Source organism: Cervus canadensis, chromosome X (assembly GCF_019320065.1).
Source record: "Cervus canadensis isolate Bull #8, Minnesota chromosome X, ASM1932006v1, whole genome shotgun sequence".
Classification (NCBI taxonomy): Eukaryota; Metazoa; Chordata; class Mammalia; order Artiodactyla; family Cervidae; genus Cervus; species Cervus canadensis.
Genome location: NC_057419.1, coordinates 93,361,237 through 93,429,086, shown reverse-complemented (window position 1 = coordinate 93,429,086; position 67,850 = coordinate 93,361,237). Strand labels below are relative to the sequence as shown.

The 67,850-nt window shown below is 44.3% G+C and overlaps 2 protein-coding genes and 1 pseudogene across 3 annotated transcripts; 2 read left to right on the top strand and 1 right to left on the bottom strand.

Annotated features, from left to right (window-relative positions):
* Window positions 1-8,291: 8,291 nt before the first annotated feature.
* Window positions 8,292-40,852, bottom strand: NSDHL (NAD(P) dependent steroid dehydrogenase-like). The gene is made up of 8 exons (XM_043459158.1): window positions 40,687-40,852; window positions 32,557-32,656; window positions 28,793-28,951; window positions 17,704-17,850; window positions 13,324-13,452; window positions 11,656-11,798; window positions 10,373-10,475; window positions 8,292-9,606 (listed from the first exon to the last, which is right to left on the bottom strand). The coding sequence occupies exons 2-8, from the start codon at window positions 32,617-32,619 to the stop codon at window positions 9,274-9,276; spliced, it is 1,077 nt and encodes a 358-aa protein (XP_043315093.1). The 5' UTR covers window positions 32,620-32,656; window positions 40,687-40,852; the 3' UTR covers window positions 8,292-9,273.
* On the top strand, window positions 14,556-15,782 carry LOC122434669 (annotated as a pseudogene).
* Window positions 40,853-40,968: 116 nt separating the features above from the next.
* On the top strand, window positions 40,969-45,182 carry CETN2 (centrin 2). Of its 2 annotated transcripts, none has more exons than XM_043459597.1 (5): window positions 40,969-41,088; window positions 42,007-42,165; window positions 42,423-42,551; window positions 44,009-44,146; window positions 44,565-45,182. In XM_043459597.1, the coding sequence occupies exons 1-5, from the start codon at window positions 41,086-41,088 to the stop codon at window positions 44,652-44,654; spliced, it is 519 nt and encodes a 172-aa protein (XP_043315532.1). In that variant the 5' UTR covers window positions 40,969-41,085; the 3' UTR covers window positions 44,655-45,182. The 2 variants fall into 2 exon arrangements, with proteins under 2 accessions (XP_043315532.1, XP_043315533.1); XM_043459598.1 differs by having other exon boundaries at window positions 41,088-41,207.
* Window positions 45,183-67,850: the final 22,668 nt, after the last annotated feature.

Here is a 67,850-nt window from a genome sequence, read left to right as displayed (position 1 = left end):
ACACACACACACACACACACACACACACACACACACACACACACACACACACACACACACACACACACACACACACACACACACACACACACACACACACGCTTAATCACAGAAACCATTAGGGTCACATGTGCTTGATTGGCCAAGCGTGCTCATGGCTGGCCGTTTTCTGAAGCCTGTGGAGCTGAGCGGGGAATGGGGCCTCCCAGACTGCTGCTCTGGGGATGGTTGCGAAAGGCACAACATGTTACCACAAGATGAAGCTCACAGCTCAGCAGTCACTAGACTTCGCTTGTGGCTAGATCTGGGCACACAACGCAGATGATGTCACTAGAGCTTCACGTTATTTCATCCAATTAACTAAGAGTTAATTAGTATGTCCAGAGTGCTTTGAAGCTGAACAGCACTGTTTATTCACAACTGGGGTGGAAGCAGTGAGCTGAGAGGCAGCACCAGGAGCACAGACACTGGAATGGGAAGATGGGCCAGGTTTCTGCCCTTGACTGGTTGTGAGGCTACTAGGAGACAGGTGTCAAAGTGTTTGTAGGAGTTTTCTGAAGCTGCCACAATAAAGTGCCACCCATGGTGGGAGTAAGGGGGGAGCTTAAAACAACAGACATTTATCTTCCCAAAGTTCTGGAGGCCAGAAATCAGAAATCAAGGTATGTGCTGGGCCATGCTCCTTCAGAAACCTCTTGGAGAGAATCCTTCTCATGTCTTCCAGCTTCTGGTGGCCCCAGGCTTTCCTTGACTTGTGGCTGCACCCCTCCCACCCTCTGCCTCCATATCCACATGGCCGTCTGTGTCTCTCCTCTCCTCATTAGGGCATCATCTTATTGCATTAGGGTCCCCCTGAATGCCCTCATCTCAACCTGCTCTACCGAGACCCCATTGCCATGTCAGGTCATGTTCAGAGGTACTGGAGGTTAGGGAGGAATACAGTGGCCCTTGAGTGCTTTCTTGTGACTTTCCCTCCCTTGCTACTTCCCTCAGCACAGGCTTCTAGAAGGAGCTGGACAGAAGACTCTAGGAGGGGATTATCATTTTAATAGGTATTCTTTCATGAATAGACTTTTCTTCTTAGGCCAATTTCAGCCATCCCTGAGTGTTGGCCCCTTATCTGAGCAATGAAGGGGCTGACCTAGGTGCCCTCACTCAGTTACAGACCCTGGAGGAGAAATCTCAGCCAACTGGGTGCTGGAGTCTGGCCCCAGAAGAGTGCTACCAGAGCCTGACTCTTCCCAGGCAGTCCTAGGCCAACTAGGATTCACGGAACATGGTCCTGGAGAATTTCCTCAGCCCTGGGTCATGCCTGTTTTCTCATTACTGTGTTGCTCGGTTTTCATGCCAGTAGCCTCCTATAGCAGAGGCCTCCTCTGGCTGATACCCCAGGAAGTTTCTGCCTCCCCTTCAGTTCCATTTAGCTCAGCTCTATGGATCACTCACGCTGAGGTGGGGAGAGGTAGGCACCATGGTGCTCACATGACAGGGGTCACAGGGAGCTTCTGAGCAGGCCCTGTCTTGGAGGTTAGTCTAGGGGGACACAGGGAGAAGAGCCAGGAATCTTGGGCTAGAGCCACTGGTGGAGGAAGCAGGCACAGGGGGAGCTTCAATTGGCCAGGCTGCTGGCCCAGCAGAGACTTGTAGGAGTCTGCCAGCAAAGGGGACAGGAGGCATTCCAGGGAGGGGCCCTTACATGCTGCCATGGGTCTCCCAGTCCAGGGAGAGTCCCTCTAATGATCCCTGGCCGTAGATGTCAGAAGTTCTCTTGGGACCCTCCACACTGAAAACAGCCACGCAACATCCAGAGCCAGAACTGGATAAAAGGGAGTAATCTGACAGTCATGTTAACAGGACAGGGAATTCTGGAGCCCTTGAGCTGCAGTAGTACAGGGCACCATCTCCTGAATAGCCCTCAGAGCCATGGGACCTTGGGGCTTGTCCCGGTCTCGGTACCACCGGGAGCCCCTTCAGTTCACTGTGGCTAGATGGCCTTTGGCTGCATGGCCTTAGCTCAGCCTCTGAGCTTCTCTCTCCTGAATACTAATCCCAGCCCCAAATGGGGCACAGAGAACATGTCCAAATCCCAGTCCCTCCTCTACTGGGACACGAGGCCCAGCCCCAGGATCAGAGGCCTAGTCCTGGGCCTGGAGGCAGTGCTAGAACAAACACTTGTTCACCTGGGCAGTTGGATTCTCAGGCCTTTCTGAACCCACCCTACAGATCCACCCACATTTCTCAGCACCTTCTAAGCCAGTGTCATCATACTAGTGACCTCTGTACACATTTGACAACCATCACTTGGTGCCAAACCAGCCCAGTGAATGATCTGAATAGTATTTGGCAGACAGGGCTCCAGGGATCTAGCAGTTTGCTCAAAGCCCTTGGCCTATCAGAGGCAGGTTAGAGCATTAGGTAGGCAGCTCTTTGGTGCTTTACCCAGGGCCTTGCCTCGCCAAGCTCTGCAGGAACTGCCCTACCCTGGATTCATGGCTGCTGAGCCTGCCAGGACTTGTCTGCCCTTTGGCCCCCTCTTCCAGATGGAGGCCTGCCACATACTAGGGCCCAGTACCTTCTCTGCCTCAATGGCCTACTCGGCACCCTCTGTGTGCATCTACCCATAGGGCTGCAACTCTCCCTGACCACTGCTTAAGAGAGTTGTCTCACTGTCTTGTCCTTGCATTCAGATAGAACCTCATGCTTGACTGGTTTTGGCAAACCTTAGAGGACCAGGACACTCCTGCCCCAGTGACTACCAGGCCACAGTAATCCTTTTCAGGATCTAATGTACCTCATTAGCTACTGTGATAAGTTGATTGATGGCTCCCAAAGATGTCTACAAATTTGGAAAACTCAGCAGTGGCCACAGGACTGGAAAAAGTCAGTTTTCATTCCAATCTCAAAGAAAGGCAATGCCAAAGAATGCTCAAACTACTGCACAATTGCACTGATCTCACATGCTAGTAAAGTAATGCTCAAAATTCTCCAAGCGAGGCTTCAGCAATACGTGAACCATGAACGTCCAGATGTTCAAGCTGGTTTTAGAAAAGGCAGAGGAACCAGAGATCAAATTGCCACCATCCGCTGGATCATCGAAAAAGCAAGAGAGTTCCAGGAAAACATCCATTTCTGCTTTATTGACTATGCCAAAACCTTTGACTGTGTGGATCACAGGAAACTGTGGAAAATTCTTCAAGAGATGGGAATACCAGACCACCTGACCTGCCTCTTGAGAAACCTATATGCAGGTCAGGAAGCAACAGTTAGAACTGGACATGGAACAACAGACCGGTTCCAAATAGGAAAAACGTGTATGTCAAGGCTGTATATTGTCACCCTGCTTATGTACATCATGAGAAATGCTGGGCTGGAAGAAGCACAAGCTGGAATCAAGATTGCCAGGAGAAATATCAGTAACCTCAAAAGATATGCAGATGACACCACCCTTACGGCAGAAAGTGAAGAACTAAAGAGCCTCTTGATGAAAGTGAAAGAGGATAGTGAAAAAGTTGGCTTAAAGCTCAACATTCAGAAAACTAAGATCATGGCATCTGTCCCATCACTTCATGGCAAATAGATGGGGAAACAGTGGGAACAGTGTCAGACTTTATTTTTCTGAGCTCCAAAATCACTGCAGATGGTGATTGCAGCCATGAAATTAAAAGACGCTTACTCCTTGGAAGGAAAGTTATGACCAACCTAGATAGCATATTAAAAAGCAGAGACATTACTTTGCCAACAAAGGTCCATCTAGTCAAGGTTTGGTTTTTCCAATGGTCATGTATGGATGTGAGATTTGGACTGTGAAGAAAGCTGAGCACCGAAGAATTGATGCTTTTGAACTGTGGTGTTGGAGAAGACTCTTGAGAGTCCCTTGGACTGCAAGGAGATCCAACCAGACCATCCTGAAGGAGATAAGTCCTGGGTGTTCATTGGAAGGACTGATGCTGAAGCTGAAACTCCAAAACTTTGGCCACCTCATGCGAAGCGTTGACTCATTGGAAAAGACCCTGATGCTGGGAAGGATTGGGGGCAGGAGGAGAAGGGGACGACAGAGGATGAGATGGTTGAATGGCATCACCAACTCGATGGACATGAGTTTGAGTAAATTCCAGGAGTTGGTGATGGACAGGGAGGCCTGGAGTGCTGCGATTCATGGGGTCGCAAAGAGTCAGACACAACTGAGTGACTGAACTGAACTGAAAGAGGTCTACATGTTGGGGAGAAAGAGATGCAGCAATGGAAGCAGAGACCTCCACTCTGAAGATGGAGGAACCGGCTACAAGTCAAGGCTTACAGGCAGCCACTGGAAGCTGAAATAGGCAAGAGAATAGATTTTCCCCCAGAGCCTCCAAAAGCAACCACCCTGTTGGCACTTTGACTTTGTTTCAGTGTAACTGATGTTGAGCTTCTGACTTCTAGAACCCCAAGAGAATAAGTTTACATTGTTTCAAGCCAAAATATGTAAATGAATGAACATAGCTGTGTACCAAGAAAACTATATTGACAAAAGCAGACAACAAGCAAGACTTGACCCTGACTTCACAGTTTGCAGACCTCTGCTCTTGAGGAAAGGGGCATTTGAGTTGTTCCTTTGTCTGTGGGACTCTCTGAGTAAGGGCTCTATCTTGGTCAATTGTGTATCCCTTTGGACTTAGCATGGAGCCTGTTAATAGTTTCTGAACTGATGGTCCCTAACCCCTGTCCCACCCCAGCCCCCCATGGAGAAGAAAGCCAACAGCTTGTGCATCTCCTAGGGTACCTGCTAGACAAGGCATCTTTGCAAGAGTTGGGAGATAGGCTGCAGTATAAGACAAAAGGAGGGACACTCTTCTCTTCTTTTCTCCCCTACCTAGGTCCCTCTAGAAAGTTCTCTGGGCTGAAGGAGCTAATGTGAACAAAACTCCTGGGGCTGAGTGAGAGTCAGTCCCAACAAAGGGAAGTCTAATTTGGAGTCTTCTGAGACCATCAACTAGGCAATGCTTGCGAAAAAAGGTGGATGCTGGTGATGGAAGGTTGTAGTGTCTCCATTCCTAAACATCTATTTGTGTTCATTGGGCCCTTCACTTTGGAAAGCCTGAGATGAGAACCTGTGTCCCTTGAATCTACAGCATAATGTTAGGTGCACTGGCCTGGGGAAATGGGAGCAGTGCTCAGTGTCCTTGCCTGAGGCTCCCCCAGGTGGTCAATGTGGGTATTACCGCCTTTCTCCTCTCAATGTTCATGAGTCTAGTGACAATTACTGATCACCTTCTCAGCTATGCTTCCCTCATAGCTTAGTGGTAAAGAATCTGCCTGCAGTGAAGGAGACCCTGGTTCAATTCCTGGGTCGGGAAGATTCCCTGGAGAAGGGATAGGCTACCCACTCCAGTATTCTGGTCTGGAATATTCCATGGACTATACAAAGAGTCGGACTCAACTGAGCGACTTTCACTTTTCTCAGGAGTAAGCACCACCCAGGACTTGAGGGACAGAGAAATGCATCAAAAGCCCCTGGCACCTGGCTCAGAAGAGAATGGGCAGCTAAGGCCATGAGTACTGTATGACTGAGGGAAGGGCTTAGATGGCATATAGGGCAGGCTCTGTGGGAAGCCAGAAAAGAGACACCTTCATGGGGGAGAAAATGATGTTGGAGGTGAGGATTGAAAGCAGAGGCTGCAGGCCCGGTTGTGCAGGGGAGAGTGCTGCTCAGGAGCACAAGGAGCTGCAAGCCTAACTTGCTGGGGTTGGTGGAGGGACAGAAGGTGAGGGAGGTCACAGAGAGAGGCATTTCAGTTCAGTAGAAGGGAGAGCTTCTAACACCAGGCCTTCTCACCCAGCAAGCAGAGAGGAGGCCGAGAGTTCCTGTCAGCGGGTAGAAACGCACACGGGTTTGGAGGGTTGTGGCCAAAGGCCTGAACCATTCCTGTGCTGTCTGCCGAGCCAGCCTCTGCCTTGGTTCCAGTCCTTTCCCAGTTTGGAGTCAGGGACCCCACAGATGGAGGAGCTGGCCATAGGCAGCCCCCATCCCAGGCACACACTCTGGCCTCTGCCCCCTTGGCTTGTCCCCTTTGGACCCTCAGTCCAACTCAGGCTTCTCTGCAGCTGCTGGCCCCCATCCCACTGGCTCGAATTCTGTGTTGGGCCACAGTCATGTTTGAAAAGCTGATGACGGCTATGTGCCTCACTTGCCAAAAGACATACACTCACAGATGCCCCAAAGGCTGCGTCCAATTTATGGGGTTCACAAGACCTCCCGAATCCACACAAGAGTGCCAGGCCTGGAACCTCTGCTCCAACTAGGCCCACTGGCTGCCCTGTTCCCCATTCCTTGGGCTGCTTCCTTTGCTTGCAGCTGTTATTCTAGGATGCCAGGCCAGGCAGGTGGTGACCTGTTTCCTGAGCTCTGCTATCTGCTGTGGGGATACTGGTTGGCTCTGCCTGCAGGGAGCTCCCAGCCCGGGTGGAGAGACCAGAGGAAAGACAATTTCCAGTTAGGACAATCAGGGTAGCATGCATGACAGGGGCAGAGAAGGTTGGCTGGAGCATGGCAGGTGTCAAGCCAGGGGAAGAAGCTGGCAAGGTGGGCTGGGCACAGGCTGTTATGGACAGGCTGCAGAATGGATTCAGGAGAAAACTGGGCCCCACTAAAGTGTTTTTGGCAGAAGAGAGGCAGGGTGTAGATCTGTTTTAGGGGAGGACACCTGGATGGGTGTAGAGTCTGGACCAGAGTGGGCAGATAGATCAGCTCAGCCGTCTCAGTATATCAGACCCAGGTGTGGACAGGCCAGGGGCGGAAATAGGTCAGCCTGGCTGGGGAGGGGAGAGGGCCTGAAATGAGAGAGTTCCCCAATGGACGTGCAGCATTGGGTCTGTAGCTGTTCCCAAGCTTGGAAACAAGGGCCTTCCCTCAGGCCTGATTCTGCAGACAGAGGTGCCATGGGGGAGAGGCACAGACTGGGTCAGTTACCCAGGGGTCATTTTAGGGATGTGTGCTCCAAGGCTATGGCGGCAGTAAAGAAAACAGGATGGTGAGGTCGGCATGTTCAGCCTTACAGGGGCTGAGGTGAGGTTTAAGCTGGACTCACTGACCTGCTGGGAGACCACTTCAGTGGTTCAGAACCAAAGGCGGGGCTTGTGAAACAGAATCAGTTCTTTGGTGGGCCCCCAGTTTCTGACAAATCCCCAGGATGTGCGGAGCCCGTGGTTCCCTGGTGGTCACACTTTCCCCAAACAGGTGGGGGTCCAGAGCATTTTGGTCCTCGGTGCTCCTCAGTGAGGTCCACCACCTTCAGTCTTCCCGGACTGAGACCTTCCTTCCAGTGGCTCCAAAAGTGGAGTCTTCCATTTTGTGCCCTGGCCTTCTCCTCCCTCTCACCCAGCAGAGGAATCCTACAGCAAGCTGACTCCTTTTCAGGGCCTTCCACCAAGACTCCATTTCTAGTTCCATGGATGGCTGCATCACTGCTTGAAGTATTACTTCCTATCTGGGCTCCCAGGCTCTTTTTAGGGTGGCTAGAATGTTGGTGGCTTTTTGCCCCTTTGCTTGAACTGTCAATGATTTCCCAGGCCAGTAAGATAAAGTTCACCCAACCTCTTTAGCTTGACCAAACTCCTACTAGGGCTTCCCTGACAGCTCAGTTGGTAAAGAATCCGCCTACAATGCAGGGGACCCCAGTTTGATTCCTGGGTCAGGAAGATCCGCTGGAGAAGGGCTAGGCTACCCACTCCAGTATTCTTGGGCTTCCCTGGTGGCTCAGCTGGTAAAGAATCTGCCTGCAATGCAGGAGACCTGGGTTCGACACCTGGGTTGGGAAGATCCCCTGGAGAAGGGAAAGGCTACCCACTCCAGTATTCTGACCTGCAGAAATCCATGGACTGTATAGGCCATGGGGTTGCAAAGAGTCAGACACGACTGAGTGACTTTCACTTTCAAACTCCTACTGCTCCATGTTCCTCCTAGTCACACGACGCTTCCATACTTCAGAGACACAACACACCGCTAACGAAACTATGACAAACCAATGCCTGTGACCCTGACCTTTTACCTTTAAACACCATCTAGTGGCCTGTACCCAGTGACTCTTCAACCTACACAGTCTTGGCTGGAAGCCATGTATCCCTCCTCGGAACTTACACCACCTGGTCTTAATTCCTGCCTTGAATTACAGGGCCTTCTGAACATATCTTAACTCCTTTATTCTAATTGCCTTAGGCCAAAGATCCTGTCTTATTTCTGTCTGTGTTCCCTCACCCTAGCAGTTCAGTTTCCCCCTAGGTTGGGATGAAGTTTGTATCACACACACTGCATGGCATGTACAATACCTTCAGTTTATTCCAATCTCCCCAGGTGCCTCCCCACTCTTGGACAGAGGTAGAGGAAAAAAAAAAAAAAACAGACGTTTTTAAGATTACATTTCAATGAGTCTGAGAAGAAACCAGGTTCTATAAGAACAGGAAATAAAGAATGCCAATTCACTACATGTGCTGATTTTTAGGAACTGCCCTAAAGGGTTCTGTGAGCATGAGCTGTGAGGAAATAGCCCTATCTGTATCATCTCCAAGCAGATAAAGGAGGGGCTCTTCTCTCTGACCTTTCCCATGGCTTCCTGTCCACCTGCCCAGTGTCCCACCTTGCCATTAAAAGGACAAGAGGGCTCTGTGGATGGTAAGAAAGGTGTACATGAAAGAATGCTTTATGAAAAATAATGCAGGCAGGCACAGCAGCTGTACCTGAGAGAGAACTCGGGGCATGCAAGGAGGTGAACAACCAGCAGTCTTTCCCCCCGTGGGGATTGGGGGTTTACAGTTGTTCAAGCTTTCTAAGCTTTTTCTCTCAACTCTGTATCTATTTGAAATATACATTTGATGCCTCACATAACTTCTGCTTTTCTCTAGGGTATTTGTCATCTGTGGCTCCTTGAACAGTCTACATGGAAATAAATCTAGGACCCCCTCCTCAATCAGCAAATGGCTGTTTCTTCCCTACAGCTTCTTTGGTTGTGCACAGGGGACTGGAATGATTAAGGAACCCAGGGGTGGAGAGAACACAAAACACTTAGAATAGGAAGCTGCTGCCTTGTTTTAAGAAATCGACATCCAGTCCCACGAAGAAGACGTGTCTGCTAATTTAACTGTCCTCTTGGTCACAGAAGGGTAGATGTGCTGTCATCAAACTGGCTGGGGGAGGCCTAAGCTAAGAAGACAATCACTGGGAGGAGGTTAGTTTATTGGTCTCCAGGGGAGAGAGTTATCAGCTAGGGAATGCATCGAAAGGCCAGGGCTGGGGGCGCCTCATATGACCTTGCGCAGGTGGTGAAAGCTCCGCACAGTCTTGTCCACAGCATCATCCATGGTGACCAGCGGCCGGTAGCCCATGAGTTTTTTGGCTTTCTCGCAGCTGTAGTAGTGGAACGTGCCGGCCAGTGCGACCCTCATTGGCGTGAAAGTGGGCTGAAGCTGGATGACAGGACTGATCACCATCACCAGGAGGGACACCAGGAGGGCTAGATAGTAGGCCAGCCAGTAGGGGATGTGGTACTTGGGGGCCTCGTAATTGAGGCCTGTCAGAATTCGGGACAGGAAAGTCCAGAAGGGGATGGGCTCGTCATTGGTGATGTGAAAAGCCTGCAGAGAGAACCAGAAACTAGGAACTGCTTCCCAGCAGTGTGGGGAGCGGGCCATGCTTGGAGCTCAGCTGTAGCCTGTTGGCTCAGCCAAGACCAATATTTTGAGAAGCCAGGGGCCGCTCCCTGCCTACCCACCCCAGTTCCTTCACAGGGCAGCTCAAAAGTAAGGTGGAGATTAAGCCCACACAGAGTGCAGCATTTCTCGTGGTCATCAAGTCTGCAAATGTCAGCCAGTGAGTGACAGGCCTTTTGGGTTTGCAGCTACAGGCAACTTTCCGGGGTAGTGGGGAAGGTGATGAAAGTTTAGCTGTGGGCCAGGATTTCAAGTGAAGCTTAGACTGTACTTGGGAAGGTACGTTGGTTATTTTACTAACTGTGTTAATCATGGTAAAGGATCTTATCTTCAGATGCTATGAATAGGTAGTATGACCTATCTCAAATGTGCTCCCTCCCCCCACCACATTGAGAATTCTGAGTTGGAAAAGGTCTGAAATCCAGGAGAGAAAAATGAGACCCCAATGGGGAGGGGATTCCAAAAGTGGGAGTGAGAAACAAGGAAGGGGGACCTAGGAGTGTGCTCTCCCATCTCTGTGTAAGAGCTGACCTTCCCTTGTCAGAGGGCTTGACCATGGCCCAGTGGGATCCTAAGGCAGGTCTGCCAGGAAGCAGGGTCAGAGAAGCAGTGTGCCAGCAGATGGCATCACAGGGACACACAGGGGCAGGAGGGCCAGCCACTGTTGAGCGGGTGGAAGCAGGTGCATTACCTTCCCACCCAAGGCGGTGTCCCGGGAGAGGTGCTCCGCAGCCAGGATGTGTCCGTGGACCACGTTCTCCACAAAGGTAAAGTCTACCAAGTTCTTCCCGTTCCTGCAGGGGCACAAGGAATGAGTATCCTGTGACTGGAGCACTCAGCTGCACACGTGGCGGAGCCCCACGACCCACCTTGGCAATGCCAGCCCAGGGACACCTGGGCATCCATGAGGATGTGCTGGAGGCCATGGCTCCTGGGCCTTCAGGGCCAGAGGGATATTTAGGGGCCAAGCCATGAAGCTGAAAGCCCCTAGCCCTGCCTGCCCCATCCTGGCATGGCCTATGCTGGTGGTGTCTTCTCTGAGCCCCAGTTTGGACAGCAGCTCTCAACTCCCTCCAGGGCACTGTGGCCTAATGCGTTGCTCTGGCCTCAAGGGTTCTCTACTATCTCTTTCTAGTCCTGCGGCAAGAGGCTGAGCGAGAGGCAGGGAGGCAAGGTGGCAAAGCACATGGATAAGGGGGGAAAGAAAGGAAGAAAAGAAAATGAAGGACGGACGGATGGATGGATGAATAGAAGGAAGCAGGAAAGGAAAGATGTATTGGGGACACAGAACCACTCTCATCACCTGCAGAGGCCCAGAGGAGGAATGTTAACACCTCCCCTTGCCTTCCTAGATGCAAGGAAAGTCAAGCCCTTGACCCTGGGACAATTGTTTCTCCTCTGAGTCAGTTTCCTGACTTTCCAAACATGGATACAAATATTTTTCTGGCCTGCCTGAGAGGGTTCATGGGGCAGAAATCCATGTCTCCCTGGAACCTGTGACTTTGACCTTATCTGGAGATGAGGTCTTTGAATATATAATTAGTTAAGATGAGGTTGCACTAGAGTAGGATGGGCCTTAAACCTAATGACTGGTGTTCTTATAAGAGGAGGGATCTTTTGGAAAAGACACACAGAGAAAAGCATGTCATGTAAAGATGGAGGCTGAGTTTGAAGTGACATGTCTACGAGCCAAGGTTTGCTGGCAGCCATGTGAGGCTAGGAGCAAGGCCTGGAACAGACCCCCTCAGAGCCTCCACAGGGAGCCAACCCCACCAACACCTGGATTTTGGGAGTCCTGGACTCCAGCACAGGGAGTGAACCCATTTTTGTTATTCTCGGCCTCATTTCTTGTGGCAGCCACAGGAAATGGACAACCGGCAGAAGACAAGCTCACAGAAGCAAAGGGCCGATGGTGACTGACCCTTGCTTCAGGGGCCGGGGGGCATGGAAGGGGGCAGTCAGGGGCCAACTTACCCAATCACGAACTTCATCTTGCCTTTCTTGGCTGCCTCGATGAGAATGGGGACCAACTGGGGGTCCCTTGGGCCAAAAATGCCATGAGGGCGGATGGCTGTGGTCAGGAAATTCTTCTCGGGATCATGGGCACCCAGGACTGCCTGCAGAAGAGTGAAGGGAGGGTGTGGGTTGCAGATACTGAAGAATTCTAGACTACTTCCCTGTCCCTTTCTCCACCCCAACACCCACATCTGAAGACACAGGACAGAGAGCTGGGTCAAAGCCAGTAAGATACAACAGAAAGGACTGGCCTTAAAGTACAGAGAAAGAGGGTTTGTCTCAAAAGGAACAAAACTTCCCAAAGATCTGTTAGGTTGTTGCTAAAAATGGAGATCGTGATGAAGCGAGATGGCCCATGTCAACTCATTCTACTGCCTCATTGAGAGTTTCTACTCTATGGTGGCAAAATCCTTGCTCATGTTTTGGTCTGAGTGAGTTCAAGTTACTTGCCGACTGTTCAAAATGATCGGAGTTACCCAAAGGGGTCTCATTTGTGTTGACTTGTTGGGTACTCTGCTGGAAATAAGGTAAGCCTATAAATGCCTCTGGGAGGCTCTCTGTGCTCCAAGGAGCAAGGGGACAGACCCAGGACTGGAGCTTGCAAATGGCAAGGCTTCCATCTCTGCACTGAGAGGCCTGTGGGTTTCCCAGCAGAGGAGCTCTTCTGGGACGTTCCGAGTCAGAGTAACAGCAAACAGACGAGGGGGGGGGGTGCAGCTGGTGCTCAGACCACGCAGGGAGACTCAGGCCAATTCAGTGTTAAGCTTTGCTTCCAAATGTACTGGCTATGAAAGGAAACCTCAGTGGGTGCGGTCCACTACCAACACCTGGGAGAGTCACTCACAGCTGCCCAGCTAAGGTAAGCTGCCCGTGACTGATGAACACCCATGGTTCACAGTGTAGGGTGTCCTTCCGGTAATATTCTCCTGGACATTAGTCCTGGAGCTGGCGACTGTCAGAGTCCCCGTTATGTGGCCCAGACCACTGCTAAAACCAGGAGCTCCCTAGCGAAGCTGACTTGCCAAGTGGAAAACCACTTTCCCTTAAAGTAAAGCAAGATCCTTCCATTGTTTGCTTTTTTTTTTTTAAAGAGGAGGGGGTGCAAGAGTACTAGGAAGGTGTATTCAAATGAAAACACACTTGAGTGTTTAGCTGAGTTTTGCTTGCTGCTTTGGATTATCATAAATTGTCTGATTTCTGGAGCAGAGGTTGAGTGCAGGCTCTAGAGCTGCACGGCCTAAGGAAGCTTCTGAATCTCTTGTGTATCAGCTGTCCTCAACTGTCTTCTGTAACCTGGTGAAGATCATAGTACCTGCCTTAAGGGGTCATTATGAAGCTTAAATGAAGCAATTCCCCATAAAACACAGAGTAGCATCTGGCTACATTAGGCTATTCTGTTACTATTTTTTCTGTTATCATCTTTTTTTTTTTCATTTGTTTTTATTAGTTGGAGGCTAATTACTTTACAATGTTGTCATCTTTAGAACTGAATTTCATCCACAAATTTTATTTAGTCTTCAGAATACTAACATTCTATGTTCATAAACATTCTACTTAAGAATCTAAATCCTGCAAATGTTCATGGAACTCATTTGTCACCGACTCAACCAGTTGTCAGGTACATACTCTCTCTTGTAAGATCTTTGTCTCTGTGTAGTAGTCAATTGGTTTCATGGCATAAGGGAGGTCTTCAGTTCCATTCTTGATGTCAACACCCTCAAAGATGACACTGGCACTGCTGGTTAAAATGAGTTTCTGGCAGAGGAGAAAATTAGATGTAAAAAAAATGAGTCAGGAATGATCACTATATAAACACAATGAAGGTCACGTAGGAAAGGAAATCAAATGGCACATGTTCACTTTCTTTACTATGATGCCTTCCCTTTTCAGGCCTTCTTTAAACAATGCAAAGATCACTATCTTTTGTAGGTATGAGGATTTGAGACACATTATGGTATGACATTCTAAAACAGTGGATTTTACATTTTCCCTCGTCTTATCACAACTGAAGGATAGAAGACACTTCTGCTCCCAACCTTGGCACATCAGTATACACACACAGGCATGGTGAAATGCTATTTGACAGGAAGGTGCTCTCTTATGAGGGTCCCCAGCTTTCAGCTATCTGGTTATGGGAAGCCCATCCTAAACAGAACACCATTAGCTCAAATCACATCTCTATCACTTTTATTCAACATGGTCCTGCAAGTCCTAGCCAGCATGGTAGGATAAGGTAAACAACAAACTATTAAATATAATGATTTGAAAAGAAGAAACAAAACTATCACCATTTGCAAGTGTTGGAAATGTCTATATACAAAACACTACAAACATACAGAAAATGTTAGACTTCAGCAAGTTGCAGAGTACAAAATTGATACACAAAAATTAGCTGTGTTTCTATGCAGTAGCAGTGGAAAATGAAAGATATTTTAATCACCAGAAGTGAAGTATATGGAATAAATTTAACCAAAGATATACAGAACCTTTATGAAGTAAAGTAAAAGGTCTAATGAAAGGCATTAAAGAGAGAGAGAAATACATAGCAAGACTCCATATTGGAAAAGATGTCCATTCTCTCCCAAATTAGTTTTAGGTCTGATGCAATTACACTGACATTTCCAATAGGCTTTATCAAGAACTTGACAAACTGGTTCTAAAATGTGTATGAATGAGCAAAGGGCTAGGAATAGTCAAGCAGAACAGAGTTGGGGAGTGACTTGTCCTACACTAGATACTGAGGTTCATCCTAGGGCAGGGCACAGGGGCCTGGGCACAGACAGGGCCATGGAGCACAAGAGCCGGAACAGGCCTGCAGAGACATGCTGCATAGGGCACTAAACATCAGGGAAGGGACGATGGTACAGTACATGCTGCTGAGCACCCAAACATCCTCAGAACATATACAGACAGAAATTCCTGGTGGATTAGAGATGTAAATGTGGGAAGTAACACTTTAAGCCTTTGAGAAGAAAAGCAGTCAATGATCATTTCATCTCTGTTGAGAGAGATTCCCTAAATACCACATAAAACCCCCACTTCCTGCACTGCTACCCACTGAGCTATCCTGCCACTTCAGTGACTATACCAGACTGTATTGTATTTCAAGACAAAGAAATCTCAAAAACATAATGCTGCAGCAAGAACAAGTGCCTTATGAAAGGAGGCAAAAAAGGAACCAAGAAGAAAGTGGTTGACCCATTATCTAAAAAAGACTGGTATGATGTGAAAGCACCAGCTATGTTCAATATAAGGAATATTGTGAAAACACTGGTCATGAGGACTCAAGGAACCAAAATCGCATCTGATGGCCTCAAAGGTCATGAAGTGAGTCTTGCTTATCTGCAGAATGACAAAGTAGCATTTAATAAATTCAAGCTAATTACTGAGGATGTTAAGGGCAAAAACTGCCTGACTAATTTCCATGCTATGGATCTTACTCGTGACAAAATGTGCTCCATGGTCAAAAAATGGCACACCATGACTGAAGCTCATGTTAATGTCAAGACTACCGATGGTTACTTGCTTCATCTGTTCTGTGTGGGTTCTACTAAAAAACGCAACAATCAGATTCAGCAAGACCTCTTAAGCCCAGCACCAGCAGGGTGCTTACCTCAGTTGGGCAGCTGTGAGTGACTCTCCCAGGTTTTTGTAGTGGACCGCACCCACTTAGGTTTCCTCTCATAGCCAGTACATATGCAAGCAAAGCTTAACAGTGAATTGGCCTGAGTCTCCCTGCATGACCTGAGCACCAGCTGCCCCCCATCTGCTATTACTCTATCTGCAAGAAGATGATAGAAATCATAACCTCAGAGGTGCAAACAAATGACTTGAAAGAGGTGGTCAATAAATTGATTTCAGATAGCATTGGAAAAGACATAGAAAAGGCTTGCCAATCTATTTATCCACTCCATGATGTCTTTGTTAGAAAAGTAAAAATGCTGAAGAAGCCCAAATTTGAATTGGGAAAACTCATGGAGCTACATGGTAAAGGTGGTAGCTCTGGAAAAGCTACTGGGGACAAGACAGGTGCTAAAGTTGAACGAGCTGATGGATATGAGCCACCAGTCCAAGAATTTGTTTAAAATGCAGACTTTTAATGGTGACAAATAAAAGATCTAATTTGTGGTTAAAAAAAAAAAAACAATGTTGAGGGGGAAAAAAGCAAGTTGCAGGAAGGTATATTCAGTATATTATTTTTACAAAGTTTTAGAATTTCTGTTTTGGCTGTGCCACATAGCATGCAGGAGGACAGCAGTGACACTGAGGATGGGTAAAGGCACGACTACAGCATCACTAGTAATACTGTCACCTCAACGTTCTGATGAGTGTATGGGTGCTATATTATTCTCAGATCTTTTCTGTATGCCTGGGATGGTCGAATGAAAAAACAGCAGAGTGCAATTCACAGAGCTCAAGTTAACACAGGCACAGTAGAAAGTAGTAAGGAGTGTGAAATTTACAACTGTCACTTGATGTGCTCCTCCACAAGTAACCAGGGGCTACTAATGTTGCTTAATAGGTGAGGAACCAGATTTGGAGAACTAAGTGATGCCTCTCTGCTAGTAACTCAGAACTGAAAAGGTACAATATCCTTGTAATGTAGCTTGCTGCATTGTTATAAACCCTGGTTCTCTGGATCACCATAATGGGGTACCAGCCACTAGCAAAAACAGTGCCCCTATCAGCCAAGCCCCTGATGCTTGGGGCAGTGACAGTGACATATGCCACAGATGCTTTGCGAACAAGAGAAGAGAGCTGTTGCCCAGCCTCTGGCGTCACCAGTTGGCACAACAAGAACAGGCAACGTTTGGAAAAATAATATGACAGTTCCTTAAGACAGTAAGGATGATCCTATATGCAAGACAGCAAAAGAGACACAGATGTAAAGAACAGACTTTTGGACTCTGTGGGAAAAGGTGAGGGGGATGATTTGAGAGAATAGCATTGAAACATGTATATTACCATAAGTAACATAAATGACCAGTGTAAGTTCGATGCATGAAGCAGGGCACTCAAAGCCACTGCTCTGGGACAACTCAGAGGGATGAGGTGGGGAGGGAGGTGGGAGGGGGGGTTCAGGATCGGGGACACATGTGCACCTGTGGCTGATTCATGTCGATGTATGGCAAAAACCATCACAGTACTGTAAAATAACTATCCTCCAATTAAAATAAATAAATTAATTAAAAAAAAAAGCTTAAACACAGAATTACTATATGATCCAGGAATTTCACTCCTGGATATTTACCCCAAAGAAGTGAAAGCAGAAAGTGGAGCAGATTACTTGCATACCCATGTTCACAGCAGCATGATTCACAATAGTCAAAACAGCCCAGGAATCTACCAAGGGATGAATAAACAAACAAAATGCAGCATAGACCTCCAATAGGCTGTTATTCAGCCTTAAAAAAGAAGGAAATTTTGACTCCACTACAGCCTGGATGAACCTGGAAGGTGTTATGACAAGTAAAGTTAAGTCAGACACAAAAGGGCACATGTTCTATGATTGCACTTGTGTGGGGTCCTTAGAGGAGTCAGAGAGCAGGATGATGGGTGCCAGGGGCAGGGAGAGGGGGAGTTAGGGTTTAATTGGTACAGATTTCAGCCTCCTTAGGAAGATGAAAAAGTTCTGGAGATGGATGATGGTGGTGGTTGACAGCAATGTGAATGTGCTTAATGCCACTGAACTGTACACTTAAAATGGTTAAAATGGTAAATTTTATGTTTTATATATATTATTGATATTAAAAACATGTTTTTTAAAGCACAACAAAAAACACAAGCAATTTCTAAATTTTGTCACTCTTTAACCAAAGACTAATAAGGCTTAGGGTCTTCATATGGTTTGCTCAGCAGCTCCCAGGGCCGAAACTTTAGGCTCTTTGCAACACTTCAGGAAGCAGGCCTAGCTAGCCCAGGAAGTGAACAAAAGCCCTGGCCCCCACGCACTTGGGAAAAGCCATCACACATTCTTGACAGCACTCATCCCAGATTTCCCCTTACCTGAACCCCAGCCTCTTTGCAAGTTTCAATGACATTCTTGGTGCCAATGTAATTCACTCTATAAAAGAGTTCCTTGTTGTTACTGAATGGTGGGGGCGATGCGCAGTGGAAAACTGTGCTTACACCTTTCAGAGCTGGGTACAGGTCCTGGAAAGCAAACAAAGACAAAAAAAAAAAAATCACTCCTGCTTTATACAAGTAAACAGCCTCCTCACATTCCCAGGCTCCAATCTGGGGCATGAAGGTGTCTTGCCCTTTTATAAATCTTCAGTCAACACAGAAATACATTCTTACTGTAAAAGATTCAAAGACACAGAAGTATATGAGGTAGAAACCATACTGTCCCTTTAACCACCTCCCTCCCCACTACCTCGGCCCCAATAAAAACTGGTTTGGGGCATAAGAAGCCTGTAGGGTCCAGAAAAAGTCAACATCTGTGCCTTTGTGCCTCATGGGTGGTGGATGGTGGGTGCCAGGTGGGTGGGAAAATCCAGGGCACCTGGAGTTAAAACTCTTGGGGAAGATGAGCCCATAGATACAGATTATGCATCATATGAAAGTCCCATACTGCAAAAGACAGTGTAAATATCCTATACACAGGAGTAATCCTTTCTGTGAAACTAGACATACAACAAAGAGTAATCAGAGATGGATTGCTACAGGGAAGCAGAGCTCCTGAGAGAAATGGACATGATCAATGGACATGCTGCTGCTGCTGCTAAGTTGCTTCAGTCGTGTCCAACTCCTTGCGACCCCATGAACCACAGCACGCCAGGCCTCCCTGTCCATCACCAATTCCCGGAGTTTACTCAAACTCATGTCCATTGAGTCGGTGATGCCATCCAGCCATCTCATCCTCTGTTGTCCCCTACTCCTCTTGCCCTCAATCTTGCCCAGCATCAGGCTCTTTTCAAACGAGTCAGCTCTTCACATCAGGTAGACAAAGTATTGTAGTTTCAGCTTCAGCATCAGTCCTTCCAATGAATATTCAGGACTGATCTCCTTTAGGATGGACTGGTTGGATCTCCTTGCAGTCCTAGGGAATCTCAAGAGTCTTCTCCAACACCACAGTTCAAAAGCATCAATTCATCGGTGCTCAGCTTTCTTTATAGTCCAACTCTCACATCCATACATGACTACTGGAAAAACCATAGCCTTGACTAGACAGACCTTTGTTGACAAAGTGTAACTTTCCTTCCAAGGAGTAAGCATCTTTTAATTTCATGGCTGCAATCACCATCTGCAGTGACTTTGGAGCCCCAAAAAATAAAGTGCCATGAAGTGATGGGACCAGATGCCGTGATCCTAGTTTTCTGAATGTTGAGCTTTAAGCCAACATTTTCACTCTCCTCTTTCAGTTTCATCAAGAGTCTTTTTAGATCTTCTTCACTTTCTGCCATAAGGGTGGTGTCATCTGCATATCTGAGGTTATTGCTATTTCTCCCGGCAATCTTGATTCCAGCTTGTGCTTCTTCCAAGCCAGCGTTTCTCATGATGTACTCTGCATATAAGTTCAATAAGCAGGGTGACAATATACAGCCTTGACATACTCCTTTTCCTATTTGGAACCAGTCTGTTGTTCCATGTCCAGTTCTAATTGTTGCTTCCTGACCTGCATACAGGTTTCTCAAGAGGCAGGTCAGGTGGTCTGGTATTCCCATCCCCTTCAGAATTTTCTACAGTTTATTGTGATCCACACAGTTAAAGGCTTTGGCATAGTCAATAAAGCAGAAATAGATGTTTTTCTGGAACTCACTTGCTTTTTCAATGATCCAGCAGATATTGGCGATTTGATCTCTGGTTCCTCTGCCATTTTGAAAACCAGCTTGAACATCTGGAAGTTCATGGTTCATGTATTGCTGAAGCCTGGCTTGGAGAATTTTGAGCATTACTTTACTAGCGTGTGAGATGGGTGCAATTGTGCAGTAGTTTGAGCATTCTTTGGCATTGCCTTTCTTTGGGATTGGAATGAAAACTGACCTTTTCCAGTCCTGTGGCCACTGCTGAGTTTTCCACATTTGCTGACATATTGAGTGCAGCATTTTCACAGAATCATCTTTCAGGATTTTAAATAGCTCAACTGGAATTCCATCACATGCACTAGCTTTGTTCATCATGATGCTTCCTAAGGCCCACTTGACTTCACATTCTAGGATGTCTGGCTCTAGGTGAGTGATCACACCATCATGATTATCTGGGTCATGAAGATCTTTTTTGTACAATTCTTCTGTGTATTCTTGCCACCTCTTCTTAATATCCTCTGTTTCTGTGAGGTCCATACCATTTCTGTTCTTCATTGAGTCCATCTTTGCATGAAATGTTCCCTTGGTATCTCTAATTTTCCTGAAGAGATCTCTAGTCTTTCCCATTCTATTGTTTTCCGCTATTTCTTTGCATTGATCACTGAAGAAGGCTTTCTTATCTCTCCTTGTTATTCATGGAACATTGCATTCAAATGGGCATATCTTTCCTTTTCTCCTTTGCTTTTCACTTTTCTTCTTTTCTGAGCTATTTGTAAGGCCTCCTCAGATAGCCATTTTGCTTTTTTGCATTTCTTTTTCTTGGGGATGGTCTTGATCCCTGTCTCCTGTACAATGTCATGAACCTCCACCCATAGTTCATCAGGCACTCTATCAGATCTAGTCCCTTAAATCTATTTTTCACTTCCACTGTATAATCATAAGGGATTTGATTTAGGTCATACCTGAATGGTCTAGTGGTTTTCCCTACTGTCTTCAATTTAAATCTGAATTTGACAATAAGGAATTCATGATCTGAGCCACAGTCAGCTCCCTGGCTTGTTTTTGCTAACTGTATAGAGCTTCTCCATCTTTGGCTGCAAAGAATATAATCAGTCTGATTTTGGTGTTGACCATCTGGTGATATCCATGTGTAGAGTCTTCTCTTGTGTTGTTGGAAGAGGGTGTTTGCTATGACCAGTGCGTTCTCTTGGGAAAACTCTATTAGCCTTTGCCCTGCTTCATTCTGTATTCCAAGTCTGTACACCATAATTTGGCCCCAGGTAAATCAAATCCCTTATGACTATACAGTGGAAGTGAGAAATAGACTTAAGAGACTAGATTTGACAGGCAGAGAGCCTGATGAACTATGGACAGAGGTTCATGACATTGTACAGGAGACAGGGATCAAGACCATCCCCATGGAAAAGAAATGCAAAAAAGTAAAATGGTTGTCTGAGGAGGCCTTACAAATAGCTGTGAAATGAAGCGAAGTGAAAAGCAAAGGAGAAAAGGAAAGATATTTCCATTTGAATGCAGAGTTCCAAACAATAGCCAGGAGAGATAAGAAAGCCTTCCTCAGCAATCAATGCAAAAAAATAGAGGAAAACAATAGAATGGGAAAGACTGGAGATCTCTTCAAGAAAATTAGAGATACCAAGGGAAGATTTCATGCAAAAATGGGCTCAATAAAGGACAGAAATGGTAGGGACTAATAGAAGCAGAAGATATTAAGAAGAGGTGGCAAGAATACACAGAAGAACTGTACAAAACATCTTCACAACCCAGATAATCACAATGGTGTGATCACTCACCTAGAGCCAGACATCCTGGAATGTGAAGTCAAGTAGGCCTTAGGAAGCATCACTATGAACAAAGCTAGTGCATGTGATGGAATTCCAGTTGAGCTATTTAAAATCTTGAAAGATGAGTCTGTGAAAGTGCTGCACTCAATATGCCAGCAAATTTGGAAAACTCAGCAGTGGCCACAGGACTGGAAAAGGTCAGTTTTCATTCCAATCCCTAAGAAAGGCAATGCCAAAGAATGCTCAAACTACTGCACAATTGCACTCATCTCACATGCGAGTAAGGTAATGCTTCAAAATTCTCCAAGCCAGGCTTCGGCAATACGTGAACCGTGAACTTCCAGATGTTCAAGCTGGTTTTAGAAAAGGCAGAGGAACCAGAGATCAAATCGCCAATATCTGCTGGATCATTGAAAAAGCAAGTGAGTTCCAGAAAAACATCTATTTCTGCTTTATTGACTATGCCAAAGCCTTTAACTGTGTGGATCACAATAAACTGTAGAAAATTCTGAAGGGGATGGGAATACCAGACCACCTGACCTGCCTCTTGAGAAACCTGTATGCAGGTCAGGAAGCAACAATTAGAACTGGACATGGAACAACAGACTGGTTCCAAATAGGAAAAGGAGTATGTCAAGGCTGTATATTGTCACCCTGCTTATTGAACTTATATGCAGAGTACATCATGAGAAACGCTGGCTTGGAAGAAGCACAAGCTGGAATCAAGATTGCCGGGAGAAATAGCAATAACCTCAGATATGCAGATGACACCACCCTTATGGCAGAAAGTGAAGAAGATCTAAAAAGACTCTTGATGAAACTGAAAGAGGAGAGTGAAAATGTTGGCTCAAAGCTCAACATTCAGAAAACTAGGATCACGGCATCTGGTCCCATCACTTCATGGCACTTTATTTTTTGGGGCTCCAAAGTCACTGCAGATGGTGATTGCAGCCATGAAATTAAAAGATGCTTACTCCTTGGAAGGAAAGTTATGATCAACCTAGATAGCATATTAAAAAGCAGAGACATTTTGCCAACAAAGTTCCGTCTGGTTAAGTCTATGGTTTTTCCAATGGTCATGTATGGATGTGAGATTTGGACTGTGAAGAAAGCTGAGTGCCAAAGAATTGATGCTTTTGAACTGTGGTGTTGGAGAAGACTCTTGAGAGTCCCTTGGACTGCAGGAAGATCCAACCAGTCCATCCTAAAGGAGACTGGTCCTGGGTGTTCATTGGAAGGACTGATGCTGAAGCTGAAATTCCAATACTTTGGCCACCTCATGCGAGGATTTGACTCAGAAAAGACCCTGATGCTGGGAGGGATTGGGGGCAGGAGGAGAAGGGGACGACAGAGGATGAGATGGCTGGATGGCATCACCGACTCGATGGGCATGGGTTTGAGCAGACTCCAGGAGTTTGTGATGGACAGGGAGGCCTGGCGTGCTGAGATTCATGGGGTCGCAGGGAGTCGGAGACGACTGAGCGAGTGAAATGAACTGAACTGAAGTGAACTGAAATAACAGGGAGGGAACACAGTCCCCACCTTCAACAGAAAATTGGATTAAAGGTTTACTGACCCTGCCCATCAGAACAAGACCCAGTTTCCCCCTCAGTCTGTCTCTCCTATCAGGAAGTTTCCATAGCCTTGTATCCTTCACTATCAGAGGGCAGAAAGACAGAAAACCACAATCACAGGAAACTAACCAATCCGATCACATGGACCACAGCCTTGTCAACGTCAGAGAAACTATGAGCCATGCCATGTGGGGCCACCCGAGACAGATGGTCATGGTGGAGAGTTCTGACAAAACATGGGAATGGCAAACCACTTCAGTATTCTTGCCTTGAGAACCCCATAGACAGTATGAAAAGGCAAAAAGATAGGACACTGAAAGATAAACTCTTGGTCAGAATGTACTGGAGATCAGTGGAGAAATAACTTCAGAGAGAATGAAGAGACGGAGCCAAAGCAAAAACAACACCCAGTTGTGGATGTGTCTGATGATGGAAGCAAGGTCCGATGCTATAAAGAGCAATATTGCATAGGCACCTGGAATGTTAGGCCCATGAATCAAGGCAAGTTGGAAGTGGTCAAACAGGAGATGGCAAATGTGAACATCGACATTTTAGGAATCAGTGAACTAAAATGGATTGGAATGGGTGAATTTAACTCAGATGACCATTATATCTTCTACTGTGGGCAAGAATCCCTTAGAAGAAATGCAGTAGCCATCATGGTCAATAAAGGAATCTGAAATGCAGTACTTGGATGCAATCTCAAAAAGGACCGAATGATCTCTGTTTGTTTCCAAGGCAAACCATTCAATATCACCACAATCCAAGTCTATGCCCCGACCAGTAACGCTGAAGAAGCTGAAGTTGAACAGTTCTATGAAGACCTCCAAGACATTCTATAACTAACACCCAAAAAAGATGTCCTTTTCATTATAGGGGATTGGAATGCAAAAGTAGGAAGTCAAGAGATACCTGGAGTAACAAGCAAATTTGACCTTGGAGTACAAAATGAAGCAGGGTAAAGGCTAATTGAGTTTTGCCAAGAGAATGCACTGGTCATAGCAAACACCTTCTTCCAACAACACAAGAGAAGACTCTACATATGGACATCACCAGATGGTCAACACCAAAATCAGACTGATTATATTCTTTGCAGATAAAGGTAGAGACACTCTATACAGTCAGAAAAAACAAGCCGGGGACCTGACTGTGGCTCAGATCATGAATTCCTTATTGCCAAATTCAGACTTAAATTGAAGAAAGTAGTGAAAACCACTAGACCATTCAGGTATGACCTAAATCAAATCCCTTATGATTATATAGTGGAAGTGACAAATAGATCCAAGGGATTAGATCTCATAGAGTGCCTGAAGAACAATGGATGGAGGTTTGTGACATTGTAAAGGAGGCAGTGATCAAGACCATCAAGAAAAAGAAATGCAAAAAGGCAAAATGGTTATCTGAGGAGGCCTTAGAAATAGCTGAGAAAAGAAGAGAAGCAAAAGGCAAAGGAGAAACAGAAAGATGTATCCATTTGAATGCAGAGTTCGAAAGAATAGCCAGGAGAGATAAGAAAGCCTTCCTCAGTGACCAATGCAAAGAAATAGAGGAAAACAATAGAATGGGAAAGGCTAGAGATCTCTTCAAGAAAATTAGAGATACCAACGGAACATTTCATGTAAAGATGGGCACAATAAAGGACAGAAATGGTATGGACCTAACAGAAGCAGAAGATATTAACAAGAGGTGGCAAGAATACACAGAAGAATTGTACAAAAAAGATCTTCACGATCCAGATAACCACGATGGTATGATCACTCACCTAGAGCCAGGTATCCTGGAATCTGAAGTCAAGCAGGCCTTAGGAAGCATCACTAGGAACAAAGCTAATGGAGGTGATGGAATTCCAGTTGAGCTATTTCAAATCCTGAAAGAGGATGCTGTGAAAGTGCTGCACATAGTATGTCAGCAAATGTGGAAAACTCAGCAGTGGCCACAGGACTGGAAGAGGTCAGTTTTCATTCCAATCCCAAAGAAAGGCAATGTCAAAGAATTTTCAAAGTACTACACAATTGTATTCATCTCACATGCTAGTAAAGTAATGCTCAAAATTCTCCAAGTCAGGCTTCAACAGTACGTGAACCCTGAACTTCTAGAGGTTCAAGCTGGATTTAGAAAAGGCAGAGGAACCAGAGATCAAATTGCCAACATCTGCTGGATCATCAAAAAAGCAAGAGAATTCCAGAACAACATCTACTTCTGCTTTATTGACTATGCTAAAGCCTTTGACTGTGTGGATCAGAGGAAACTCTGGAAAATTCTTCAAGAGATGGGCATACCAGACCACCTGACCTGCCTCTTGAGAAATCTGTATGTAGATCAAGAAGCAACAGTTAGACTGGACATGGAACGACAGACTGGTTCCAAATCAGGAAAGGAGTATGTCAAGGCTGTATACTGTCACCCTGTTTATTTAACTTTTATGCAGAGTACATCATGAGAAATGCTGGGCTGGATGAAGCACAAGCTGGAATCAAGACTGCCAGGAGAAATATCAATAACCTCAGATGTGTATATGACAGCACCTTTATGGCAGAAAGCGAAGAACTAAAGAGCCTTTTGATGAAAGTGAAAGAGGAGAGTGGAAAAGTTGGCTTGAAACTCTACATTCAGAAAAGTGATATCATGTCATCCGGTCCCATCACTTCATGACAAATAGATGGGCAAACAGTGGAAACAGTCCCAGACTTAATTTTTTTGGTCTCCAAAATCACTGCAGATGGTGACTGCAGCTATAAAATTTCCAGACGCTTGTTCCTTTGAAGAAAAGTTATGACCAACCTAGACAGCTTATTAAAAAGCAGAGACATTACCTTGGCAACAAAGGTCCATCTAGTCAAAGCTATGGTTTTTCCAGTAATCATGTATGGGTGTGAGTGCTGGACTATAAAGACAGCTGAGGACCGAAGAATTGATGATTTTGAACTGTGGTGCTGGAGAAGACTCTTCAGAGTCCCTAGGACTGCAAGGAGATGCAACTAGTCCATCCTAAAGGGAATCAGTCCTGAATATTCATTGGAAGGACTGATGCTGAAGCTGGAACTCCAATACTTTGACCACCTGATGTGAAGAACTGACTCACTGGAAAAGACATTGATGCTGGGCAAGATTGAAGGCGGGAGGAGAACGGAACGACAGAGGATGAGATGGTTGGATGGCATCACCAACTCAATGGACACGAGTTTGAGTAAACTCCGGGAATTGGTCATGGACAGGGAGGCCTGGTGTGCTGCAGTCCATGGGGTCATAAAGAGTCAGACATGACTGAGCGACTGAACTGAACTGAAAAAAGGTACAGAGACTTAGGCTAAGGCATAAAGAGAAAATAATAGCATGTTACCATTTTGTAATGTTTTGTGAAGCTTTCCTGTAGCTCAGATATTAAAGAATTTGTCTGCAATGCAGGAGACCTGGGTTTGATCCCTGGGTCAGGAAGATCTCCTGGAGAAGGGAATGACAATCCACTCCATTATTCTTGCCTGGAGAATTCCACGGACAGAGGAAACCATGGGGTACAGTCTGTGGTGTTATAAAGAGTTGGACACAACTGAGCGACTAACACTACTACTACCATTTCGTGAAATCTTAAAGTATTAATAGTAAAATCTAGGAATGATCAATAGATACTAACATCGCCAAAAGAAAACCATGAATTATGTTCTTAGATACACTGATTATTAGCATTTTACCACAACTTTCTCTATGTAGACATGATTTTTTCTTTGAAACCATTTGAGAGTAAGCTGCACATAGCATGCCACTCTGCCTCTCAAGTCTACCCCAGGCCTGTTCTAAGAACTGGTAATCTTCTTCATGATTAGATTCAGTCTTAATACTTTTGGCAAGAACATCACACCAGTGACATCATGCCTTCTCAGGGCATCACCCTAGGAGGATCAAGATGGCAGTTTGTCTCATTGTTGGTAATGTTGATCCAATCATTTGGTTAAGGTGATGGCTGCCAGATTTGGGCCAATAAAAAGGTACCTTTCTCTCTGAGCAATCAAAAAGTAATGGGGTGATCATTAGAGATCCTGTGAATATCTTACTCCCCAGCAACCTTCCATCAATTGATTTCAGCATTCAGTGGTGATCCTTGCTTGGAACAACTTATTAACATGCTACTTGCAAATTGGTAAAATGTTTTTACATTTTATTTTTTAATTAGAATAAGTTGCTTTACAATGTTGTGTTGGTTTCTGTCATACAACAATGTGAATCAGCCATAATTTTATACATATATATAGCCTCCCTCTTAAGCCTTCCCCCAACCCCATCCCACAGCGGGCTACAATTCTTGGGGTTGCAAAAGAGTTGGACACAGCTTAGTGACTAAACAAAAATGGTGAACTTTTAATTTTAGCTTTCATTTTTACTTCTTTACTTGGCATTCCTCTGTAATCTTTTCTTCAGTAATTCTATGGATGTAGGGATTCTTGTTCAATTCATTACAATCCACTACAATTATCTTTTGTGAGGCTCAAAATGTCCCAAATTTGGCCAGTAGAGGCTCTTCAAATTGGTTCCTGTGTCCTTTTAACATGTTCTAAATTAGTTTTTGAGTACTTTGTTAGTTTCATCCTAAGAAAAATGTCCCAGGCTCACCTTGTACTACCTACCTCTGCCCCAGATTCCTGAATAGGATATTTTCCCAAGGACCCCTGGTTCGTTTTATGGGCAATGGTGTGTAGAAAGTAAAATCTGAGTAGTACAAGTGCTTATTGCTATTGGGGTATTGATCCATGATGCCCCAAAGGAAAAAAACCAAACCAGAATCAGATCCAGCCTTTACCCCTTTATTCCACTAGAAATATGATACAAAGCATAGACATGACTTTTAAGTTTGTAGCACCCACATTAAAAAAGTAAAAAGAGGCAATTCCCTGCTGGTCCAGTGGTTTGGACTCTGTGCTTCCAGTGCAGGGAGCCTGGGTTCAGTCCCTGGTCGGAGAACGAGGATTCTGTGACCCTCGCAGAGCAACGAAAAAAATAAAATGCTCAGATTGAGCAATGGAGGAGGAGGTGGGGGAGGAGGATTATAACCCTAGAATGCCACCCGCAGCAAAACTAGCATTTGTGAGTGAGGGGAAAATAGCAACGATAGCATGGGAGTTGGGCGGAGTTGTTTGAAGGGGAGCTGCCTTCATGGAGCGCATGTTCTCTGGGTGGGGGAACAGATACCTAAGTTGACACAGAATATATCAACTATGCCAAGTGTTATGCAGAAAGACAAAGCCCAGGGAGTAGTACCTGGTGGCTCAATGGCAAAGAATCCACCTGCCAATGTAGGAGATACAGGTTCGATCCCTAGTTGGGGGAATATCCCACATGCCTGTGGAGCAACTAAGCCTGTGGGCCTCAACTACTGAGTCTGCGCTCTAGAGCCCTGGGAACTGCAACTACTGAAGCCTGCACCCTAGAACCCCTGTTCCACAGTCCAGTGCAATGAGAAGCATGTGCACCACAATGAGGAGTAACTCCTGCTCACCAAAACTAGAGAAAAGCCCGAGCAGCAGTGAAGACCCAGCACAGCCATAAATAAATAAATAAATAACCACACAAACAAATAAGAAAAAAAAAACACAAAGCCCAGCAATTTCACTTTTAGATATATACTCTGGAGTAGCAGTCGGCATTCTACAGCCTGTGGACCTTTTGTCAATAAAGTTTTATTGGTACGCAGCTGCCACCACTCATTTATGTATTGGCCATGGTTGCTTTTGAACTATCTGTGCAGAGTGCAGTAGTAGTGACATAGATAACAGTTATTGATTCTCACTAGTAACAATAGGTGTGTGTGTTAAATTCTTTGTTTTGTGTGTGTGTTAAATTCTTTCGTATAACTTCACAATTTTTCAAAAAAATTTTTTTCTTTTGGAAACAACAATTTGGCTGGCCTCTGAGCAGGGGAAGTCTGGTGGTTTCCCTTCAAGGGGCCTGGGGCAACTGGTAAGGCTAAATGGTCTGTTACCTGTTGGCTGCAAAGGTCACCCAGGAAAAACTGCACGCGAGGATTGTCAAACCCTTGCCGAATGTCAAATACATTGACAGCATAGCCTCTTGCTAGTAACTGCTCCACCATGTGCTGACCCAGGAACCCAGAGCCTCCAATCACCGTGCACCTCTTGGCCTGCAGAAAGAGAGAGATGGCAGGGGGTAAGGATATGCTGAGAATTGGAAGCTCTAAGAGCCCGGATTCACACATCATGAGCCACTGAAATAGCAGGTCCATCTCTTAGTTTGAAACTTTTATTGAGTCAAGTTGGAAGTTTCAAATAATTCTGGTGTTTTATCGCCCATGGCAACCTTCTCTCCTGGGATTAGTAAGGAGGGAAGAGATAGCAAATGATACTGAGGCAGACTTTGGTCACACTGGATGACCTGAGGAAAGTTCCCTGGCTGTCCAGTGGTTAGGACTTGATACTTTCGCTGTGGTGGCCTGAGTTCAATCCCTGATCAGGAAACTAGGATTTTACAAGCTGCATGGTGTGCCCACCCCCCTACCCCCACCAAAGTGATACCTTCTTGCTCCCGATAGCTGATCCCTGGGCACCTTTAAAGCATAAAACAAACCACACACACACCCCAAAAAAATCCAAACATGCCATTCACTCAATTGACAGTGTGCACTTAGAACATTAGAAAAAAGAAAGTAGAGTTTCCATACTTGCAGGGGCTCTCCAACCACTACAGGGCTGGGCTCTGTGGCTTTGGGCTCATCACCTAAACCCTTCTCCCTTTAGCACATCCATCTAAGACTGTGCTGTTGCCTGATGGGATCTCCTGGTGGGGATATAGGGAGGATCAGTGAGCTGTTCATCAGCCAGGCCCAGGGCTTTGCTTTCCCTTCTCTGAGCTCTAAGGAAGTTGACATATTAGGTGAGAGCTATGATGCTTGCATTTCAGCTCTGCAACAAAGGTACATCATGCAAAATGCCTTCAGACTGTGGTGTTGGAGAAGACTCCTGAGAGTCCCTTGGACAGCAAGGAGATCCAACCAGTCAATCCTAAAGGAAATCAGTCCTGAATATTCATTGGAAGGACTGATGCTGAAGTTGAAACTCCAATACTTTGGCCACCTGATGCGAAGAACTGACTCACTGGAAATGACCCCGGTGCTGGGAAAAATTGAAGGCGGGAGGAGAACAGGACGACAGAGGATGAGATGGCTGGATGGCATCAGTGACTCAGTGCACATGAGTTTGAGCAAACTCCGGGTGATAGTGAAGGACAGGGAAGCCTAGCGTGCTGCAGTCCATGGGGTCACAAAGAGTCAGGCATGACCAAGCGACTGAACAACAACAACCCATGTACTCTTCTGGCTAAATTCCAACTCTGTTGACTGGGGATAATGGAAGGACAGAGCACCACATGCAGGACTTAAATATTCTGACTCCAGGGAGCTGATGCAAAACTGTAGCTGGTGCATGCTGATGAAGCTGGCTACAAGGGGCCCTGGAGGAGGACTTGTTATACCTCTCCTACCTGGGGTCTTTCTAAAACCATATCTGGGCTTCCTTAAGACGACAAACTCCAATTTTTCTCTGAACTTATGTATAGTAAATCAAAGTTGGGGACAGAAAATAGAGATTTTAAAGAAATTCTGCTGATTAAAAAACCAACCAACCAACCTGCTATGTATTCCTTAAATACCTATATAATTGAGACATTCAGGAGACTGTAGGGGAGCCAGAGCCTCTTCTATAGATCTGCCCCTCTCAACCTGGCATCCCACCTGCAATGGAGATGGCTCTGAAGCTTCAGCATCATTTGTTCAGGCATTCATAATCTCCTGACAGAGACAGCCTCACTATGTTACCCTCCCCACCAAAGTATCTTTTAAGCCCACTGTCGTCTATGCTTAGATGACTGCCATATATCAGCATGCTACATTATTCACACCTTTACTAAAATTTCTAACACATGCCCAAAGCATAGGCAAATGAAATCCACAAATCCCACTCGATCTCCCTTTTGGCAATTCCTTCTTTTCCTGCTTTCCCCAAGTCAGCTGCACAGGCTTTTTAGAATAACTCCAAAGGAGTTCAGAGTCTCTTGTTTATAGTATTTGGAGTCAAAAGTTACAAACTGCTTCAAAAGTTTGACAGTCTAATTTAAGAAAAATAAAATAACCTTGCTATCATATCTAGTGCAATTTCTTTTTTATTGATTTATTTTTTAAAAACATTTATTGGAGTACAGTTGCTTTATAATGCTGTGTTTGTTCAGTACAATTTCATTTCATGATTTTAAAGTAATCCTCTCTTTGACAGAGTGATGTGGGTTCTTATATTGAAATGTTGCACCCATATTGCCTGGAAAGCATGGGTAAGCAGGTATGCCAGAGAGAGTTTTATAATGATGAGAACAGAGCTGGCATTTACCCCAGAGAAGTCAGACTGTGATGGGGCCACGATCCTCAGTTATAGGTTTTATGTGAAATCATCACTTACTTTTCATGGCCATGAAAGATGATGTGGTTCAAGTGGGTCCAACAGACAAGAAGGAATATGTACTAATAAATAAGAATGAAATTCCAAATTGGAAACAGGTAGTGAGACTCAAGAATGGGTTATTGTGGGGAGTTATACAATCAACACCTTGGAGACAGTTTTAAGAATAGGGAAGAAAGCCATCTAGAAAAAATATTTCATTGCAAAATGATCTGGCGATAACAGAATATTGTAGGTCCCTGGGTTTCTTCCAATCTTTTCTGTTTTCCCTTTTCATTAGCAGTGGGCCCTTTTCTCAGAGAAGTCTTACACAGAATGTATGTGTAAGTTAGGAAAAAACTGTTTTTTTATTATAGTAGTTTAAATGTGTAACTTTTACTTCCTATAAAGTCAATTGATGAGAAAAAACCACCATCCTAATCCAGACTGTTTTTAGTTGCTGAGTATCAGTAAAACCGTGATGCATACAAATGAACTACAGATGGCAAGGACCTCTGGTGGTTTGTCTGAGCACTAGAATCTCAGATTAATTCTCAATTACAGAGGCACAGAGAAGGCCTTACTCTGAGCTGTACACTAAAACCACTGTGATTTGGTGACCTGTGGCAACCTCTTGGGAAGCTTCGATTAAGTAACATCTGATATGAACACATTTTGCCTCAGTGTGATTTCATGTCTGAAGTGTTAGTTCATTGAAAGCGTAATGAACCCTCCCTTCACAGATCTTTGTAAAGCATCTCCAGGAGGCCTGACAATTCCTTCAAGTCCCTTCTGACACTGGCGAGTTTAGAGTTTAGGTGGCCTTGCTAGTGCCCTTCTGGCCCTGGGAAGACTTCTGCGATTATACCCAGAAGCACAGTCTAACCTGCTGGAGGCCACATGAGGGCACCTAGGTGACAGGCAGTAGTTACTGACATGTGTGTCAGTGAGCTGCCTGGAACATATACCTCAGGGATCCCATGACTGCAACTGGGTGTGTGAGCCCAGGGCAGACCAGTGAAGGAAACCCCATTCCTCACCACAAGCTGGGCCCAGCCCAACCTGCAGAATTGTGAACAAAGAAACGGGTGTTGTTTTAAACTGCTAAGTTCTGATAGGGTTTGTTACAGAGCAGTAATTGAAGAATTAAATAATGACATATCTTCTATAAAGAAACAATTACTCAACACTAATTAATTTAATATGGGTAACCCAGAGCTATGTTTCAATGGCGTGCTGTTATGTATGTGCCAGACTTTCCCCTTATCTGGTTTTGGTTAACCTTTTTTATGTCAGTACTCACTTTTGGAATGTCTTCTGTCAAACATGTCCTTGTTGGCTCACCAGCTGCTTGTTCCATTTTCATTCCAAATGCGGCCCTTTCTGCAATCAACGTTTGTCTCCTTAAAAACATGTTTAGAGGCAGACATTTATGATATATAAATTGAAATATATTTTAGCTGTTAGTGTGTTGTGTGGATAACATCCCTCCCACCCCTGAGTTTTCACAGAGTACTCAACTGTAGCTGCAGCTGCTGGAAGAAGCACTCTGTGAACATTCCTGGGATGCAGACTGTCCTCTGAGATGGGCCTGGGTGGGCCCATAACTCACTACCATATACTTGGACTAGAGGCAGAATGGGAAGCCTCTTAAATAACCCCATTCATCAGTTACAATGAAAAGACGATCTCTGGCATCACAGTTTTTCCCACGGCACTCATGCACTTCAATTACTCTCTATTTCTCTAGTGTCGATCAGTAGAGAAATGCACAAAATGGAGGCCCAGATTCCAGTCCCGGCACTGCCAGAAAGTGTATCAATCTGCTCAAGCCATTTCTCATTGCTGCAGCTCAATGAAACAGACTCATTGCTCATCCCCATGATGCCAGGGCATGGGATGCTAGGAGGAGGAAGAATAAGAGGAGATGGAGCTCTCCTCCTTGATGGAATTAAAGCCACCCTGACCATATATAGAACTTAGAGTGTCTTGGGTCATCAGAAACCCCCTGGGAAGTGGGAACTTCAGACTGGGAAGTGGTCAGAGTATGGTGGTGACCCTCCAGTTACAAAATAAGCTAAGGACTTGAATAGACAGCTCTCCAAAGAAGACACATAGATGGCCAACAGGTACATGAAAAAAATGCTCCATGGCGTTAATCATCAGGGAAACGTAAATCAAAACTACAACGAGATACCACTTCACCACTGTCAGGATGGCTATTATCAAAAAGTCAAAAGATAAGTGTTGGCATGGATGTGGAGAAATTGGAACTTCTGTACACTGAATGCAAAAACAATGCAGCTGCTGTGGAAAACATTATGGAGATTCCTCAAAAAATTAAAATAGAACTACCGAAGTACATATGATCTAGCAACTCCAAGTCTGGGTATATATTCAAAAGAACCGAAGCTAGAATCTTGAAGAGATATGAGTACTCCTAAATTCTTTGCAAAAACATCTATTTCTGCTTTATTGACTACGCCAAAGCCTTTGACTGTGTGGATCACAATAAACTGTGGAAAATTCTGAAGGAGATGGGAATACCAGACCACCTGACCTGCCTCTTGAGAAACCTGTATGCAGGTCAGGAAGCAACAGTTAGAACTGGACATGGAACAACAGAGTGGTTCCAAATAGGAAAAGGAGTATGTCAAGGCTGTATATTGTCACCCTGCTTATTTAACTTATATGCAGAGTACATCATGAGAAACGCTGGCTGGAAGAAGCACAAGCTGGAATCAAGATTGCCAGGAGAAATATCAATAACCTCAGATATGCAGATGACACCACCCTTATGGCAGAAAGTGAAGAGGAACTAAAGAGCCTCTTGATGAAAGTGAAAGAGGAGAGTGAAAAAAGTGGCTTAAAGCTTAACATTCAGAAAACTAAGATCATGGCATCTGGTCCCATCAACCTCATGGAAATACATGGGAGACAGTGGAAACAGTGTCAGACTTTATTTTCTGGGCTCCAAAATCACTGTGGATGGTGACTGCAGCCATGAAATTAAAAGACGCTTACTCCTTGGAAGGAAAGTTATGACCAACCTAGATATCATATTAAAAAGCAGAGACATTAATTTGCCAACAAAGGTCCATCTGGTCAAGGCTATGGTTTTTCCAGTGGTCATGTATGGATGTGAGAGTTGGACTGTGAAGAAAGCTGAGCACTGAAGAATTGATGCTTTTGAACTGTGGTGCTGGAGAAGACTCTTGAGAGTCCCTTGGACTGCAGGGAGATCCAACCAGTCCATCCTAAAGGAGATCAGTCCTGGGTGTTCATTGGATGGACTGATGCTGAAGCTGAAATTCCAATACTTTGGCCACCTCATGCGAAGAGCTGAGTCAATGGAAAAGACCCTGATGCTGGGAGGGACTGGGGGCAGGAGGAGAAGGAGATGACAGAGGATGAGATGGCTGGATGGCATCACTGACTAGATGGGCATGGGTTTGAGCAGACTCCGGGAGTTTGTGATGGACAGGGAGGCCTGGCGTGCTGTGATTCATGGGGTCGCAAAGTCAGACACAACTGAGCGACTGAACAGAACAGAACTGAACTGAAACTCTTTGCAGCACTATTCACAATAGCCAAGATGGAAACAATCTAAGCGTTCATTGATGGATGAATGGATAAAGAAAATGTGGTATATAAATACAACAGAATATTATGAAGCCTTAACAAAGGAGGAAATTCCACAATATGAGACGCAGATGAACTTTGAGAACATTATACCAAGTGAAATAAGCCAGTCACAGAAAGACAAATACTGTGCGATTCCACTCATATTAAGTATCTAAAGTAGTCAAACTCACAGAATCAAAGAGTAGAATGGTGGTTGCCAGGGGCTGGGGGAGGGGAAGAGGAGGAGCTACTGATCAGTGGGTAGAAAGTTTCAGTAAACAAGATGAGTAACCTCTAGAAGTCTGCTGTACATTGTACCTACAATCAACAATCTATTGTACATTCAAACATTTGTTAATATGGTAGATCTCATCTTACCTGTTCTTGGAAGTGAAAGTCACTCAGTTGTGTCTGACTCTTTGCGACCCCATGGACTATACAGTCCGTGGAACTCTTCAGGCCAAAATACTGGAGTGGGTAGCCTTTCCCTTCTCCAGGGGGTCTTCCCAACCCAGGGATTGAACCCTGGTCTCCTGCATTGCAAGTAGATTCTTTACCAGCGAAGCCACAAGGGAAGCCCAAGAATACTGGAGTGGGTAGCCTATCCCTTCTCCAGTGGATCTTCCCGACCTAGGAGTCAAACCAGGGTATCCTGCATTGCGGGCAGATTCTTTACCAACTGAACTATCAAGGAAGCCCTGTTCTTACAACAATAAAATAACAAAAAAGAGACATTATGATATAGGCTACAACACGGATAAACTTATGCTAAGTGAAATAAGAACTTTGGACACATTATACTAAGTGAAAGAAGCCTGACACAAAAGGACAAATACAAGAGGAGTCTACTTGCATGATGTCCCTAGAGTAGTCAAATTCTTAGACACAGAAAGTACAGCGGTGGGTGCCAGGGCCTGGAAGGAGGCAGGGAATTGGGAAGTGATGCTAAGTCAGTATAGAGTTTCAGTTCTACAAGATGAAAAGAAGTCTGGAGATGAATGGCTGGGATGGTTGCATGACAATGTGAACCTACTTAATGCCACTGAACTGTACACTCAAAAATGTTTAAAATGGCAAATTTTCAGTTCTATTTTATTATAAATATACTCACAAGAATACTGTGAATGGAAAAATAAGGCCCTAAAGGGCAACATTCTAGGAGTTGGGATTGTTACAGATCACACAGCAGAAGCCTCAAGTCTTTTTCCTTTAAAATTTCAGGTCTCTGAATTAAAACCATCCTTTAAAATTGCAGATCTCAGAATTAAAACAAGTATGCATGCCTTTATTCCTCTAGACACACTGGGACAAGGTCTTAGGCTAAAAGGCATCTAGGAAAGGAGACTCACCTTTTAAGAGTGAAACCCAAGCACGTGGCTCTACTTCTGGGATTAAATACAGAGAGAAGGGAGTGAGCCCATGGCTGCCTTCCTGCTGGGGCCAGTCCCCAGCCACCAAGTCCTGGAGACAAAAGGACAGGAGAGTCTGTCCATTTCCAACCAGGAAGAGAGAGAGACAAGTGCTCTCTCCTTCACAAACATGAGAGACCAGGCTCTTTGTAAAGGGGAAACCCAGAAAAGCTCAGAGAAGTATGCTGGGGTAGTCAAGGCCTGACCTGCTCCTGTGCTTGGTCAGTGCAGGAGGCTCCAATGTGGCTGCCACAGACTCGATTCCGTCCTCTGTGGCAAGAGGACGCCTGTCTGCACAAGAAAAAGGCCAACAGGATCAAAGGCTTCCCCCTACTTTTCCAAAGGACTCAATCAGCTCCATCTTGTCCTTTCTGTCACTCATTCATCTCTCCACTAGTCTGTTGACTTTCAGGACAGAAAGGCCCTGGCTTTGAATCTGCTGACAAAATCAGCAGCCTGTCTGAGAGCTTCAGCTTCTGCTGTTCCCTCCACCTGGATGTGCTGCTCCCTGTCCTCTCCATGGTGAGCAGCTCTGCAGCCTTCAAGGCCTCGCTCAGTTGTCACCCCTGGGAAACTTCCTCCCCCTTTCCAGGCAAGACTAGCAGCCTCCTCAGCACCTCAGCATTGGTTTCTGTTTTCATTCTAACACTGTACACAGTTTTAGGCTCCCCACTCCCCGCAGCCTCTGCCCCATGTCCATCTTGGCTTGCTGGGGGTGAGCCCCTGGAGGGCCAGCAAGAAGTCTGGAATGGAGTACTGGTGGAATTGTGCTGCAGTGGCTGGTCTGAGAGGCCTCAACCGTAGAGCAGGAATCCTTCTGCTGACCTCAGTGGCTGTAGGTACCAGCCCCAAGGATAAAAAGGGAGCTGCAACTTGTAAAAAAAATGTTGTAGAAAAGCACTCTGGTATCAGCTCACTCCTCCACCTTTACAAGGCCACTGCCAAATAGAACCTGCAGAAGGCACAGCACCAACCTTCAGGGAGCCCAGCATCTGAGGTGGGACACAGACTTAGCAGAACATTGCAGAAGTGCCTGTGAATTCAGATGAGAGTAAGCCCAGGCAGGGAGGCGATCCCTGAGTCAAGTTCTAAAGCCCTGGAGGCGTGAGTCAAAGAAGAGGTGGGTGTCTTGAGAGATATTCCAAGGCCAGGGGTGGGAAGCAAGCATGAGGCGTTGGCATGGCCAGCCTGTTCTGCGACAAGTTGTGACAAAGTGAGATTGAAGTCAGATTGGCAGCAAAGTTCAGAACGTGCAGGTGCTGTGTGTCGGGCTAAGGAGTCACCCTATGGGAGATGTGGGAGGCTTTGGAAGTTGAAACCAAGGGTGAGTATCAGATCACTCTGGCTGCAGCATGGAGAAGACTTAACACAGAGTCTGAGGCTCTGCATGTGTCATATAAGGCGAATGACAAGAGTGAATCAGAGAAAAGAATTAACAATGCCTGAAAACTGGCTAAATGTCAGAACCTTTTACAAATGAGCACAACAGTTCCTCAGCATCCATGGGGCATTGGTCCCAGGAGGCCCCGCAGACACCGAAATCCAAGGAGACTCAATGTCTCTTAGATAAAATGACACAGTATTTGCATATAACCTATGCACAATCTCTCATATAGTTCAAACAATCTCTAGATTACTCCTAATACCTAATACAATGCCAATGCTATGTAAGTAGCTGTAAATACTATATTAATGCCATATAAATTGCTGCCTATGCAGCAAATTCAATTTTTGCTTTTGAAACTTTCTGGAGTTTTTTTTTTCAGTGTTTTCAGTCCATGGATGGTTGTGAAGGAGGCAACAGAACAGGCTCCATCTTGAAAGCAGGACTCCATCTTGGGCCGGACTGTGGACTTTGAGCTATATGCCCAGTATCTATGGAAACAACATACCAACTGGAAAACCAGACCCCCCCCGGATGGAAGAGCCCCATGGTTGGTGCCTAGACTCTCCATCGCCTAAAAGAATACCCTAATTATCTGTGTAACCGAATAGAATCATAAATTCTATTATGTTTATTGGGGTATGACCACAGGGTTACTGATAATTGCCCACTGTTAACTACCTAGGCTTAAGGCATAGAAATCATGGGTTTAAGGAATAGGCATACGAATCACGGATTAACTTTGATTGTATCTTTCTTTTCCTTTGTTCAGACTAGTTTCAGAGAATTTGGGGAGGTGGGTTTGAGCACGTACACTTAGGGTATATAAGGTTTTCACAAAAACTGGTTGGGGTCCTTGGCTAAGAGGAGACTCTGCCTTGGGCCCACCAGTGTAATAAACTGCACTCCACTATCTGCATTGTCCTTCTCAGTGAGTTTGTTCCTGGAATGCATGGCTACAACAATTGAATCCATGGATATGGAACCTGCAGATATGAAGGGCTGACTGTATATTATACCACTAAGATCCAAAAAGCAAGCAGTTGGGAACACAGTACTGGTCTCACTCAACAGATAAGAAACTGAGGCTCGGAGAGGTCAAGTGACTTGCCCAAAGTCACACTGCTGGTACAAGGTCAAGGCAGAACTTGTGGTTGCTCCTACACTGCCAGGCTGTCACCCTGCAGACCCACTGGGAAACAGGCTGTGGAATGACACAAAGTTGGAAGGTCCAGCAGGGGCAAAACTGGGCAGGAGGCTCAGATGCCAGGCTGAGTCTGGACTTCAGTCTGCAGGCATGGGAAACCTCTGAGGGTTTAAGAGCATGGGGGTGGCCTGACCAGAACTGTTCAGTCAGATTAACCTGGTAAAGTGGGGTGGACTAGACAGGTGAGAAGCAGGAAACAGGGGGACCACTCATCGCTTATTCAACCAAGATTCACTGAGTACCTAGTGTGTGTCCCCTCACTGGATGGGCAGTAAAGAGCAAAAAAAACAAGTAAAATACACAGTGACAAGCAGTATGGGATTGTGGGCTTAAAAAACACTCACAACCTAAAAGTTGAGAGTTACATTTTATTTGGTGGGAATATTTAGGACTTCAAGCCTCGGGACAGCACCTCAAGTAACTCTGAGAGAACCGGTCCTAGAAGGTGAGAAGGGTAGCCAGGTTATATAAAAGTTCTGCAACAAAGGGCAGGTAGTCTGAATATCAAAAGATTATTGTTAATTAAAGAAAACTAGACAACTCAAGGAATTTAGCGCTTTTCTGTGTATGGGAATATGCAAGACATGAAAGAATCTGGGCTCACTGAAATCATTCTTTCGATTTGCATCTCAGCATATCTGGGGCTGGTTTCCTGTTTCCTCAAGGCTCACCATAGGGTGGCTGCAGTCTGATGGCTGCTAGAAGGCAGGTATTCTTTCTTTCCTAAATTCCCTCAGGGCTCACCAACCCATGACATCATTTGTTTATTGATATGGCAGGAAATATTTCATTTTTTCAGGATAAAAGTAGAGCAAGGTGCGGAGTTTGGGTGTCCTGGGGGCTGCAATGCTAAACAGGGTGCTCAGTGGGGGTTCACTGGGAAAGGTGATAGTATAGCAAAGACCTACAGGAGGAAAAGAAGTGGAGGAAGCATGCAGAAGGGGCAGCTGGAGCAAACTTTTGAAGACAGGAGTAAGTCTGTACATTTGAATCCATTCAGGGGCTGAAGGGAGCCAGGGGAGAGGAAGCCCTTCGGGAAGGGCCTTTCAGATCATGATCAGAACACTGCCCTGCACTCACAGGGTGGTTGCTGCTGAAGGCCTTAAGTGGGAGAGGAGCAGCAGAGGTGGAAAGATGGATAGAACTTGAAGGCCGGTAAATGGGAAAGGGGCAGGAAAAGAGTCAAATATGACCGAAAGGTTGTGAACCTGGTTTATGCTCGAATAGGGTAAAGGGCAGAAGGTCAGAGAACACTTTCGTTTAAAAAATGTCAATAAACCTCAGGCTTTTTTTCAGCCTGAGAAACGTCTGCTCTGGTTCGCTGTCTCCCTAAATACTGTGCCAACGCCCAGTGGGGAAGCAGGTAAGTGCTGAGAGATCTGCCCCCTCACGCGCACTCATGCTTCCTTCACTCCCTTCAAAGTCCGTTCTCAAGCCCCCAGGTCACCTTCCCGGGCTGCTTTTAGTCAGGTAAGAACTAAAGTGATCCTGTCTTGGAACCTACTCTGGGGGTGGGGAGTGCTCTTGAACGCACACGCTCAAAGAAAGAGCCTCGGCTGGATTAGGCTTCTAAGTCCCAGACGTTCGAACCTCTGAGACAAGGTTCAGCACGTCCCTTCCCTTTTTTGGATCTCAGATGCCCCGTGGGTATAGCGTCTGCTCCAACACGAAAGCTTAGGTCTTCTCTGGCCCCTCGGACCCTAATTCAAGCCTCAGGTCAGACCAGGAAGTCCCCGTCCCGGATCGTCCCACCCAACCCCTTGCCTTCTAGTCCTGTCGCGGACACAAGGGTGAGGTCGCAAGCCTTACCGGTCCGTAGGCGCCCCGCTGGTTGGCCCCAGTGTGTCCACAGCCTGCACCCTTAGAGCTCGAGCTGCCGGTAGCCACCTTTTTCTCCCCGCCCGCGTGAGCCGAGGATCTGCCGAGGCTCCTCCACCAAGCGGATTGGCTTGGTTTGGTGCTGGCTCCGCTAATCTGCGCTCGCGGCGTGATCCTGCCCAATGAGGCCGGGCCGCGAGGGTACCGCCCCCCGCCCTGTGCCGGATGTTCGTCGGGTTAGCCCCACCTACCCCAGCCCTGGGCCAATGGGGAGCGGCGGCTAGTGGTCCGCCAATGGGGAACGAGGCCACGCGCGCGGGGCGGTGGGAACGGCGCCGAGTCGGTGTGTAAGTCTGTTGCCGTAACAACGGGAAGTGGAGTCCGTCCGGGATGGTGAGTGCTTGCCTCGGTTTCGAGCCCCGCATTCAGAGGCTGTGCCCTTCTCAGGCCTTGCAGGGCCCCGCCGCCTTTCCTGCGCTGTTCTCGGCTTCTCTGAGAGCTTTCGCCAAAGGGTAGGGTAGAGACGCCTGCCGTCCTGCTAGGCCTGTGATTCGCCACCACCTCCCCTTCAGCCACAACCGCCCCCCCCCCCCTTCGGGTTCCCCTGGCCTTCTCCAGCCCCTTCGGAGACCGTCCCTGGGCAAAAAAGACTCAGATTCTCCGGAGGCCGCGACCAGTCTCAGACTGTGGCCTCCTGGCCGCCTCTACCAAAAGTTTCCACACGGAGATGGTGGGGGGGAGTTTATTATGTTTGGTTGTTAATGTGTATTTAAAATGTTAAAAATAGGGACTTAGGGAAACGCGTTGAGCTTCTTGGAGAAGGCTCAGGTGTACTAAGAGAACTGAATTTTATTACTCTATATTGACAGAATATACACCTTACCTTAGTAATATTTGGCCAAATCTAGAAGTAATCAGAAAATCGGAGAAATTAGAGCAAAGCGGATCAGCGTTCTAGGACCTTTTTATAATTAAGGATCCCCAAGTTGGGAGAACTGATTATCCTTACAGTTGTCCCCAGTCAGCTCCTTGGCTAGCTCTCTTTGGGGATGATTTTCAATAAGAAAGGTCCAAAAGAACAAGGGATCTCCTTGCTTGTACAAACAATAGTAAAGAAGAAGGAGGGACAGACTGTGCATAGAAAGATTTATTGCTCTTTCCAGCAAACCCTGATAGCTCTCCTGTTAAGCAAAGTTTTGAAATACGTTGGTATAAACTATTTTAAATAGATGTGGTTGTAACTGTTTTTTTTTTAAATAAAATGTGACTCTATTACATAATATTTTGCTTCTGTGTTTGTAACTTATAAAGGCCTCTAACTTTAAGAAGGCAAACATGGCATCAACTACCCAGCGAAAAAGGATGAGTCCTAAACCTGAGCTTACCGAAGAGCAGAAACAGGAAATTCGAGAAGCCTTTGATCTCTTTGATGCTGATGGAACTGGGACAATTGATGTTAAGGAACTTAAGGCAAGCTCTGTATATTCCTGCTCTGCTGCCTCTAATTTCCTCTGCCTCTTTGTCTTCTGTTCTGTGTTTTCCTGTCTTTATTTACCTCAAGAATTATTAAATAAAATTAAATGCACATATCAATTTGCTTGATGTTATAGTGATTCCTATTCATTTTAACAGGATTGTAGCAGAGGCTGGCTTAATGCTGTCAGCACTGTCATTGGTTCCTCCTGGGTTTAGATGTGCATGTTAAGATGATCCTATTTTCATTGTAGGTGGCAATGAGGGCGCTGGGCTTTGAACCGAAGAAAGAAGAGATCAAGAAAATGATAAGTGAAATCGATAAGGAAGGGACAGGAAAAATGAACTTTAGTGACTTTTTGACTGTAATGACCCAGAAAATGGTAAGTTAGCTAAAATGATCAGCATTATTTTCCACCAATAATGGTGGGCAAATTTGAATCTAGATATGAAAATGTCTTCACTGACAAAAAGTTAATGCAGACTGGAGAGTTCAGCTGATAAAAGAGAGTATCTGTGACTGAGAACTAGTATGTTTAGGTTCTACTTGACTTTTTTCAAGGCCACAAAGTCAAAGTCATTTTACCCTCTGAAAAGAAGTAAAAGTGTGATCTTTGTGACCCAGTACCTGTAGTCATGGAGGCTGTCACCAAGACCATGTGACATCCAGACAGGGCAGAGGGGACGGGCTGTCACTTTTTTTGCTCTTTCTCCAACCAGTATGTCAGTGTGATAAGCACAAGCAGTAAAACCTTTAATAGTACCAGTAATATTACAGTGTCTCGCATTTTGACAAGGCAAAGTCCCTGTACTTTAAAGTTTGAAATTCTTTCCTCTCCCATTTGTTAGTATTCTGGATAGCCTCAGCCTGAGGCTGTGTTTTTTACTGCAGTGAGGATTTGGTCTTTCACCACTTCCAAGGTTGAATTCACCCATTCTCTAGTCTCCAAATGGTCCAGAGAGGTGCTAAGATGTCAGCGCACCTGTCACCCTCAGTCCCCTAAGTGTCCCACATAGGAAAGGTGTTCCCTTTGGTCCATTTCTCTTTGGCCTCCTGGCTCTTCCTTAGTTTGGCTCATCTACATTCTACTGGCCTGTGGAAAAGTAGCTCCATCAGTGTGTTAGATGAGCCTCCCAATGCACAGGCCTGTTCCCCCTCTAATAATCCTGTTGCTTTGAAATCATCTAATTACATTTATATTTTTCTTCAGGGACTGATTTAAGCGTCCAGGAAGCTTAACATTCTGTAACAACATAGTAAAGCTGTCCTGCATTCAGAGTTGGTTCCCAGATTGCTCTTATTAGGGGCTCTCACTATCTTTAGCTACCTTTCAGGAATATTTGAAGTTGGAGCTCTTGGAGATTTTACTCTTTTCCTCTGTTAGAGTACTGGGGATACCAGTAACACTTTCTGATCTCATAACAAGTGAAATAGCCTTTTCTTTCCTTCCTTCCCCTCCATCCCCACCAAGAAGATCCCTCTTCTAGCAGCTTAAACAGTATATTTCCCCTAAGTCTAACTTCACCTTCTGTTCCCATAATTTAAAAACAAATCTACTTTCTCTTTGGTTTGTACAGAAAATGTTCTAAATGCAAACCTTTATATTTCCTTTTTAGCCTCTGGGTTTGTAGTAATTTCATTATTTATCTTCTTTTTCTGCCCTGGTTACTGTGTGATCTTCTGTGACCCAGCACCTGTAGTCATGGAAGCTGTCACCAAGATCCATGTGGCATCCGGGCAGGGCAGAGGGGATTGGCAGTGGTGGGGCTGTGGGACACAAGTCAGTATGAATCACAAGTGTCTCCCTGTTGTCATGTGTTTTATGTTCTGCTTGTTAAGTCTGAGAAGGATACCAAAGAAGAAATCCTGAAAGCCTTCAAGCTCTTTGATGATGATGAGACTGGGAAGATATCATTCAAAAACCTCAAACGTGTGGCCAAGGAGTTGGGTGAGAACCTCTCTGACGAGGAGTTGCAGGTTTGTGATGCTCAGCCTGGAGCCCCGTGTGACTTTTTTGAGTTCCATTTTCTCTGGTTACATTTGAAGAAAAACGAATGTTCTCTTGTCACTCTGCTGACTACTTAATTTCTCTTTTCCTAGTGAGACAAACCAATGGACACTGCCCCCAGAAAAATATACCTGTGGATAGATTTAGGTTTTAGGAATCTCCCTAGTCAGAGCAGCTTTTGAGCTGCTTTCTAGGTGATACACATGTGGCAAAGTATGACTTGGTTTTCAAATGACTTTTCAGGAACCAAGCTTATTATAAAAGTCAGCCCATTTGCAGCAGGTGGACCACATTGTCTATTTGTGCATCATTATGAAAGCTGATTACTTAGTCACACTTTCGTTCCATTTATGAATTGCTCTAAGTGGAATCCTTCTTGTCCTGCAGGAAATGATTGATGAAGCTGATCGAGATGGAGATGGAGAAGTCAATGAGCAGGAGTTCCTGCGCATCATGAAGAAGACGAGCCTTTATTAAGATCAGTCTCAGCTTTTCTACCATGAGCACAGGGAACTCAGTTTAGTGCCTGCCGTTGTGTGAAGCCTGGTTTTTGAAAATGTAAATTATTTTCCCCACTGACATCTCGGTATAACTTTAGTAAGAACTCTAAATCTATTTTCAATTTTTGAAAGTGTTCTTTGAAATTGAGGTTCTTTGTAAGGTGACCGGGTGACTGCTTTAATTCCCCAGGGCAGAACAAAAGCATGTTAGAATGGAGAAAAGAATCTTTGAGCTTTTGCCCACCTGCCATTCTGCCTTGTATCGCTTAACTCTTGTCCTGCATTCCCACATTTATGCCACCGCCAAACAACTTCTTGTCAAGCACACGTTGTACCCATGTCACCACAAGCAGGGAGCATCTCTTCAATGGTTCCAATGTTAATTGACACCTGAGTGCAGCTTTCTCTTTTATAAAACCCAGTGAACTCTTACTTGCATTTGGATGTGTGTGTGTGTATGTATGAGCTATTTGTTTTATCTTCAAATAAAGCCTTTCTTATTTGAGCTCTTATTCTCTAAGGATGAGTTCTTTAGCCTTGACTATGAATTCAGCTTCTAAATCATTTTGTTGAAGGCAACCTGGTAGATCCCAAACTCCTTGCCAGCCCAAGAACAGAAAACAAAATAACACTTTCCTACTGACATGAATTGGTTTTTGCCTTGGGAACCTGTCAGTTTGTGAAATTAGTTGATCATTTTGCATCAGCCTAAATGATGCCCTAAACATAGTTTTGGCAAAGTGTACAGCTGGAAAAGGGTCTTACTGGTAATTTGTGTTTGGGACAAATTGGTGAGAGTCAGGTGATTATGACAGTAGGTAGAGCTTAGTCAACCTCTTGTCAGTTGATTTGCTGGTGGTGTCTCAGAATCACAGTGTGGGTTGGGTCCAGTGACCTTGTCCAGCTCCCTCTTGGCCCTATTGGGATGAACTACAAGAGAAATCCTGGCAGATGCCATTAAAGTCTCTGCCCCAGACTGAAGGTGGGGAGCAAGAAGCGATGAGGAGGAGTGAAAAATGACCAACATTCACCTGCACGTGGGTTTCAGACTTCTGGTAGGGCATCCTAATCCTGGAGAGGGTTGCCTGATTTAGCCAATAAAAAAAGGACACCTAGGTCAATTTGAATTTCTGATCAATTTTTTTTTTAGTATAAGTATATCCCATTTGGCCATTTTGTTGTTTATTCATCATTGATCTGAAATTCAGATCAATTTACCTGGGTGTCCTAAATTTGAACTAGAAACCTTATGTGTGCTGTATGTTAAAGAGGAGTGACCCCAGACCTTGTCTCTGGACCATAGCATACTGGAGGGACTGCTCCTTGAGAAACACTGAGATGTGCGGGGAGCCTTGGAGCAGGGTTCTCACGTGGGCTCCACCTCTTCCTGGCTGTGTAATTTGCTGCAGGCTACTTCTCTGGGCAGCCTAGGCTTCTTGTCTGTAGGGAGAAGAGTTCTGCTTAACTCAAAATCATTGGGGGGTTCAATGAAAACTTAACAACAAAGGCCTGGATTTACAGTGTCCGAGAAGGAGGCATTTCAGAAGTATTCATTCTCACTCATTCCTTCGCTGTGTTTGTCACAAGCTTTTTGTTAAATGTGGGTCCGTGAAACTTTTATAATTACTGTCCCCACAGTTGAGTTGACAGCATTTCCTGTGAGGATTTGACCTTTGTCATATTGCTGTTTTTTAATAAGAGGCATGTGATCTGATAAAAAACACACAGTATTGGAAAGGAGTGAAAAAAGTAGGCCCCACTTGCCATTTCACTGTTAACCGCCACCCTTATCTAAGAAACATTCTTATCTCCTTCTGCTTAATGTTCTCCTAAATTAAATAAAAGTCAGAATTTCTTGGAGGAAGGGAGAGTGGCAAGTAACATGTTATCCCTAAGGATAGTGAAAGTGAAAGTGAAGTCGCTCAGACGTGTCTGATTCTTTGTGACCCCATTGATTGTAGCCCACGGAATTTTCCAGGCAAGAGTACTGGAATGGGTTGCCATTTCCTTCTCCAGGGGATCTTCCTGACCCAGGGATCAAACCTGGGTCTCCTGCATCACAGGCAGAGGCTTTACCTCTGAGTCACCAGGGAAGCTCTAAGGATAAGGACACACAAAATGTTCTTACCAAATCTGTGCAGTTGCTCAGTGGAGGGTCACTAAGATGGGGATGGAGAAGGATCTGTGGCCAGTTCATGGCAGAAGAGAGCTGCAAGGGGATAGGGAGATGTGGACAGAGAGGAGGCTAGAGTCAGCTGGAGGGGATGGTAGGTGAGGCCAGTGAAAGGAGAAGGGAGTAGAGGTTAATTCATGTGAGGCTGGCCCAAGAGGTGTAGGGGGAGTGATTGGGTAAACTCTGGGTAGTTTGGGGATGGATAGGAAGGGAGAGACAAGGTAGCTCAGTTCCAGAGGATGGTCTACAGAGCTGGAGGGGGATGGTGGGGATGGGTAGAGAAAGAGAGTGAACAGCGGTCTGTCCTGTGAGTGGACCAGAGAGATGTAGAGGCAGTAGGACAGGGTGGACTGGGAGGGGGTAACAGAGGTGAAATCAACTGGGGATGGGTCAGAAAGATATTGGGGAGTACAAGGAGACTGGAAAGTAAGGGACTGAGGTCCATCCATGTGAGTAGGATAAAGTGATGGGAGGGGAAAGGAGAGGGAGAGGGAGCAAGGGTTGGTTTCTGTGTACATGGATCAGGGCTGTAGGAGCTTGGGGGGTGCTGAGGGGAAGGTGTGAGATCATGTTCAGCTGGAACAGAGAACTAGAGTGCGATCAGAGGTGATGGGAGGGATAGGGTACAGAGTTCAGTTCATGTTGGACTGGAGAGCTGTGGGAGAGTGGGCGTGGAATTTTTATGATACAAGATTTTGACAGAGACTGGTTCACAGGAGGATGGACTAGAGAGCTGTACGAGAGTTGTGGGGAGGGGAAAAGAGGGAAGAGGAGGGAGCAGGGGTTCCTACATTGGTGCTTTCGATCTGTGGTGCTGAAGAAGACTCTTGAGAGTCCCTTGGACTGCAAGGAGCTCGAACCAGTTAATCCTAAAGGAAATCAGCCCTGAATATTCATTGTAAGGACAGATGCTGAAGCTCCAATACTTTGGCCACCTAATGTGAAGAGCTGATTCATTGGAAGAGACCCTGATGCTGGGAAAGATTGAAGGCAGGAGGAGGGGGCGACAGAGGATGAGATGGTTGGATGGCATCACCGACTCGATGGACATGAGTTTGAGCTAGCTCCACGAGTTGGTGATGGACAGGAAAGCCTGGTGTTCTGCAGTCTATGGGGTCACAAAGAGTTGGACACAACTGAGCGACTGAACTGAACTGAACTGAGGAGGACTTGTGGGCTGCTTCTTAGATAAAATTCTTAGACAACAGCCTTGCAGATATGTCCCTTGCCACTAGGTGGAGCCCAGGACAGAGAGGCTCCAAGGAACGTTATCCTGTGGAGCCCAGTGATTTAAGCTGGATCTTCTCAGGTGCCTTGAGAGGCTTGTGGTTCCACCCAGCCTTGGAGTGTGATGGAGAGGATGCCACAGTGTCTAGAATCCTGGCAGGTCTGTGGACCCCTCAGAAAAGCTACCAGGTGTGAACACTGACGGGATGATAGCTTGTCTGGTTGGATACTTGAGTAAATTTAATTAAAAGAGAATAAAATGATGTGCTTGAATTTCTGAGTGTTTGCAGGGAAAATTGTTTATCTCCTACATGGCCTTAATGAGATTCCCCAGCTACACTGAACATTTCTCAAGGGAAGAGCACAAATGTGCTTTTGGCTTCTTCATAGCCGTGCTTTGTGCCCGGCAAAACGCTCTATTCACAGTCAGTCCTCCTTGTTTGCCAGCGTTGATCCTGGAGCAAGGATTTATTAACTGATTGAGGATTCCAACATTCTGTGGCTTTCTTCTGTTCATTGTGCCTTCTTATGACCTGAATTGTCTTTCCTTAAAAGATATGTTGCAGTGACTATGTGACTATATCTGGAGATATAATGAGTTCACTAAGGTGGGCCCCCATCCAATCTGACCAGAAAAGGGAAATTTGGACATTTGTATGCAGGCATACATAGAGGGAAACCAATGAGGAGACAGAGACAATTATCTGTAAGCTAATGAGAAAAGCCTGGACTAGATCCTTTCCTCACAGCCTTAGACAGCAACAGTTCTGCCAACGCTTTGATTTTGCACTTCTAGGTTCCAGAACTGGTTGACAATAAATGTCTGTTGTTTAAGGCCCTGAATCTATGGGACTTTGTTGTTTCAGCCCCAGCAAGCTCATGCATGTCTCTCTCACTGAAAAACTTCTTTTATTTCTCCAAGTGTCTTTACCAGAAGTGCACATGGTGGTGTCAAGGAAACAGAAATTGGACATGGAGGTATGCAGCCTCACCCCCCACCTGCAGAAACTCCCCCCCCCTTAATTTAGAGTGTAAGCTTGTACATGGATGGGAGTCCATCTCCTTGGGAGATGTTGTACGTGGGTGAATATTTGTGTAATCCCTCATACAAATAAGTTCAATGATTACAAGCTGAGCCTGAAAAGCACTGGAAAAATGAGTGACCAGAGGCAGTGTGACAGAATTTCAGATGTTGCTGGGATTGTTGATTCTCACCTGCTATCTCCAGTTTAAGAACAATGCTTTCAGGATGAATCTGGCTCTCTGGAGAACAGACACAAACCTCATGATGGGCACTGTGAAGTAGTGGGGAAATGTCTCTGGAGCTGGACAAGTGAAATTCCATTATGTGACCTCTGGCAAGTTATCTAGAGCATCAGTACTTCATTGGTTTCATCTGTCAAAGGTTTTTATTTTATTTTATTGCAGTATAGTTGATTTACAATGTTGTTTCAGATGTTTCAGTTTCAGGTATAGAGCAAAGTGATTCAGTTATATATATACATGTATTCATTCTTTTTCAGATTCTTTTCCTACATAGATTCTTACAGAATATTGAGTAGAGTTCCCTGTGCTATAAAGTAAGTCCTTGCTGGTGATCTGTTTTATATGTAGTAGTGTGTATATGTCAATCTCAAATTCCTGATTTACCCTTTGCTCCATGTTTCCCCTTTGGTAACCATAAGTTTATTGTCAAAATCTGTGAGTCTGTTTCTGTTTTGTAAATAAGTTCATTGATATTATTTTTTAAAAATTAGAATTCCTGTTTGAGTGATATCATATGATATTTATCTTTCTCTTTCTGACATACTTCAGTCTGTATGACAGTCTCTAGCTCCATCCAGGTCTCTACGAATGACACAATTTTGTTCCTTTTTATTGGCTGTGTAATATTCCATATATGTATACCACATCTTCTTTATTCATTCCTCTGTTGATGGACATTTAGGTTGCTTCTGCATCCTGGCTGTTGTAAATAGTGCTACCATGAACATTGGGGTGCAAGTACCTTTTCAAATTATACTTTTCTCTAGATATATGCCCAGGAATCTGATTGCTGAATTACATGGTAGTTCTATTTTTAGTTCTTTAATGGACCTCCATACTATCCTCCATAGTGGCTGCATCAATTTACACTCCTAACAACAGTGTAGGAGGGTTCAGAGGGGGGTTATTAATAGAATATACCTCCAGGGCACCTGTAAGGATTAAATAATCCAATATATCTAAAGAGCTTAGAACAATACATAGCACATAGTAGGCATTCAAAAAAACATTTGGTGAACAAGGAAATTCAGAATTTGGCTAAAATCCTCAACTATAGGGTTTGGTAGTTACACCATTTATCCCAGTGGTACAATTTAGGGAGATACCTTTAGAACTAGAATTCTTAACCTGGGACACTTATGCTTCTGAGGTCCATGAATTACCACAAGGAGGTTCTTAAACTTCTTAAATAAAATGCATGATTTGTAGGTACAGGCAGATGGGCAACTTTCATCAGAACTAAAGAGATTCTGACACACTGCCTCAGAATTGGGCATTGCCATTTGGTGTGTGGAGGGAAATACATAAACCTATAACATTGTGTTGAATTTCTTCATTCAATAAATGTTTTTTTTGAATCCATACCATGTGCTATACACTGTTCTAAGCTCTTTATATATATTGGATTATTTAACCCTTAATTGTGTAGTAGTACAATGCGAGAAACCCGGGTTCGATTCCTGGGTTGCGAAGATCCCCTGGAGAAGGAAATGACAATCCACTCCAGTATTCTTGCCTGGAAAATCCCACGGATGGAGGAGCCTGGTCGGCTATAGTCCATGGGGTCGCAAAGAGTTGGAGACGACTAAGTGACTTAGTGATCAGCGTGTAGTAATAGTAATAGTCATAGTGTGTGAGACCTGGTTTGTGGTCCTCTGTCCACACAGTTATTCCCTGAAATCTGCCTGCTTCTTTGGTTTTGCCCTGGTATTTACATGGGTGAGCTCCAGCATCATTCCCATGCAGAGCCTGAGACTGATGCTTTCTTGCCACCCTGGGGTCTGGGAATCTCTACCACGCAGTCTCTGTCCCTGTCTAGACCTCCTCTCCCAACCCTTTTAGCCTTTATTAGCTTGAAAGTCAATCTTCTTGAAGGAAAATACTAACAAAAGACAATTTATTTTCTTTAAGAAGTTTTTCTTTTTTATACTGATTAAAAGGCCTTTTACTTATCTGTCTTCAGCAATTTTTGAAAGCCTCAATCCATTTTCAGGTTTAGCCTTCCTGAAATGATTCTTTGGGATTCATACCATTGCTTTTATTAAAAAAAAATCAAGCAGTATATCTTTTATTTCATTCTATCTTTTCAATTTATTTATCATTTATTTACTTCCCTGGTAGCTGCTGGAGAAGGGATAGGCTACCCACTCCAGTGTTCTTGGGCTTTCCTGGTGGCTCAGTCGGTAAAGAATCTGCATGCAGTGTGAGAGACCTAGGTTCAATCTCTGGGTTGGAAAGGTCCTGAAGGAGGGCATGGCAAGCCACTCCAGTATTCTTGCCTGGAGAATCCCCATGGACAGAGGAGCCTGGTGGGCTTTAGTCCATGGGGGCTGCAAAGGGTCGGACACAACTGAGCAACTAAGCACAGCACAGCACAGCATGTTATTTATTCAGCAATAGTGAGCATCTATTTTGACTCAGGCCCTTAAGTAAACAAAATACAGACTCATGGGATTAAAATCTGGTGAAGGAGACGGAAAAACAATCTCAATAAAATAAAGCGAGAAAAGAAGATAGAAAAGGATGGAGGGTTGCTATTTTAGGATGGTCAGAGAAGGACTCTCTGTGGGGATGTTCTTGTCCAGTTGCTCAATCATGTCTGACTCTTTGCAACCCCATGGACTGCAGCACACCAGGCTATCCTGTCCTTCACCATCTCCCTGAGCTTGCCCAAACTCAGGTCCATCGAGTGGGTGATGCCATCCAAGCATCTCATCATCTGTCATCCCCTTCTCCTCCTGCCTTCAATCTTTCCCAGCATCAGGGTCTTTTCCAATGAGTTAGCTCCTTGCATCAGGTGGCCAAAAGTATTAGAGCTTCAGCTTCAGCATCAATCCCTCCAATGAATATTCAGGGTGATTTCCTGTAGGATTGACTGTGGAGATGACATTCAAACAAAGACCTGAAACCATGAGAAGATCTGGGGAAAGAGTACTGCAGCAGAGAGAAAGACAAGTACAAAGGCCTGAGGAACAGTGAGGAGGTCCATGTGGCTACAGCAAAGTGAACAAAGTGAAAAATGTCAGGTTGCAGAAGGCAGGGGTTGGGTAAGGTAAGGTCCCATAAACCCCATAAGTAAGGGTTATATTTTGCAGATGGTGGACTGTCATCACTGAGAACTGAGCAGGAAGATAACCTGCATTGTACTGGAAAGTATCACACTGGTAGCTGTGTTGAGAATTGCATATAGGAGCAAGGGTGGAAGCATATATCTTTCTGTAATATGAGCTCATTTCCTTGCATAGCCACATGGCTGACTTTTAAAAGTCTCATTTGGATTAGTTGAGATTGGGAAATTTCTGGAATAGTTTTTGCTGTGGAATTTGAAGTAATGAAGGCAGATTTCTCCTTTTTACAATCCTCCTTTTTCAGAGTCATCTTCCCTTCTAGAGTCTTTAGCAGTAGTGCTGCAGATTGTGTTGTGTGCTATTTTGCTTTCTGCCTTTCTCTTCTTGAATCTGCTTTCTCAGGTCCTCTAATCTAAGTTCATGTTTGATGTCCACCCAAGCTTGTCTGTCATTGTTATAAACCTCAAAATGTCATTATTATTTTTCTCCCAAATTCTGGTCATTTCCTCATCCGTAGTCAGGTTTAATCAATCATTCTACAGACAGTGGTCTATAACTCCCAGACCCATGATTTCCCAAACTCTTAGTCCTTTCTAAACCATAAAGAATTGGGGCAATCTTGATCCTTGAATCATCAGCATTGGGCAGGAATTATTATTACCCTATTTTACAGATAAAATACCTGAGGCTCAGAAAGGTTAAGCACAGCAGCCAAGACTCAAGTTCAGAGTTTCTGGCTCTAGAGTTCATGATCTTTCTACTCTATCATTCTGCTATCTAAGACAACATGCTCCTTGTTTCAATTAGCTTAAATACTTTTAAGTGAAAACTAGATGGTTGAGCCTATTCTTTTTCTCTCTGGGTTGATTAACATGTTTTTCTATTCTTAATTTCTTACTTAAAATTTTGATTGCTTATAACACCTATCAGCACAATTGCTTAAATACACCACAGCTTCCTGCTATTGGTTTGGTCTCCAAAGCAGTTCATATGACCAGTTCAATTATTAATTTTATGTGTCAACTTGGCTGAATCATGGGGTGTCAAACATTATTTTGGTGTTTCTATGATGATATTTTTGGGTGAGATTAACATTTACATCTATGGAGTGAGAAAAGCAGATTGCTCTCCTTAACATGGTTGGGCCTCATTCAATCAGTGGAAGGCATGAGTAGAGCAAAAAAGGGTGACGAGTCCACTGAGTCACGGAGAAAGAATCTCTTCTTTGAATTGGGACTCTGGCTCTTCCTGGGTCTTGAGTCTTCCAGCTTTCAGACTGGAACCACACCACTGGCTGTCCTCATTTCTAAATCTTCACACTCAGACTGAAACTTATGCCATCAGCTCTCCTGAGTCTCCAGCTTGCTGACTCACCCTGCAGATCTTGAGACAAGTCAGCCTCTGTAATCCTTCCAGCTAATCTGTCCCTGTCTGTCTTTTTATCTTTCTCTCTCTCTCTCTCTCTATATATATATATGTATATATATAGGTAAAACAAAACCAATAAGAGATAATTTATATATAGAAAACCTTCTCTTCTGGAGAACCTCAACTAATACAGCCAGCAGAGGGCAATGTCTTCTCAAGCACTACCTGTTACCCATTTGAAACTGTTGGACATTTGTTTTCTTTAAGAGGGAGAAAATCTTTCTAATTCATTTTTTTTCCCAGACAAAGGAAGCAATTTCAAAGAGGGAAAGTAGCATAAAGAATTGTTAGTATATGTGATAGGGAAAGGTAGTTCCAAAACAGACCCAAGACTTCCTTGGTGATATGTTCTGCATGAAAATGAAAGTGAAGTTGCTCAGTCGTGTCTGACTCTTTGCGACCCCATGGACTGTAGCCTACCAGCCTTCTCCATTCATTGGATTTTCCAGGCAAGAATACTGGAGTGGGTTGCCATTTCATTCTCCATGAGAAAGATACTAAAATTCTGCTGCTAGTGATAAAACTAGTCAACACAGCTTATTCTTCCAGGACATCAATAACCACTTTATAACCAGTGGGGTAAGCTATAGGGTAAGATCTCAGGGGTGGAAAGAACACTGGAAGGGGTGGAAAGAAGGATGGAAATTGATATTAATTACATAATGTGTATATACATTATGTATAATTTTAAATTCATGCCTATATAAGAATATAAATGCAGAGAACAAGTTCTGAAAGGATGCACACCAAACTTTTAACAGTGGTTTTCTCTGGGGAGAAGAAGGAGGGGGCTATACGGAAATGGACTTCTTCCTTTTAACGTGCTTTGGGCTTGAATTTCTTAAAACAAGATTGTATAAATCTTATATGACTTTTTTATTTAAAAATATTAGTAAATAACACTTCACACTCACTAGGATGGCCAGAAAAAAATGGAAGATAACAAGTGTTGGGGAGGATGTGAAAACATTGGAACCCTGGTTCATTGCTGATAGGAGTATAAAATGGTACAGATATTTTGGAAAATAGTTTGGTGATTTATCAGAAGATTAGACATTAAACTACCACATGACCCAACAATTCCACTCTTAGATGTATCACAAAAAGAACTGAAAGTACAGACCTAAAAAGAGTTTGCACATTCATGTTCATAGCAACATTATTTACAATAGCCAAAAGGTGGAAACTTAAGTGTCCATCAACAGATGAATGGACAAACAAAACATGGTTTATATAATACAATGGAATATTATTCAGCTGTAAAAAGGAATGAAAATTTGATACACGCTATAATATGGATGGGCTCTGAAAACATTTTGCTTAGGGAGAAAAGTCAGACACAGAAAGACAAATACTGTGTTTGTCCACTTGTATCACGTACCTAGAATAGATACATAGAGATAGAAAGTAGAATGGGCTTCCTTGGTGACTCAGTGGTAAAGTATCCACCTGCAATACAGGAGATGCAGCTTCAATCTCTGTGTCAGAAAGATTCCCTGGAGGAGGGCGTGGCAACACATTCTAGTATTCTTGCCTGGAGAATCTCACGGACAGAGGAGGCTGCCATGCTACAGTCCTTGGGTTGCAAAGAGTCAGACATGGCTGAAGTGACTGAGCACAAGCATGAAAAAATAGAATACAAGTTACCAGAAGCTGAGGGGAGAGGAGGGAGAGATATTATTTAATGGGGACCGAGTTTTCACTTGTGATGATGAAGTTTTTGAGTATAGATAGTTGCAATGGTAACTATTTATGTTACAAAATTGTACACTTACAAGCAGTTAAAATGACAAATATTATGTTATGTATATTTCACTGCAGTAAAGCAACCTGAACAATTCTTAAGAGCGAGGCCTGGACCTGTGTTTGTTCATCATTGCAAATGTAGAGCCTTGTACCGTGCTGGTGCACAGTAGGTACTCAATAGATGCTTGTTGCATGAAAAATAAATGACTAATAAACTTAAAAAATTGTCTTCTCACTTGGGCAACCATTGTCAATTGTCAATTATCTGATGCACCGAAAGAAGTATCAATACAAGCCTGACATTCATATATTTGGTTGTCATTAGCATAAAGATGGTATATCAGTTAGTGAGAGTTAACTGCTATATCAAACAATCTCTGTGTCTCAGTGAGCTAATTCAATAAAGGATTATTTTTCACTCATGTCATAGTTCAAATCACTGGAGATGGTTTGGGGTGCTGCCTAGGCTTGACTCTGTACAGGATATCAGGGACCAAACTTCCTTCTGTCCAGTAGCTCCAGAGGCCCCTAGGCACTTCAAAATCTCCACTGACTTCTTTGCACATGGCTGGAAGATGAGTCCAGAGACAGATCTTGGAGGACCACGTGTGAGATTTGAGTGGCCAGACCTGCAAGTTTCATAGTCTCTTTCTCCTACATTCATTTGGTGAGAAGTCAGTCACATGTCTACACTGAATCAGAAGGGATTCTGGGAAATGTATCCTAGCCACAAGTAAAGTAGGAAAAGGAAATGGTGTTTGATGAACATGTAGAATCGCCTGTGTCACAGATAATATAGATGTGGGGAGCCCTCCTAAGGTGACTGTGTAGTGTGCATGCTAAGAGAAGGCTGCCCAGGACTAAAGTCCTGGGAGCTTCGGTGTTTAAGAAATGGAAAGAGGAGGAGAGGCAAAGTAAAGAGACGGAAAATAAGGAAAGTGACTGCAGAAAATTTAAGGGAATGAAATGTCATAAAAGCAAGGGGAGGGTGTATCAGGAGACAGACCTTAGCAAGAAGATTTCTGTGGAAACCAAAATGTGGGTGCCTAGGGTGAAATGTGGTAAGTAGAGGAATGTATATATAACATTTTTGAGAAAGTTGACTATAAAAGGATAAGAAGAGAAGGATAGTATCTAGTGGTCATGTGGAAGTGTCATAGGAATGAACTTTTATTATTTTGTTTTTAATGGGAGAGAGTTGAGAATGTTTGAAAGTTTAGTTGGAAATAACCATAGTAAATAAAACCAGTGTGGTATAAGACCAGGAAAAAAAATTGATTATTGGAACAGAAGAAATGGTCTTGAAACAGACTTGAGTGTATATAACAGTTTGGTTTATATCAGGGATGCTGGGAAAGGATGGACAGTTTCTGATGTACATATGTATGTGGCTATCTAGGTGTTTCTTTTTCTTTTTTCAGAAAGGATTTAAGGACACTTAAAAGATACATTCTGGTGACAAAGTAAAACAAATGATTAAAGAAGGAGAAAATGATATGCTGGGACAATGAGGTGAAACATGCATTTAGGTTTGTTAAGTTTAAACATCTTTGACTATTTTAAACATCAGTGCTGAGCTGATTTTAGCTACCTTGATCAATTTGTGCTGTGATCGATTAGATGAGTAATTCCATTTATATAACTTGCTCTGCAATATCACTTGTCAGGCAGAGACTCACATTTATTCTGAATGTTGCTGTGGGAATCTTGCAGTCCCTGCTCTTTGCCCTGTGTATTCTGTAACAGCCTTTGACCACAGCAATAAAATCTGACATGAACATTAGGCACTAACTGTTCTGACTTCAGAAACAGCTTCTAAGTCACACAAGAATCTTGCTTTCATTTCTCTATAATTATATCTTGTTTCTGACCCCAAGTGAGCCATCCTATGCTGTATTTACCCTGAAGTCTTTCTCCTAAACTGTTTGATACCCTTAAGCCTCCACACACTCTTATGTCTACAATGTCCATTTATTTCTTCTCTTCCCCAGCAGACTCATTCTTATCCTACATGATCTAGCTTACCTGTCACATACTCAAAGGGAATTTTTCATGATGGCTTGACTTGGATCTATGCTCCTCTCTGTGTTTCCCTAGCCCCTGATCTCTGTCATCGCTCTGGTTCTACTAGGTTAGCAAGGTCATCTACTCCACTGACCTTCAACTCTGCATCCTTGGGGCCCAATTCCTGGCAAAATCAGAGTTGTCACACTATGCATGGAAATTTTGTTATAGAGAGGTGGGGATTTCCACTTGACAACTACAACTATCATTTTGACCTGCATGATGATCACAGATTTCTCAAGTGTTACACTTCTGATTTGCACAATATTTTTGTTTTCTTAATTTTTAAAAACTTTTTATTTTATATTGGGGTATAGGTGGTTAACAATGTTATGATAGTTTCAGGTAAATGGGAATGGACTTAGCCATGCATATACATGTATCTGTTCTCCCCCAAACTCCCCTTCCATCCAGGCTGCCATATCTGTGCATTTTTTCCCCTGTGGTTTTGTATGTACATTGTACCTTGATAAAGCACTGTTAACAACAAAAAAAAATCCATCCTCTTAACCAGCTGCAGTTGAATTTGCTTTCCAGGCGAGAGCCATGGTTTTCTCTGGGTAGGTAGTTCTTTGCTTAGGGAGATACTTGGCTGCCTTGGGGATGAGAGGGGAGAGTCACAGAGAGCTGAATTTCACGCCACCCCCACCCCTGCATGAAGGCAACAGAATTTGCATTTTCCTGGTACAGTCTCTTTAACACTAAAGTAAAGTATCCTCTAGTGTTGAAGGGCTTAGGGACCCCATGAGACTGCTACATTGCTACTGACACTTTTCAAAGGCCTTTCATGTCCACTCTTTTGTTTGGTGTTCTGGACAGAAAATGTCAATATGGCCTCAGTGTCCTTCTGTGAAAGGATCTATCCAGGGTGATCATCTCAGCCTGGAGCACAGGTGCCAACGACCAGGAAGCTTTGAGAAACTGGAATCTTGGGCAGAAATGTGCTGGTCATGGGCCGTAGGACAGGAGAGTCATGTCAGATGGCCCTTAGCCCATGGGACAGCAGAGAGAAACAGATCCAGATATTCTGAATTGGATAAGCTGCAGTGCAACCCACTCAGGCTGCCTGAGATATCAACACAGCCTTGAGTGCCAGACTAAGCTGAATTTGAATCCTGGCTTGGGCTGCTTGGTAGCTTGCATGACCCCAAGCAAGGTACTTAATCCCTCCGAGTTGCAGGTACCTGCTCTGTGAGATACTCGTGGTCTGTACCTCTCTGTGTTTGGAGCATTGAAGGACACATTAGTCTGTTGTGTGTGTAGCTTGCATGACCCCAAGCAAGGTACTTAATCCCTCCGAGTTGCAGGTACCTGCTCTGTGAGATACTCGTGGTCTGTACCTCTCTGTGTCTGGAGCATTGAAGGACACATTAGTCTGTTGTGTGTGTGTTAGTCGCTCAGTCGTGTCTGACTCGTTGCGACCTCACGGACTGGAGCCCACCAGGCTCCTCTGTCCATGGAATTCTCCAGGCAAGAATACTGGAGTGGTTAGCCATTTCTTTTTCCAGGGGATCTTCTTGACCCAGGGATCAAACCTGGGTCTCCTGCATTGCAGGCAGATTCTTTACCATCTGAGCTACCAGAGAAGCCCCCTATTATCTGTTGGGGCCACCATAATGAAATACCAACCACTGAGGGGCTTAAACAGCCTGCCATAATGAAATACCAATGACTGAGGGACTTAAACCTATTGTCTCCCACTTCTGGAGGCTGGAAGTCTGAGATCAAGGGGTCAGTACAGTTGTTCCTTCTGAGGCCTCTCTCCTTGGCATGTAGATGGCAATCTTTCCCCTGTGTCCTTATGTGGTCTTCCCTCTGCCTGTCTGTGTTCTAATCTCTTCTTCTCATAAGGACACCAGTCATATTGAGTTAGGGCCCATCCTAGTGACCTCATTTAACTTTAATCACCCCTTTAAAGATCTTATCTGCAAATCCAGTCACATTCTGAGGTATTAGTGTTGGGACTTCAACATAGGAATTTTGGGGGACTGAAATTCAGCTTAGAGCACATATCATCCCAGGGTTTGGCAAACAGGTTGTTGTTGCTCAGTTCTTCACTCATGTCCAACTCTTTACAACCCCACGGACTGCAGCACACCAGGCTTCCCTGTCCTTCACTATTTCCCTGAGTTTGTTCAAATGTATAGTGTGGGATAAAAGAAATGAGCAAGTATGTTATATTCTAATTCAATGTGTGTATGTGTGTGTGCATAAAAAAGTGTTAAATAAACTTACTCTGTAATCTTCAATATGAATGGAAATTATCACTATGAACTATGAGATATTTTATTTTTAACCTTTGTGTGTATATAATTCCTAGCACCAAACACTGATGCAATCTAGAAATCAGCCCAGCAGCAATGAGCCTTCTTGAAATTCCATTTCCCACTTAAAATAAAACAACAGCAAAAACAAAAATGGAGGTCTTTGAGAAAATAGCTTGTTCCAAGTATGGGGCAAGGAACATAACAGATAAGCATGGAACATCTTGTCATACTGCAAAATGAAGATTAGTAGGGTGGTGTTCGAAAGTCTTAGGATCCCAACTACCTGAAAGGGACTCATACTGGCCACAGAGGAGACCAATTCATGATCAGAAAGAATGAAACTGTAATTGATTAAGATGGACAAAATTTGTCTAAATATACAAGCTCAAAATGATATTTTAAAATCACAATTTTGGGAGGATACTAGAAGATTAATACTTTCTTTTGGAAATTGGGAAATAAAGGGAAAGATTCAAGCATTTGTCAGTCCTTTCTTATATAAACTGTAGATGAGGGAAAGAGTGTCTTTATAGAAATATTCCAACAAAGAAATGAAGGAGTAAGATAGCCTTGGATTATTACTATTTGCAACCTCTAATAAATTAAAGATCTAAGGATTAAGAATCAGTGGGTACTGACAATACAACAACAGACAACAAGATACAATGTGCCTCTTGATGAAGAATGCTGTCCCACCTACAATGTAGTCTTCCCCACGAAATATCAAACTTGATTCTGATTATACCTCTAAATCCAACTGCCAATGTGCAATACACGTTCAGGATACTCGGGCCTGTTAAACTACGACATGAGTATGCAGTTGATGGAATGCTGCTAAGGGAAACTCCTCAGGGCAAAGGATTTGGTTCCTTTGATAAACAAATTATGGAAGGGAATAAAAGAGATAGAGGGAACACCTATAGATTAAAAGGCTCTGAAAATGTGTTTATGTATGTATGTGTCTGTGAGGGGCTTCCCAGGTGGTGCTAGTGGTAAAGAACCTGCCTGCTGATGCAGGAGATGCAAGAGCCATGGGTTTGATCCTCGGGTCGGGAAGATTCCCTGGAGGAGGGAATGGCAACCCACTCCAGTATTCTTGTGTGGAGAATCCCATGGACAGAGGAGCCTGGTGGGCTGCTGTCCATGGGATCACACAGAGCCGGACATGACTAAAGTGACTTAGCATGTACACACACATTGCAAAATAAAAATTCAGGGCTGCTTCTTTAAAAATTGAATTTCAAAATGGTGAGAACAGAGCATCACACCAAGCATGCAGAGCACTTGTAAGCGTAGGGCCCTTTGGGACCACCTACATTGTACACTCTCATCCATGAGACTAGCTTAGTTCTAACCTTGGGCCTGCTCCTTAACCCAAGCAGGTGTGTACTACATTATCATCTTGGGGAAACTGCTTTACAAACTGCCAAGTTCTGGGCTTGAAGATTGAAGAGCTTCCTGAAGCCCAGCATGATCTCGTTCTTGGTATCTTTGGGGCTCATTTTGGACTTTTCTCATTAGTCTGTGTACTCTACTGCACTCCTTCCTCATCATCCTCTCAAGACCTCTTGCCCAGTATGCAGCCCCCTTTCACTTGGCTATTGGCCAGGTCCTTCAATCTGAAAGGATCAGAGTGAAGGGGTACACATCATCCATTCCTGGGGCTCAGATTCACAGCTGTGCTCATGCCTCTGCCCTTGGGCTAGAGCAGTCTTGTTCTTGTGGCAGCCTGGGAAATCCCAGTGTTCCCTAGCAACAAGGCTGAACTAGAGCTGTTGCTAGGGAAACCCTGGGATATCCATAGTTACCGAGAGCTCACTGAGCATCTCCATTTCCATAGCTGAATATATTTGGTGTCAGCAGAAGAGGAGAAAGGAGAGCTGATGTTCTGCTGCCAAGGGGGGCTGGGCTGGTTCTTCTGAATCTCATTACCTGCACAAAGAGGAGCGAAAACGTCATCAGCAGGGACAGGATCACTCCTCAAGACTGACAAATGGCTGATCTCTCTTTTTACACAGACCTCCAAAAAATGGTGCTCAACTTGATGTTAAGTAGTCTGCTGGGATCCCAGCATAGTATGTTGCATCTACATATCTGTGTGCCCTCCCATTCCTAGTGGCTGGATCTTACTGAGACTGTGTCCCTAGGGCCCTATGTAGGGCAGGGCATCTTAACCTCTTTGCTCATCTAGAGAAGCCTGTAGCGCCTGTCTCAGAATAATGTTTCTGAATGTATTAAATAAAATAAGAAGGGGTACAAAGGAAAGCAATTTTATTGAAATACAGTTATCAAAATATTAAAAAACACAATTGTGATTTTGTAAAATATAAGTGCATCTTCATTGATGCATTAAATAATATGATTGAATGATAGGTCTAGTAATTATTGTAATTAGGAAGTAGTGACAAGTGTAAAGAATGTTTGGAGAGAGCTGCTGCCATGGAGACATGATATGAAAATACCAGGTATTTCTCTTGGTGACAAAGTTGCTAGTCTTCCTGTAGCTGGTTGTCTGCACTAGTGAAAATAAAGAATATTCTTTCCCTCATCTAATACCACAGAACTTCCTAAATTTTACTAGGCTGTGGGCTCTAATTTTTAACACTGCATGCTATATGAATGAATGAATTAATGCATGAACAGGTGATTAAAAAATAGGAGCTGAGTAAATTTTCCAGGTTCCTTGAGCAAGTGAGTAGCACAGTGATCTACTTACCTTCAGATACCCTGCTTCCTTTAAGAGCTAAGGAATTTCAACAAATGGCTTGGAATAAAACAATGGGGTAACTACAGGCAAAAGAATGTTGGACTGTCATCTTAACCATATAAAAAATTACCTCAAGATTGATCAAAAACCCTAACATAAGTGCTAAAGCTAAAACTCTTAGAAAACAGAGAGGAGAAACTTCATGAAATCAGATATGGTAGTGGTGTTTTGAATATGACACTAAAAGCACAGACAACAAAAGTACAAGTAGATAAGTTGGACTACATAAAAAATTAAAACCTGTGCAACAAAGGAAGCAACCAACAGAGTGAAAAGGCAACCCATGGAATGGGAGAAAATACTTGCAAATCATACACGTGGTACAGGGTTACTCTCCAGAATATATAAAGAACTTTTACAACTGAATATTAACAAAACAAACAACCCAATTTGAAAACAGGCAAAGGACTTGAATAGAAATTTCTCCAGATGATATATAAAGGGCAAATAAACGCATGAAAAGATGTTAAACATCATTAGTCATTAGAGAAATGCAAATAAAAACCTCATACCCATTAGGATGGCAACTATTAAAAAAAAACAGAAAATAACAAGTGTTGGCAAGAATGTGGAGAACTATCATACTGATTCAGCAATTTCTCTTTGGGTACATATCCAAAAGAATTGGAAGCAAGGTCTTAAAGAGATATTTGCACACTCATGTTCTTAGCAGAACTATTCATAATTAACCAAGAGGTGAAAGTAACTCAAGTGTCTATCAATGGATAACTGGATAAACAAAATGTGATACATAAATACAATGACATAGTATTCAGTCTTAAAGGGAAGGAAATTCTAACATCTGCTAAAACATGGATGAACTTTGAGGACATTATACTCATTGAAAGAAGCCAAGCCCCAAAGGACAAATGCAGTATAGTTTTACTTCTATGAGGCCCCTACAGTAGTCAAGTTCATTGAGACAGAAAAGTAGAATGGTGTTTGTAGGGGCTGGGGGAGGGGCTGGGGAATTAGTGTTTTATGGGAACAGAATTTCAATTTTGCAAGATGAAAAGAGTTCTAGAAGTGGATGGTGGTAATGGCTGAACAACAATGTGAATGTGCTTAATGCCACTAAACTGGATGCTTAAAAACAGTCATGATAGCAAATTTTATGTTATATATATTTTACCACAATTGGAAACATTGGAGGGAAGGGAGGAGGCAGCCTCTTGATTTGAGAATGCCTTGTCAGGGAAAAAGGTACCCATGAATCCTGGCAGCGGACCAACAGGAAATCAATAGCTTCTCTTCATTGTCCTGCAATCTGATGAGTGAGCCAGTATTTGGGACAGACAAACTGTACAACACAACTGCCTCATGGGACATCAGAGAAGGATGCCTGCTACAAGGAAGTCTTTGGAGGGCCCTAAGGGATCTGTCAATAGCTTGCAGCTCTCGGGTTTTCCATACTTCTCACTCTCAGCTCCTCAAGTCCTGCAGACTAGGCTGAGACCCACGCAGCCTTATTGGTTTCTTAGCCAAACACCTGGGGAAATGAAGCGAGAGGAGGCATTGCCCCCAAATTCCACAACTGAGTCATCAGAAGGGTGGAGTGCCTGCACCAGGTTGCTCTCACAAGCCACAGAAGCTCAAGGGCACACAGGTTGTGTCCCTAGAGGCCCCCAGCATGGCAGGTAAGAGCCTTGCTTGAGGGATGGGGGGACCCTTGGCCTCAGATTTCAAACAAGTGGGGAGAGTGGCAAGATGCAAGGCTGGCTGTGGGGCCAACATCCTCAGTGTGCAGGACCCTGTGAGCCAGAGGAAGGGATTTGGAACTTACTCTGAGGAAAGCAGGGAGTCACTGGAAAGTTTAAGCAGGAGAGAAATGTTATCTAATTTATTTTTTAGTTAAGATCTGTCTAATGACTGTATAGAGAGTAAAACAGATACAGGCTGCGAGTGCGAGGCTCTTGCACAGCCCTCCCCACTAGAGGCAGCTCAGAGAACCGAGGCCCCAGCCCCATGGGCTTACTTGGCACCAGCTGAGACACAGTGGGCAGAGGTCCTAGCCTGCCATCCTCTTCCAGGTGGGCTTGTGCTCCTGATTTGGAAGTGGGAGTCAGGGTTCAGGCATCAGTTGCAAACTAGTAACCATAGGGAGGGCAGGGGGCTCCCAGTGGGCTTGGACAAGTAGGGGATCTTGAGAGGGCCAGTTGGGAAAGCAGAGGAGTCTCTCCTTGGACAGACTGCTGTAAGGCAGGGGTGCTGGCCAGCAAGTGCCTTATTGGCAGAGGCAATCAGGTGACTAAAAGTGAGGAGGTGCGGGGGAGATATAAATGTTGCCACTTCTCTCACCTAATGTGGCCTTACCCTCAGGAAGAGGCTCCCTCTTATCCAGACGGTTGCCTCACGTGTCTTCCCGGGCTCTCCTGCAGAAACTTTGCTTCCTGTCTCCAGCACTGTGGGCTCAGTTGACAGTGCAAATCATGCATTTCTAGGGAGTTTCCTGGCGGCCTAGTGGTTAGCATTCTGGGCTTTCAATGCCACGGCCAGAGTTCAGTCCCTGGTTGGGGAACTGAGATCCCACAAGCTGTGTGGTGTGAAAAACAAACATCCCCCTCCCCCCCAAAAAAATTAAAACCCCTGTGTAACCATCCGCCAAGTCAAATAGAACATTCCCCTTCCCATTCATTATCCTCCTCCTACTCAAAGTTAATCACTATATATTGTCATAGATTAGGTTTGTGTTTTTGAACTTTATATAACTGTAATTAAAGAGCATTTAGTCTTTTGTGTCTGACAGCTTTCACTCAACCTGGTGTTTGTGTTTCCTCCACATTGCTGCCTGTGGTAGTTGTTTGCTCATTTTCATAGCTGTGAAGCATTGACTTAACTGAATATACTTTATGTATCCATTCTCCTGTTGATAAACATTTACTTGCTGGTTCTCATATGATGCTGGAGAAGGAAATTGCAACCCACTCCAGTGTTCTTGCCTGGAGAATCCCAAGGATGGAGGAGCCTGGTAGGCTACAGCCCACGGGGTCACAAAGACTCGGACACGACTGAGCGACTTCACTTTCACTTTCTCATATGATGCTGCTGTGAAATTTCTTGTACATGCTACTGGTGAATCTACATACGTATTTATGTTTGGGTGGAATTTCTGGGTCATAAGTTAAGCATACATTCAGCTTTAACCAAGATAGAGAAGCAGTTTTCCAGAGTGGTTGTACCAATTTACACTTCCATCAGCAGTATATAAGAATTCCTGCTGTTTCCATTTCCTAGACAACACTTTCGTTTTTTAAATTTTAGTGTAATTCTGGTAGGTGTCATCATTTGCTATTATAGCATGTTATTTAGTGCTAAGAAGAAATGAGCTATTAAGCCATTTCTTCAAAGACTGGAAGAATCATAAATGTAGAGTGCATGCATGCTTAGTTGTGTCCAACTCTTTGCTACCCTATGGACTTTAGCCTGCCAGGCTTTCTTCTCCATGGAAGTCTCCAGGCAAGAATACTGGAGTAGGTTGCCATTTCCTTCTCCAGGGGATCTTCCCGACCCAGGGATCAAACCTGTGTCTCCTGCATTGCACGTGGGTTCATTACCACTTAAGCTATCAGGGATATTACTGAGAAAAAGAAAACCAATCTAAAAAGAATACATACTGTTTGATTCCAATTCTGTGACATTTTAGAAAAGGCAAAACTATGTAGATGGTAAAAAGATCAGTGGTTGCCAGGTCTTAGGGTGGAGGAGGGATGAATAGGCAGAGCAGAGAAGATGTTTAGGGCAGTGAAACTATTCTCCTTGAACTATAATGGTGGATCCATGTTATTATGCATTTGTCAAAACCCATAAAACGTACTTCCCTACCGTAGTTTCCCTGGTATAGCTTCCCTGAATATAGCTTCCCTGGTGACTCAGATGGTAAAGAGTCTGCCTGCAATGCATGAGACTCAAGTTCGATCCCTGAGTCAGGAAGATCCCCTGGAGAAGGGAATGGCCACCCACGCCAGTATTCTTGCCTGGAAAATCTGATGGACAGAGGAGGCTGGTGGGCTACAGTCCATGGGGTCACAAAGAGTTGGACACAACTGAGTTACTGACACCAGGGGGTGTACGGCAGCAAGAGTGAAGCTAACATAAATAATGGTCTCTGGGTGATCACGATGTGTTGATGTAGCTTCCTCATTTGTAATAAATATACCGCCCTAGTGGAGGATGTTGATAGTAGGCAAGGCTATGCGTGTGTGGGGTTAGTGTGTTTATGGGAACTCCCCATACTTTCTCCTCAATTTTGCTGTGAACTTAAAACTGCTCTAAAAAATAGTCTGTTTGTAAAAAGTAAAGTAAAAGCTAATGGTTCCTCATTGGGGATATACTAAGGAAGTGACCACTGTGGGCTTTATCATAAGAATATGGAAAGGCCAAGAACTGCAGAAATTTTTAGAAGCATGCAAGCTTTTACTCATTCCCATCAACTTTTCAATTAAAATTATGTTTTCATTGTCTTCATTATCTAGGAATAGGAGGAAAAATAAGACTGTATTTCAGGGCCTCTATTTCCTCCTGTGTCGGAGAGGGCTGGTCTTTATGTAAGTATTAATAGCCACCTACCTGGTAGAATATGAGAGATGCTTAAAGGCTACATTTGACCTAAAATCTCACCTGCCATTCTGTCATGGAATCACCTTCTTCCTCTCCTGGATTGAAATGTATCCTGCCTGCTTCTCATTTTTAACACGTCTAGTATGTAGCCCATCACCAAATGACACATGGAAGGTATTCAATAAGTGCTTGTTGAATAAATTACTTATTGATTCTGTTTTTTTTTTTTAATAGGATAAACATCCCTGCCCACACCCCACTCCCGTTTTCACTTCTTGAACTTGTCAAAGTCAAATTCTTAAAGCCCAACTATCTCACAACTTTCTTTGAAACTACTCTGTTTATCTTGCTTCTTACAAGGGCAAATAACATGACTTTGAAACAAATAGATTCCGTCAAAAGGAGTTGATAGTCCAGTTGATTGTGAATTCACTGATGCTGCAGTTAGGAATGCTCATTCTCAAATAGGCTGAGTTCCATATTTGGGGTACAAAACACATATAAAATACAAATTATTTATACATTTTATTTATTGCTTCTCCTGGTAGAAAGGTCAGATGGCACTCTAGAGCTTTTAAGTATAATGCACAGTAAATTAGAAGCTATTTCT

Bases quoted from the DNA above. Each gene is read 5' to 3' on its own strand.
- NSDHL (XM_043459158.1), bottom strand. From the start codon at position 32,619: ATGAAAATGGAACAAGCAGCTGGTGAGCCAACAAGGACATGTTTGACA. The intron at 13,453-17,703 runs GTAAGGGGAAAT...CTCCTCTGCCAG, and splicing joins GCAAAGAGGCTGGGGTTCAG to AAACTCATTTTAACCAGCAG. The intron at 10,476-11,655 runs GTAAGTTGGCCC...GTGCCCCTGCAG, and splicing joins AAGATGAAGTTCGTGATTGG to GAACGGGAAGAACTTGGTAG.
- CETN2 (XM_043459597.1), top strand. The intron at 42,552-44,008 runs GTAAGTTAGCTA...CTGCTTGTTAAG, and splicing joins CTGTAATGACCCAGAAAATG to TCTGAGAAGGATACCAAAGA. The intron at 44,147-44,564 runs GTTTGTGATGCT...CTTGTCCTGCAG, and splicing joins TCTCTGACGAGGAGTTGCAG to GAAATGATTGATGAAGCTGA.